This window comes from Pistacia vera, unplaced genomic scaffold, assembly GCF_008641045.1.
Source record: "Pistacia vera cultivar Batoury unplaced genomic scaffold, PisVer_v2 Contig1183, whole genome shotgun sequence".
In the NCBI taxonomy this organism is placed as follows: Eukaryota; Viridiplantae; Streptophyta; class Magnoliopsida; order Sapindales; family Anacardiaceae; genus Pistacia; species Pistacia vera.
The window spans coordinates 6,710-67,657 of record NW_022195230.1 but is presented as its reverse complement, the minus strand read 5'-3'; the positions used below and the strand labels follow the sequence as shown (position 1 = coordinate 67,657).

Here is a 60,948-nt window from a genome sequence, read left to right as displayed (position 1 = left end):
GGTTGATTAATATAGAGCAAAATTTCAATTTATTTTATTATGTAAACTGATTCTACAGATAAATTAAGTTATTGAGAGGCTGAGGCTGATATCTTTCAGAATCTTTATTACATAATGTGATTGCAACAAATGGTCCCTCACCATCAACAAGAATTAATGAGACGTGGGGCCAAAAATTATATTCTGATTATATATTAAATCTCTATGAATGAATTTGATTTATTTTCACTCAATGATAGAGAAGAGAACCATTTAGTTGACAAACTTACCCTACAGGGTCAGTAATTCACTAATTAGGAAATTAGCTCATAATTGTTTGAAATATATGTATATTAATTTCTATTGTTCTTATCTTGGGCCGACATGATAATGTTTATTTTAATAAATTTCTGATGAAAGATTTAACACCTTTTTTGTTTGACTTGTGTGTCTTAAAAGACAAAAAAATTTCATGTACAAGAAGTGTTCACTTACAAAGTTGAAAGATATCTATCTTCATCTTGCCTAACTTAAGTAGATGAAAATGGTGTCCAAAGTGAACTTGAGTATCACCACTCAGAGAGAGAGAGAATGTAATAATTGCAAACCTTCTTTAAATTTTTAATCTTTTAACTTTTTTTTTTTTTTTTAACTAAAAATAAAAAAGAGACCAATAAAGATTGGTTAGAGAAAACAAAACAGAAAGACAGAACCTTCTCTTTAGATTTTTGCTGTTAGAAAAAAATTAAAAACTGCTTCACTTCTTCAGCAGCCAGCTCAAACTCATTAAACTCTGATTCCTATTATTCTAATCCCATTTAAAATGAAAACCCCTTTTCTTTCTGCTCCAATCTGACTCCTTTGAAAAAGGTACTCCTTTTACGTTTTTCAATTCTTTGATATTTTTTCTTCTCATTTCGATTTGTTATTCAGCAATTCTTGTTCAAGCTATGATCTTGTTTCTGGGATTTCTTTGGTTTCGATTTTTGTTTGTAAAATTCTAAGCTTTATCTGGGTTTATGTGAAAATGTTGAAAAAAATTGAAATTTTGAATTTTGGTCAATACCCAATAAAGCAAATTCAAAAAATTTCTTGGTATTTTCTCAGCTACCAAACGTAGAGGAGTGGTTCACGTTCTTTTTATTATTTCAAGAATTGTGTTGTGTGTGTTCGTGTGTAATGTTTAATTTTTGTGTTTTCAAAGGTTACAGCTCTGAGGACCTATTTGTTTTTACATGTCCATGTTTATGTATGTATCCATGGCTCATAATAACTGATATTGCACGGACCATTCCTAATTTTGTTGAGATAATTTTTAATGGCAATTTTCAGTATTCTTGGAGTGGTCAATTTCAATGTTGAAAAACAAAGTTAGAAAAACATGGTTTTATGCTAGGATTTGGGTCAAATACGCTTAGCAATTACCCTAATCATTGATTTAGAGAATTTTCTTAAGGTTTCCTTGTAACCGTAATCTGATTGACCAAGGGTATATGATTATCTGTACGTCCCAAAATGGTATACAAATCACTAAACATTGTCTAACTCTTGTTGCTGAGTCAAGAGTGTAAAAGAACACCTTCATGAATTAGGACAGTGGCTAATGCTACCATTCAGATGCTGTTCATTCACATTCTTGACTAATTAATAACTAAGTAACATGTGCTTATACGCACAAGGCCAAACATTCATGTGTCCAGAGGCATGTGCTGCTTGACTTTTCATGTTTTGTGATTTACACAATTGTGCGTGAAATATTAGTCTCTTTTTTTCTTTAAACTTTATCATTGTGCATTTTACATATAGATTCTGAAGTTGATACTATGATGTTTCCGTTGAAATGGATCTCACTCAGGTTTTTGCTGCAGATCACGTGCTTTGCTGTATTGCTCAAGGGTTGATATTGTTGAAGATGGAACTGGTCTTTGCCGTTCTAATATGGGCTTGCTTGCATTCGACTGTACAATCTGATTATCAAGGTATGATACATTCCTTATTTGATATATGTACGCAGCCTATAGATATGCTAATTGAGCGTTCCCAATTGGTTGTCTCTGTTGTAAATTAGACAAACTTCTGATTATAGGGTAATCTGGAAATGAACTGTCCAGTTTATAATAGTCATCTGGAGTCAAAGTTTGTTGCAAACTAATTGTAGCCAAGCTAAGCAGAGCTAAATTTCTATCATTTACTTCTTTGGTTGTTAAGCTAAAAGTTATTCTATTAGTTTAGTGAACTCTATAGCAATGAGTAATTTGGAACAGTGGAAGAACTTCTGTTGTATTAGATTGAATGGAAACATAAAAAAAGAAACCAGTTCAGATGCAAAGAGAGAGATGGCTTTCAGGTAATAAAGTCAAATTGAAATGTTGATTAAGGTAAATCTTTGCTGATTCAGTAGGCAGTTATCAGTTCCTAGTGAGATGAGATTTTGATTGATCATTTTCTTTTATGTTTGATTTTATTAGGCTTGTGAAAATTTTTGGTACTTATATATTGTTGTTGGGTTAGCTGTTCATTTGGTGGTGAATATTCCTATATTCTGTTTCAGGAGATGCACTATACGCTTTGAAGAATTCATTGCATGTTCCAAGCACTCTGCTGACTGATTGGAATCAAAACCAAGTTAATCCATGCACTTGGTCCAATGTCATCTGTGATAATAGTAACAATGTTGTCTCTGTGTGAGTTATTCTTAGATTAAGTTTGAACTTCCTTTTTTTTTATTATTTTTTTTTCAATTATAGTGCTTAGATAGCACACTATGCCAGCATAAATTACTTGTTTGTAGATGTACTTTAGTTGCATTCTTGTATCTTATATGAAAGTATGCTAATACCTTTTACTCTTTTGCAGGACATTGTCAACCATGAACTTTTCTGGAACTTTGTCACCCAGAATAGGAGTTCTAAAGAATCTAAAAACACTGTATGTATGGAGTGTATGGGAGTAATCAATATAATTTGTTACAGTATTTTATATACCTTTTTAATCTATTTTCCTGAGGTGACTATTCTCAGTTTCTAAATAATGAATTCTAGGGGTACTTATCAGCAGTGGTGAAAACTCTTTATCCATATTGCCTATGCAGTCCTTATGGAGTTTAATAATGATCTTGGCATTCCTTTTTTCTCCTCTCCATTTTATCTACTCTCGGGATGACTTGCATAATTCCATTGGGTTCAGAACACATGCACAGCAGTCTGGTATTTTATTTGGATAAGGGAAACCTAGGATCTCTAATTGAGCCATTTGAGTCATAAACACTAATCTTCTGTGTGTTTGGTTATTGATTTTGCCATTATGATTTGCCTTAGGTTTAAAATAAAGTTCCAAGACTAATTGTTTTTGCATGAATTAAGGAAGACGTTCACTTTTGAGCTGCATGAATTTATAGGCTTACATTTCTTTATTGGAGGCATTATTTCAATTTGAACCAAGGAAAAAAAAAAAAAAAAAAAAAAAAGATCTTCTGACTTCTGGATTTTTTATTTCGTTGATCCATGCACTTGGTCCAATGTAATCTGTGATACTAGTAACTCTCTCTCTCTCTCTCTTCCCATCACATGGATACAGAACATTACTAATTACAACAATGAGATGTAACTTGCCAGCTTTTACTTAGTTCATAGTTGATTTATAAGATTGTAATGGTCATTGACTTGTTCCAGTATATGGATATGTATACATGCAAGATGTTTCTAATATATATAAGATGCACTTTTCATGCAGTACGTTGAAAGGAAATGGCATAAATGGTGAAATACCTGAAGAGTTTGGAAATCTTTCAAATTTAAACAGCCTGGACTTGGAAAATAATCATTTAACTGGTCAAATACCATCTTCACTTGGTAATCTAAAAAAGCTTCAGTTCTTGTAAGTTATTCCATCAATAATTTTTTTTTTTCCTTCAGTTGTATTATATATCTATATGTTTTTCATATATTTCTGATAAAACCTTGCTATGTTTTTGACATGTAATCAGAACTTTGAGTCAAAACAACCTAAATGGCACTATCCCTGAGTCACTTACAGGTCTTTCAAACTTGATCAATATGTAAGTGGTTCTAGAAACTAACTGATGCCCGAATGAAGTATAAATAAGTTCCTTCTCTTCCCCCACATTTCTGGATCTTGGAGTTACTTTATGTGGGCTTGTGTTTGTCAACATCTTTTTAAGTTTTTGATTGCATAGTTGAACTTCTTTTTGCAGTCAGCTTGATTCCAATAATCTCAGCGGCCAAATTCCTGCACGTTTATTCCAAATTCCTAAGTACAAGTATGGACAACACCTACTTGTATTATTTCAATGCCGAATGACTCAGTCATAATCTAAGATGCTGTGAACTTTTCACTTATTTGATATGCTTGTATTTAGTCTTTCTACCTCACTCTTTTTCATCAGCACTAAACTTGATTGTGCTGGCTTATATTAGTTTCACAGGAAACCATTTGAATTGTGATAAAAATCTTCCCCACCCTTGTGAATCTAGGAGTAATGATTCAGGTAATTTTTTTTTATGTTAGTTTGCTTCATAATGAGGGAGATGTTTTCTTAAAATAGAGCTGTTAAATTTTGTTGGACCAGCTAATTGCTTAAGGTAATTCCCAATTCTGACAGGCGGTTCGAAGAAGCCAACTATCGGAATTATAGTTGGGATTATTGGAGGATTTCTTGTTCTTCTTTCTGGAGTCCTTCTGTTTTTCTGGTGCAAGGCTAAACATAAAGGCTACAGGCGTGAAGTATTTGTAGATGTTGCAGGTTTGTGTTAATTTTCAGTTTACCAGAGACTAATTACTTTTAGATGTTATTTTATTTCATATATATATTATTCTATGGTTTCTCTTTTCAGTATTTAGCTTAAATTTTTGGAGCATATATGCATGGTTCAAACAATGTTCTCATTAGGATGGTGATGAACAATGAAGTGCAATATTTATACACATTATTCTGTATAAAAATTTGTATGAATAATTTGTAAGTGTAGCATTATTCATTTTAGTTTGTGGTTATGAAATGTTGTGGGAGAATTTCAAAATTGTGAACTTCAACCACATGATTTAGTTTGCCACTCATGACTTCATGGATGCTTGCTTTGTAAAAGCTCTCTCTGGTATCCATTTTGTTCTACTCGTCGGGTAGCTCACCTGTTTTATCCTGTATTACAAGTTGTGTACCATCTTCGAATTTTAGAACTGAAGTATTTAAATTTGCATTTTCTTTTAATGTAGTTTCTCAGTTGAAGCTGTCTTTTTTATTGTGTGACCAGGTGAAGTCGACCGAAGAATTGCATTTGGTCAATTGAAAAGATACTCGTGGAGGGAATTGCAGTTGGCTACCGAAAATTTCAATGAAAAAAATGTCCTTGGACAGGGAGGTTTTGGAAAGGTTTATAGAGGGGTCCTTGCTGATAACACAAAAGTTGCTGTGAAGCGATTAACTGATTTTGAGAGTCCTGGGGGAGATGCAGCTTTCCAACGTGAAGTTGAGATGATAAGTGTGGCTGTCCACAGAAATCTATTACGGCTGATTGGCTTTTGCACAACACCAACAGAACGTCTTTTGGTGTACCCATTTATGCAAAATTTGAGTGTGGCCTATCGTCTACGAGGTATTTATATCTATGCAATTTCATATAAATCGAAGCTGCTAAGTGCAATGTAATTGTTTACCTTTTTTCCTCAGATATTATTTTCTAATATGAGTCTTAATAAGGTAATAAATGCACAAGTGAAAATTTTGTGTATTGGCATCAGAGAGTGGTGCCTTTCGAAATTGTTCATCTGTTCTCAGTATAATCATGTTTTGTTTCAGAATATACCATCAGAAATACAAAGCCTGAGACCAAAGTAAATTTAGAAGGCCACGGGTTTCCTTCTCAAAAAAATTTACATGCGATATCATTACCACTGGACACATACAATGGAAATTATGCTTGTATCTTTATTGTTAGGGGCATTGTAGATTATAGGGAAGATAAAGTATTTGAACGGTGTGAATCCAAATTTTTTTGCATCTTTGTGGTCATAGTCCTAGTCCAAGTTCTAATCTGTCAAGCACAAGGATTACCTGACTCCAGTGGAGATCTGAATAGAATCTGTTCATTTACTTGATTTAGCCTGAAGTATTGTTGAATTTTTAGTAATACAAGTCAAATGATGGACTATGCGTATTTAATCTTAAGTTCTGCTGTAGGCCTACCACTTTACCATGTAAAATTTTATAGGGAACTTATAAAATTTCTTGGGTTGTAATTCTTGTACCAATTTATGCATACGATAATTTCTAGAGGCTGCTCTGATGATGTTTGACTAATTTTTAAGCATTATTGCAGAAATTAAACCTGGGGAACCTGTTTTAGACTGGGCTACAAGAAAAAGAATTGCCTTAGGTGCAGCACGTGGGCTGGAATACCTACACGAACATTGCAATCCTAAGATCATTCATCGGGATGTGAAGGCGGCTAATGTATTGCTGGATGAAGACTTTGAAGCAGTTGTTGGTGACTTTGGCCTTGCCAAATTGGTTGATGTGAGAAAGACTAATGTGACGACTCAAGTTCGTGGGACGATGGGCCACATAGCACCTGAATACTTGTCCACTGGGAAATCATCCGAAAGAACAGATGTTTTTGGGTATGGGATTATGCTCCTGGAGCTTGTAACAGGTCAACGTGCAATTGACTTTTCTCGCCTAGAAGAAGAAGATGATGTCTTACTGCTTGACCATGTAAGACACAAAATGTTGTACTATCTTCATTTGTTTGTCTGCATTTATCCTCTCTCCTTGCCTCATAATGGTTGACTTGTTTATATATAACTTACAAATTAAACAATTAAATTTAATCTCTCAATAATTTGGAGCAGTTGGCACAGCTTTAGATGTTAAACATCTTTGCTAGCTTGAGCCCAAAATGCAATTGTTTCAACAGATGTATAGTGCTCTACTTTCTTGAAGATGTTTCTTACAAACTTGTGTAACTAGTTGTACTTGTACATCAGTATTTTTTCTTGCTACATGGAATTCCCAACTTAAGTGTTTTTTGTTGGAGCAAATGCCTTTTTCACTTCTTTTGGGAGGAACTTTGGCCATAAAATATTCAAGTGGCATTTTTTTTTCTCTTGGTGTTTTAAGAAATCTTGTGAGGAGAAAATGCTTCCAGCATGTTTTCAAGTCATCTCATATGTGCTTTGTTGTGCCAAAGTTGATGTTGTTCAAATTTAGTGTTGATATGAAAACAATCTTTAACTTGTATGAGGAACTTTACATGCATCCTCATGCTGGAATTCAGTTAAATTGGGCTTCATTTGTAATGTTGTTGCTACATCAAAGTCTCATGATGTTGGAGTGTAGATGTACATCTTCTTCTCATTTTCAGTTTTAAGTTAAATTGTTCTTGGAAAAGATGAAATTTATTTGAAATTTGACAGCATTTCACTTATGAAAATTTTCATTTGATGCATAAAAGATTGAAGCTAGATAATTCGATTGGCTTATAATTTTCAAGTTTTATACTAATCAGTTCTGATGATTGCATCAATCTGTGTTAATTTGTCTCCAAAAGGTCAAGAAGCTCGAGAGAGAAAAGAGACTGGATGCTATTGTAGATCACAACCTTCATAAAAGTTACAACATCCAAGAGGTGGAGATAATGATTCAAGTTGCGTTGCTCTGTACACAAGCATCACCTGAGGACCGTCCAGCAATGTCAGAGGTTGTACGCATGCTGGAAGGAGAGGGGCTGGCTGAGAGATGGGAAGAGTGGCAGCACGTTGAAGTTACTCGTAGGCAAGAGTACGAGAGGCTGCAAAGAAGATTTGACTGGGGGGAAGATTCCATACACAACCAGGAAGCAATTGAATTATCAGGTGGAAGATGAGGTAACGGATTTGATTTGGTGTGACAAGCATTTAACTGTGTTACATTAGGCTAGCTTGATGTTTCCTTCAGCTGATATAATTCTAATGCCAAAAGTAATGGCGTGGAAAGAAAGGGGCAAAAAAAGGAAACATGCCTTCATATTTTTGTATATCATATGTTCGTAGTAGCTCTTCCCTTTTGTTCCTTGTGTAATTTAAGTTTTGGTTAAATTTTGCAGCCATGAGCCAACTAAACGTAAGGAAAGAGCTCTTATTCTGTATAAGGAAGTTTTTTTAAGTGATATTGGAGATCTGCTGGGTTGACACCAGTCTGATATTTTTAGCTTGTGCTCTTCACAAGGACATAAGAAAGACAAATTCTGGTTTTCAATCATGTTTAAATTATGCAGAAAGGCTACCGTTTTGTTATGTGTCTATGCCTATGATACTAATGGATGCAACTGCTTTAACCTGCCATTCTTCCATTTGCTGCATCTCCTTGACATCATCTTTACATGGGATTTGCTCTGCCAAAAGATACTCTGGTGTCTTCTCCATGTCTCTACACTCCATTTCTACAAGGTTGATGCCAAACTTGATACAATCAACCACTGCCATTGCTAGAGCTTCTATTGACATGGCTTCTTTGGCTCGAAATCTGACCTTAAGAACTTGCACAATGCTTTTTAGCAGCATTCATGCCTAGGCTCTTCTCCATGGAGATCAAATCAAGTCACTAGTATGCTTATATATATGTGTTCCAAGCCTTCTATCTTGTGATGAAGGTCACAGATGGCACATGAACAAGGTTACATATTGTTATATCTTTCTGTGACTTGGGCCAATTGTACTTCACTTTCACTTTTTCATGCACTTTTACTAAATCACAATCAAAGATAATTGATTAACTAATAAAAGTTGTTAGGGGGTAGTTGGCCGGTAAAAAAACCAATGGGTATGCAATGAATGTGTACTTACTAGTAATTAATTATATCTAAGTTTTAAAGCCCAGCTTGGTCATGTGAATGCTTTCATCATAAGTTCTTAGTTTTTGTATAACTTTTAGATTTGGAAAATGTATACACATGAATGCATGTGATATATGGGTGAGATAACTTATAATTCAGTGTAGTAATTGAACTAGATTTTGATAATTAGTAAAAGTGTTTTAAAGGAGACAACCAAAAGCCTTTAGAAAGCAAAAAGTGTTACTAGAAAGATGCTTGTCTACTTAACATAAAAGAGAAATGTTTTCCTTTTCTCTCAACAAAAGTGAGGATTTCATGTGCAAAGTTTACTGAATTTCTCAAATGGAAATAGAAGTTAGGCTGTTATCATCAAATTATGATCAATAATATGTCACTAGACAGATATAATGTACTTTCTAGTTGGATCAAATTATGTAGTGTTAGAAGAGAAAAATCATAGTCTTATAATATGATCCAATCATATTCATAATTTATGTGAAACCCTCTTAAAAATGAACATCACCATGATGAATAAGTTTAAATACTGTCATATCCAAAACAATGCATGACAAGATTTTTAATTGGACGGAGGTGAGAGAATGTCCTAAGTAAGTATTCATAGTTCTGCCAGGGCTGAAGGTTAACAGATTATACAAGAGCAGAAAATAAGATGAAATTGAGATAAGTTTTTCTATTAACAACATTCAATTTGAAAGAAACATTATAACGCTAATATAATGCTATAACAATTCCTCCATAAAGAACACATTGCAACTCAGATTATAAGGTTAGGCATTGGCAAAACACATTTTTCTTTTGAAATTGAAGTTTTGTCTTTGTCTGAGTCACTGAGGCTGCAGCTTTAGCCCATTCACGCATCTTTTCTTTCAACCATTGCTCATTAACCACTAACACCTCACTTCTCTTCTGCTCATTCTTAGTGCTTAACCTTTGCTCAGCCAGCAGATATGCAGGAATCTGTTCCAGGCCACCATGTTCCCATGCTTCTACATCAATGCCACACTCAACATAGTCAACGCCTGCCATTGCAAGAGCTTCGATAGACATTTTTTCTAAGGCAGCACACTCACAAATTTCTACTCTAAAGAATGTATCAATGAAGAGAAATCTTTGGTGATTTTTATGACAGTATGATGGAGTGTATTTATATGCAGTAAATTCGTGTGAGAAACCACTGTTTAGAGGATTTCTTGTGTGCTATCAACATTTAGTTAGAGGAAGATACACGGGTATCACATGGACAACGTTTTACTTCATTGTACCCGTGATCTCTTAACGGGCCTTAACTGAAGTTGCTTACTAGTATTGGAAGATATAATTTGACAGATTAACCCCAAAACTTTTGCTAATATGTCTAGGCAATAACTTGCACACCAATTTGGAGATTATTGTCTAAAAGGGTATTGTCTAAATAAGCAACAAAAGCAGTTTATCCACAGTGCTTAACATGTCAACCACAATACTGGAACTGACTTCTATCTGTGCTTCTTCTTTACGTCATTGAATTCGTCAAGAACTTGTCAGCAATGAGCAATGCTGTTAAAATCTTGAATTTCCCGTGGTAGAAACTTCCTTATAGAATCTGCGCATGGTAGTTTAGTTACAAAGGGCAACTACCTTCGATATTTATGGTTATCTACATTTGAGGGCTTCACATGTTGTTCCTCTACATGGATGCCACATCCAAATGCAATGAATTTGATCAGTTAAGATTTTTGAGAAGATTCAAGTTTAATAGTACAAATACAATGCAACATATCAGACCTGTCAGCTAAGAGATACAGTATATATACATCAGAAGAATTAGAGACTGTAAAAGAGTAAATGAAAAGACATAAAATCTGAACCTTCTAGATGTATATCCCTCTTGCTCTGGTAATTTTTACGCAAAATATAAGTTAGAAACAACAAATAAACCAACGAGAAAGAAATGAAAATCCTCATTACTGTTAAACAAATAAATAATCTGAAACAAGATTTTCCAGGGCAACAATCATTTTATTGATGATTCTTCATTGCTCCACTTTTGGATTCTCTTGATTTCATGATCTTCATCTTCTTCATCAGTTAGTGTTGATGCGTGATTTTTGACACCAACTAATCGACACGTGCGTAACGTTGATTGGTCAAGAGACACACGTGATTATGGATAAAATATAGAGTAAATGCAATGAGAGCTTTTTAAAGTGGTTCGGATGCTAAAGTAGCAAGTCCTATGTCCACTGATATTTGTATTAGTATTGTGGGTCAGGTCGCAACAGCGGACTGACTTACAAATGATTAGGGAAATATAAATACAAAGGTACGAGAGAGAGAGAGAGAGAGAGAGAGAGAGAGAGAGAGAGAGAGAGAGAGAGAGAGAAAGCTAGTTCAGAATTTAAAATGGCCGAATCCCCTTAATGAAGGGGTCTTCCTCTTTTTATAGTGAGATGAGTGCAAGTAATCATCATTAAATCCATGGGTTGGTGTGAATGTCAAGAGAAAATCTGGCTTCAAGTCACATTGCCGACCTTCCAAGCTGATTTCACGGGATTTGGAGCAGGAAAATGGACACGCGGGAGCTCCATAACGTCTGGCAGGCCTGACGTGTGCTTACCGTTCTGACGGGAACAGGTCACACCCCATCACGTGATTTCCCACGTCAGCCCTTGATTTTCCAGGCGTAACAGAAGTCTCCTAGCTTTTAAGGTTTGAGGATTGAACCTTGGAAACTAAGTCATGCCGCGATTGGAGGTTCTGATAATTTCGACCTGAATGGAAGAAGCTCGGGACATGGCCTTTTGCGAACACGACCTCGCAGAAACCTTGCCCAAATGACCTGACAATCATCATCCAAGTGACCTGGCTTCATCGGCGTTTCTTACCGTGCCTTAGGGTTGGAGATTCAATGAGCTCATTTCTGCGCTGTCAAGCGCTCTGCACGTGTTAAAGCATCTGGCAGGCGCATTAAATGCGTTGTGTGCTGACCCGACGTTATTTTGACAGAGCATTAATTGCACGACACACTCGAAACGACAACCCTTATCACAACATTGAATGCGACGTGGGGCGCATTTAATGCGGAGAGAGAGAATGGCATCGTTTCGATTCTGAGGGGTGGTAACCGTCGGTTCATAGTCCATATAAAAGCCCAAATTTTTTAGATGATGCCACCAGAATCCCTTTTGCCTCGAGCGAAAAATCTTTGCAAACCGGAAGTTCTTCTTTTCCGATTGGCATCTCTCCGATATCCGAAACAAGAACCGTCCTCGGTCACGCGCCCCAGAAGGTAAGGTCTCTCTTTTTCTTTCTTTATTTTGGGGTGCAATGGCGTTGGGTTTCCTGGTGTTTCATCAGAGATGCGACGCTGACGTCGGGTTCGAGCTGTGGATGGCAGCTCGAGTTACTGTTAGGGTTTAAGGAATTTGTTTCATGCCGCCGTGTGGGGCAACATGCAATGGCTAAAATGACATTCTGTCTGTCGGTGTTGCAGACTGTGGAATGGAACCTTCAGCGTCCAAACCCGAGGAAGGAGCCGGTTCGTCTTCGCGGGATGTTCCCGCAGACGCATCCCTTGATGTCTTCTCGGTTCTCACCCGAGAAGAGTTCGAGAGGATAAAAAGACAGTTCGACGTCCGCACAGAGGTGTTCCTCGACATAACCCTCATCAATTATCCAACTATGTTTTATGCTGAACAACTTCCTTTGCAACCTTTCTCTCATTATACATAACCCTCATGAAGTCCTCATTTTCAACATTTGCATCATGCACATCAATGTCAATTGGAACTTGGGATTTCTCACTTGACTGCGCATTGTCATCCTCCACCATAAGCAAACTGTATTGCTCAAATAAAGACAACAAAGTTTTCTTCACTTTTCTCATCAACTTATCAGCTACAACAACATCATAGGACTCATTAACTACCCAGTCCGCATATTCTAACTTGTGCCTAAGATCCAGTACAGTTGTAATAAATAACATATGTTGATATTATCAACATTTGACCAATACTTATCAAATTTTATCTTCATCCGTGTAGCCATATTACGTAAGCCAAGATCATGACTTTTATACCATGTTGAAATCTTTACCAATGCTGAAAATCTCTCGCATATATGCATTACCAGTAACATAAAGAGAACCAGAGACACATAAAGTAGCATCAAAAAATACTTTCAAGAAAGGTAACAAGTAATGAGCATATTTCCAATCAGTACTCATAGGCAAACCCCGTGACCTATCACCACTAGTAAGCTCATTTACATACTTACTATCTTCAAATGCCAACAACTCAAAAGCTTTCTGAAATTTTAATGCTGCTTCCAACATCAAGTATGTAAAGTTTCACCGGGTTTCTACATCAAGAACCAAATAACTTTTACTTGCGATTTTTTCTTTCTCCACACACACCTTATCTTTGTAACCTTGATGGAGAAGACCTCACATATGTCACTGCTGAACGTATTCTAAATATGGAATCATCCATATCCTTTAACCTTTCTTTCACAATTAAACTCAAAATATGTATACAACATCTCATGTGTGGAAAATTACCATCCCATACACTTCCCTTCCAACTTGCTAGTCGAGTCTTGAGATAGCTTATCCCAACATCATTAGAACTAACATTGTCTACTATGATTGTGGATACCTTATAGATACCCCAATCAAGTAAACCTCTCAACTGCCTTGCTAATCATTATACCTTTGTGACTAATGATTGGACAAAAATTTAAAATTCTTTTCTGTAGCTTCCAATGATCATTGATGAAATGTGCAGTAAGACACATATAGTTAAGGGTCTAACAGCTTGTCCATGTATCAGTGCTGAGACAAACTCTATGCGAAAACTAACTGAAAAACTACTTCAACTTTTGGCACTCTCCAATATACATTTTGAAGCAATCTTTAGTCACAATTCTTTGGCAAGGTACTTGAAATCTAGGTTGTGTCAATCATCCCGTTACGGAACCCCTCACGTTCCACAAAACTAAAGCGTAACTCATCAACAATGATCATTTTTGCTATAGACTCTCTAATCAGATTTGGATCATATTTCCATGATACCAATGAGGATTGTGCGGAGAGGGCAATGCCGCTTGAGAGATCACGTGATCCTTGTTGAAAAATTAAGGTCTTCTGTCTCTTGTCTGCCACATTTGGAGGATACGTTTTGCATCTATTTAAGTGGTTACGTAGACAACTCGTACCACTCTTACTCGGACATGCTAGAACACTCCCACAGTAACTATATGTCGCAGTCAAATCATCCTCATTCTCACAATCATTATTAACAAAGTGATCCCACACTTGAGAACTATTCTTCATATTACATGTACCCCTTGAACGTTTGGGAGGTAAAGGTGCTGGTGGTGGCATGGAATTTGGAGTTGGAGTTGGAGTAACTTGCACACCAATTTGGAGATTATTGTCTAAAAGGGTATTGTCTAAATAAGCAACAGAAGCAGTTTATCCACAGTGCTTAACATGTCAACCACAATACTAGAACTGACTTCTATCTGTGCTTCTTTTTTACGTCATCAAGAACTTGTCAGCAATGAACAATGCTGTTAAAATCTTGAATTTCCCGTGATAGAATCTTCTTTATAGAATCTGCACGTAGTAGTTTAGTTTAGTTAAAAAGAGGAACTACCTTCGATATTTATGGTCTGAACAGGTTTTTTATATTTGAGGGCTTCACATGTTGTTCCTTTACATGGATGCCACATTCAAATGCAATGAATTTGATCAGTTAAGATTTTTGAGAAGATTCAAGTTTAATAGTACAAATACAATGCAATATATTAGACTTGTCAGCTAAAAGATACAGTACTATATATACATCAGAAGAATTAGAGACTGTGAAAGAAAAGACATAAAATCTAAACCTTCTAGATGTATCTCCATATTGCTCTGGTAATTTTTATGCAAAATAAAAGTTACAGGGACCACAACTATTAAAAGAAACAACATATAAACCAACGAGAAAGAAATGAAAATCCTTTTTATTGTTAAACAAATAAATAACCTAAAAGAAGATTTTCCAGGGCAACAATCATTTTATCGATGATTCTCCATTGCCCCACTTTTGGATTCTCTTCTAGTTTCATCATCTTCATCTTCTTCATCGGCTAGCAAATGGGATGGAGGAGGCTCAAAATCCTCATGCTCCCATTCTTCAATTTCCATACCCCATTCTAGATAATCTGTGCTAGCCATTGCATAAAGCTTCCATAGAAACTGACATGGTATTTTTCGCGCAAATTTTAACTAGAATTATAAACTTTTCTTCTCTTGCAAGTAATAAGCTCAGAGTAGAAACCACCATAGTTAAATATTGTAAGAATTTCAATCTTTTTAATGGGGTTGTCTAGTGGGCAAATGCATTATTATATACAGGCGATCCTATAAACTAAATTCAAGTCAAAGTTTGGGAAAAAATAAAAGCAGTTAACCGAAACCGGTTTTTTGAACCGGTTATATATATATATATATATTATAATATATATATATATATTATAATATATAATATATATAATATATATATTAATAAAAAATAATAATATATTATATTTAATATAATAAAAAAAATAATATTTTTAATGTATTGTTAGTAGTGGTCAATGGATATGTATGAATTTTTATTTTATTTGGATATGTATTATTTATATTTACAATTTAATTTAGGAAAAAATAAAAAATAATTTTTATAAAAAAAAGGGAAAACTGGTTAACCCAAAACCAATTCGGTTTAAAAAAGTGGTTAACCGGTTCAGTTAACTGCTTTTGAACACCCATAATTTTACCACAGGACATGCCTTGGGATAGAACCAAAAAAAAAAAAAAAAAAAAAAAAAAAAAACTGATAGATCAAATGCAATGCAGGTCTACAATAGGCAAGGGAAGCACAATAGAGGATCTCAAGCTAGGCTAGCAAAACAATATAAGACAGATGGCAACATGACAGAGGACAATCAACACAAGACAGATGGCAATATGGGAGAGAGGGAGTACAATATTATGTTATTAGAATACTAGACAAATGGCAATATGGAAGAGGGGCAGTACAGTATTCTGTTATGAATACTAAGGCATTACAAAAAGGGGCAGAATGTCAAGGAAGGACAAGAGAAATTGGGAGGAAGCTGGCCCTCGAAGCTTAGTAATTTTTTTACTTTTCTTTGAGTCTGTTTGAATGTTTTTGAATCTGTGATATCGAGTATGCAGTGAATTTGTTATCTAGGTTATTTTTTCAATTCCAAAAGTGTAATAGACACATTGTGGTATCAATCCAATATAACTTTCTGTTCTTGAATAGTTCTGTATCATTTTTCTCTTCTTGACTGTTTCATTACATTGTTGGGATTGTTTGAGTATTGAGTTGGAAACAGAACCCTATCAATTGGTATCAGAGCGAGGTTGCTCGTTGGGGTATGGTCAGTATGAGAATGGAAAATAGACAGGATAATGTTGAGAGGGAAGTTACAGGGGTGCAAAGAGACATTACCAGATTTACAAAAATAGTGGCATCCATGAGGGAGATAATGATGGACATACAAAACTAGATGAGGCGTAAGGACAAAGACGAAGAAGCTCGTCATAGAGCAGAAGAAGAAACGCATCGAAAAACTAAGGAAGAGGCTCGCCGGAGGGTGGTGGGGTAGGGAGAAGACAACAACTTTGGCACGGGGAACCACCGTGATGAACGCCACCACAAAGAGAATGAACCACCGCCACCTTCTACTTACCAAGGGGGCTATCACCACCACAAAAGGGGAACTCGACAAGACTGGGGAGGCAAAAAATTAGAGCTCCTACTTTTTTCTAGCGAAGATCCATACGACTGGATTTTTTGGGTGAAAACGTACTTCACCCTTAACCAAGTTGCCAACGAAAACAAGGTCCTCTCGACGACGCTCTGCGTGGAAGGAGAGGCCCTCCATTGGTATCAATGGAAAGAATCCAGGACACCAAGACTGACGTGGCCTGCGTTCAAGGTGGCCTTCCTGTAGAGATTTAGTGGCGCACAATAAATCAGCCCGTTGGAACTCCTTATGTCGACGAGGCAAAAGGGAACTGTATTGGACTATCATTGGCAGTTTGAAGAAATTGCAGCGATGATAGTAGGAGAAAGAGAGCACGTGTTGTCTGTAGCTTTTTTGAACAGGTTACGACCTGAGATCTGTGCTAAGGTGAAGCTCCAACAACTCGAAATTTTGGGCCAACCAAATTCCTTAACCCAAATTGCCATTCTGGCCCAAAGAATGGAAGAAAGAAATGCAATATTGGAAGAGGCCAGGGGAGGGTTGGGCCGATAAGGAAAAGTTGGGGGAATGAGTAATGGCCCATGATTCCACTTAAACCCAATTAAAATTGAAGATCAAAATAGAACCCAAACCCACATAACCCAACCCAGCACCACCCAAACACATGCAACTTACAACACGAGAGTTCAACCCATTAACACAAATTTCAGGCGTGCTCCCACTGAGAACAACTCCAGTTACGCATCAACTCCAGTAGAAACCTTCAAATCTTCCAACTTTCAGCGAGATTTTCCCTTCAGGAGGCTAACCAAATCCGAGATCCAGAGAAAGAGAGAAAAGGGACTATGTTATAGATGTGATGCAAAATTTTAACCTGGGCATAGGTGTGGTGAGAAATAGATTCAGATTATCTTGCTTGAGGGAGAAGATGAGAATCCAGAGCTCTAGGAAGAAGAGGAAAATGAGGAGGTTGCAGCTGAACAAAATCAAAACAACATAGAGCTATCCTTCAGCTCGGTGGTGGGAATACAAGGGCCAAAAACGATGAAGCTAAAAAGGAGTGTCCACGGTAAGGAATTAATTGTGTTAATTGACAGTGGGGCTTCCCACAATTTCATTGGTTTGGAGGCAGTAGGAAGGTTGGAATTACTAGTGGTTGCAACCCCGTCTTTCAGAGTCAAACTCAGAGATGGTTATTGGGTGACATGTCAAGTGGAATGTAAGGCAGTCCTGCTGGAATTACAAGGAATGGTTGTGGTTCAAGATTTTTTTCCATTTGAAATGGGGAGTACTGATGTAGTTCTCGGGATGGCTTGGTTAGAGACTTTAGGGGAGACAGTAATTAATTGGAAGAAGTAGACTATGAAGTTCAGATCAAGAGAGTGAATGGTACAACTGTAAGGGGATCCTTCCTTAAGCAACACACTGGTGTCTCTGAAGGCCATGATTAAGACTGTACAGATGGAAGGTTAGGGAGTGTTAATCGAGTTTGGGGAGACTTAGAGACAAACGGGAAATGAAGAGAGAATTGACGGAAGGTTGGTGGGGGTGCTGGATAAGTTTGGACAGGTGTTCGAACCTTTGACTAGATTACCACCTACTAGGACTCAAGACCATTCAATTCAACTAGTGCCAGAAACCCAACCCTCGAATCTTCGACCGTATAAATACCCATACTACCAAAAGAATGAGATGAAGTGCATTGTTAAAGAGATGATGGCTTCAGGGATCATCAAGCCTAGCATGAGTCCATTTTCAAGTCCAGTGCTACTAGTGAAGAAGAAGGATGGTGGATAGAGATTTTGTGTTGACTACAAGGTTGTGAATAAAATTACAATACCGGATAAGTTTCCAATCCCGACAATTGATGAATTGTTTGATGAGTTGGGAGGAGCGTTAGTATTCTCTAAACTAGATTTGAAGTTAGGTTATCACCAGATACGAGTCCACCCTGAAGACACCCATAAGACGACATTCAGGACTCACGAAGGGCATTACCTTTCAGATTAACAAACGCACCTTCCACTTTTAGGCATTAATGAATGAGGTTTTCAGGCCTCACTTTCGCAGGTTTATACTTGTTTTCTTTGATGACATACTCATCTATAGCAAGGGGATGAAAGAGCACTCGGGACACTTGGCAACCATCCTTCATTTTCTACTGGAACATTAGTTGGTAGTGAACAGAAAAAAAAGTTTGTTTGGGTAGCAACAAATAGAGTTTTAGGACATGTAATTTCAGTTGAAGATATAGCCGTTGATCCATCTAAGATAGAGAGCATCATCAAGTACTCGATGCCCAAGAATGTGAGAGCACTCCGCGGTTTTCTCGATTTAACAGGCTACTATCAACGTTTTGTCCAAGGCTATGGTAAGATCGCTGCACCCTTAACAACTTTACTTAAGAAAGATGCCTTTGGATGGAATGAATCAGCCCAAATAGTATTCGAAGAATTAAAGAGGATTATGACTATCGTTCCGGTTCTAGCTATGCCTGATTTCTCCAAAGAATTTGTGATAGAAACGGATGCCTCGGGCAATGGATTAGGGGCAGTTTTAATGCAAGAGGGAAGGCCACTCGCGTACATAAGTAAGGGGTTATCACTGAAGTCTCAGTTAAAGTCAGTCTATGAACGGGAACTTATGTTAGTGGTTCTAGCCATTTAAAAGTGGTGTCATTACCTCCTCGAACAGCATTTTGTTATCCAAATGGACCAACGGAGCCTGCATTTTCTGATCGACCAAAAATTGTTGAGTGAAAGTTAATAGAAAGGGGTCATCAAGCTGCTGGGATTGAATTTTGTCATACAATATCGATCAAGAGTGAAAAATAAGGCTACCGACGCACTGTCGTGCAGGGAAGAAGAGGTGGAACTTAATGCCATGATCGTGGGTTGTTTTGCAGGTATGAAAGACTTAGAAGAGGCCACTCAGAAGAATGAGAAACTTTGTCACATTATTCAATAGCTTTTGATCAATCCAAATGGCCGACCTCTTTTCCAACTTGTGGGCCATCATTTACTCTATCATGGCAGGTTAGCAGTCCCTAGAACGTGCCCTCACATACAAAACCTTCTACATGAGTTTCATTCTTCACTTATGAGAGGGCATTCCCCTTTTTTTAGAACCTAAAAATGCATCGCATCGGCAATGTGGTATATTAAGAGGGGATGAGAAAGGATATCAAAAATTTTGTGGAAGCTTGCGCTGTTTGCCAAAAAAACAAATACGCAGCTTTGAACCTTGTGGGATTGTTGCAACCACTACCCATTCCAAATCAAATTTAGGAGGATATATCTATAGACTTCATTTCGGGGCTTCCTAAGGCTAGAGGGGTAGACACTATCCTGGTAGTAGTCGATCAACTCTCAAAATATTGCCATTTTGTCACCTTGCAGCATCCTTACATCGCTAAGGAAGTTGTGGAGGTATTTATCAAAGAGATAGTCCGCCTACATGGGTTTCCACAATCAATTGTTTCTGATCGAGACTGGATCTTTATGAGTTATTTTTTGGGCGAGTTATTTCGACAATCAAGGACACAACTCCACATGAGTTCTACCTATCATCCATAAAGGGACGGGCAAACAGAGGTGGTAAATCGTTGCTTAAAAACTTATCTTAGGTGCTTTGTCAATGGATAGCCGAAACAATGGCCAAAATGGATACCTTGGACAGAATTTTGGTTCAACACAACATTTAATGTATCAGCAGGTATATGTCCCTTTAAAGCCTTATATGGTCGTGATCCTCCAGCAGTACTAAAATACACAGAACATTCCTCCCGAGTTGATGAAGTCCACCGCCAACTCTAAGACCGCAACCACATTCTCCAAGAATTAAAAAACAACCCAATTCAAGCCCAAAATCGCATGAAAGTGTATGCTAATAAAAGGAGAAGAAAATTTGATTTTAAGGTGGGGGACTCATCATATTTGAAGCTTCAACCATACCGACTACGCTCTCTAGCAAGGTGCCATAATGAAAAGCTTAGCCCACGATTTTATGGTCCATTTGTAATAAAAAAAAAAAAAAAATCGGGGCAGCAACTTACCAATTAGATCACCCTCCCTCAGCTCACATACATGATGTTTTCCATGTGTCTCAATTGACGAAAGCCATTTTTCCAATTCCCAGCAGCCAGCCTCTTCCGAACAACCTCAATGAAGACTTAGTTTTGAATGTGGAACCGTAGACAGTTCTTAACAAACGAAGATTGCTAAATGGGCAGTAGGAAGTCCTCATCTAGTGGCAAGGACTGCCGGAATTTAAGAGTACTTGGGAGGACTTCTATACCCTCAATACCCAGTTCCCTTCTTTCCACCTTGAGGACAAGGTGTCTCTTCTTGGGGAGGGTAATGATAGATCAAATGTAATGCAGGTCTACAATAGGCAAGGGAAGCACAATAGAGGATCTCAAGCTAGGCTAGCAAAACAGTACATGACAGATGGCAACATGACAGAAGACAATCAGCATAAGGCAAATGACAATATAGGAGAGAGGGAGTATAGTATTCTGTTATTGGAATACTAGACAGATGGCAATATGGAAGAGGGGCAATACAATATTCTATTATGAATACTGAGGCATTACAAAAAGGGGCAAAACATCAAGGGAGGACAAGAGAAATTGGGAGGAAGCTGGCCATCGAAGCTCAGTAGTGTTTTTTACTTTTCGTTGAGTTTGTTTGAATGTTTTTGAATTTGTGATATCCAGTATGTAGTGAATTTGTTATCTAGGTTATTTTTGCAATTCCAAAAGTGTAATAGAAACATTGTGATATCAATCCAATATAACTTTCTGTTCTTGAATAGTTATGTATCATTTTTCTCTTCTTGACCGTTTCATTACATTGTTGGGATTGTTTAAGGATTGAGTTGGAAACAGAACCCTATCAAAAACCTAAACAAGACTAAGAACAACTATACATAACATCATTCCTACCTCATGACAAGCCTTGGATTAGTAAAACCCATGTTCTTCACATGTTGGTTTTGAAGATAGTCATAGGTAATCCCCAAATCTCTGCAAGTCTTCTATTGGCCATGGAAGATTTCATATTGTTGTGGTCCATGTCCCTATCTCTCACCATATTCCTAATGTGGTTGTGAATTGTCCAAGTATCCATAAAATTCCCTTTAAAAAATCTATTGTTCCTCTCCCTCCAAATGAAATAATAATGTGTTAAAATTGTGTTATCTCTTTATCGGTCCTCATCATGATTTCTCTTTTTAACCTTTATACTTTAAAGAAAAGCTAGAGAAATCTCATAGCTTCCAACGAAGTGTGTATGTCTCAATCAATAATCTTGGGATATCCAAACATGAAACATACACATACAAATTTCATTCTCAAGATAAAACCTTATTCTTGAGACACAATGTTGTGTTTCACCAACCACCATATGCACATATGTATAAATATATACAAGTATCTAAGATACAATGATCATGATCAAAATATGATAAATTAAATCATAAACAAATGCCATTAAGTCAACAAAACATACATCAAACTCCCACTTTTAAAGGCGAAGTTAGAAGGCTGCTGTTTTTGCTTGTACGTTTGGTGACCTTTGATTTAAAGAGTGATCCAATGGCTCTCAATGTGAAACCTGCCCAACCATATTAAAGCAGCCTTCTCTCACGTGGCAACTCAACAAAAAGCAATAGAATTCCTCTCTTTCTTATTTATGCGATTTTCTTCTCTGTTAGTGCTCTTTGTTCTTGCGTCTGAAACTTTCTTGATTGTTGTATTTTGGGTTGTGATCAAGGGATCACATATTGGGGGTTTTGTTTACTCTCGGGTTAGGAAGTGCTAGGTTGAGTATTTCCTTGTGATTAGTCTACAATTGTGTATCAAGAGAGTGGTGAGAGTGTTGTGAGATATGTAGAGAGGAGTTGAGCGTTATTTGTGTAAATTGAACAAAGGATAAATTTAGTGCAGAGAGCCCCTGAATTGTGGAGTTCAAAGTGGATATAGGTTATCCCTTAAAGGATAGTTGAACCACGGCAAAATTATTACTGTTGTGGTTTGTTTTTGTGATTGATTGTGTGTTTAGATTATTTTTTATGTGTAGATTGATTTACGTTAGATTATAACACCCACTAACCTAAAATATCAAAAGACCCTAAAATGCTTATGTTCTTTACATCGTTTTTAAAAACAACGAGTCTTAGTCCTTTGATCAGGGGGTTTGCAACCGTACCTTCTATGATTATGAACAACAATATTTTACAACTCACTAACTTTGTCAAAAGACATTTTAATGTCAATAAACTGGAAATATAACTATATTATCATCTGTTAAATGAAGCTCAAAACAGTGGCGTTTGAGGAATTGGAAGTTTTAATCTTGGCCTTTGCTTGTTAAAGAAATCCAACGACTGCCATTTGTCTAAGAAAGTCAAAGCTATAAAAGACATCAAAAATTCAAATTTGCATATCCTTTCCAGCTCTCTCTTTACGATAAAAAATAGTTCTCTACAAGAGTTTTGATTGAGTCTAATTTTCTTGTAATCAGTTTTGGATTTCTGTAATCTTGAGTTGAAGGTCAAGCTTCCTTCAAGGGTAGAGAATCTAGGTTATGATTTCTCTTGTGATTAAAGGTTACAGTTAGAATTTGGGGATTGATTGAGTGTGTAAAGATTTGAAGTTGATTTGTTCTTATAGTCTATAAATTTCTAATCTCTTAGTGTAAAGAGCCCCAAAAGTTCTTGGAGCTCAACGTGAATGTAGCTTATTCCCAATTTTGGAATAAGTGAACCACAGTAAAATCCTTGGTGTTCTTGATTGTGTGTTCTTGCTTCTTTGGTATGTGATTTAGATTCTGTCGAATGTGTTTGATGTTTGTTTTAGTAGCTTGAGTTCTGATTTTTAGAATAATAATGGCATCAAAGCAAGGTCTAGGGTTTCTTGAAATCTAGTGTTTGTTAATTTTGGGGCCTTTTTTGGTTTGTGAGTCTCAATTACAACCTAGGATTAGAAATTCCTAAAATCAACGTCTCAATCTCTTGAAAAGGGTCAAACATCGTTTTCAATTTCCAGGGTTTCTCTCTGTAAAATCCCAAATCAAACACTAAGTCTTTAGAATGACTACCACACGTGTTGAGATCACCCAATATGATGGGAAGATCAATTTTAATAGCTACAAGAAGAAAATAAAGGCATTACTATCTCACAATAAGGAAGCAATTGCACTGGAGAAGGACACAACAAAGTGGATAGAGGGAAAATTAAAGAAGAAAGCTAAGGTGGATGAGGAAGCCTACAACCTCATCATCATGAATCTTTTCGACAGCATCTTAAGGAAGGTAGATGGCTTTGAAACGCCTATCACACTCTGGGGTAAGCTTGAATCTCTTTATGCTTTGCAATCAGCACCTAATCTTGCATATCTTAAAGGTGTTTTTTTTTCTTACAAGATGGATAGTTCTAGGACAATTGATAAGAATCTTGATGAGTTCTTGAAAATGACCCTAGTGCTTAAGGGTACAAATCAAGAACTTGGTTATTCCAGTTTAGCCATGATATTATTAAATTTGCTAATTGAGGAATATCAGGTTGTAAAAAATGCATTACAATACACTGGAACTATCTCTAGTCTAGATTTAATAATCTCAAGATTAAAGGCTAGGGAACTAGAACTTAGGGTGCAAAAAAGGAGTGGTAACAATCTGTTTGTGAAGGGAAGAGGGGAGTCAAGCATGTCGGGTAGTAACACACAGTTTGAAAATGGCCCTAAGAATAAAAAGAAGGGTAAAAACAATCGCAAAGCAAAAGAGGAGACTAGAAAGTGTTTCTTTTGTAACAAAACAGGCCACTTAAAGAAAAATTGTTTTGCTTGGCTTAAGAAACAAAAGCAAGGAAATACAAAGGGCAACCTAGCATCCACTAAAACCAATATTGAAGAGTTAGAGGTCCCCACTATCTCTAAATCAGATAATATAAAGGAATGGGTACTAGATTCAAGTTGCTCTTTCTACATGAGTTCTAATAAAAACTGGTTCCAAGACTTAGAGGCTAATGAACTAGAAACTATGTTTATGAGAAACAATAATGCTTGCAAAGTCCAGAGAATTGGTAGTATAACCTTAAGGCTTGAAAATGGAAAAAACATTAAATTGACTAAGGTTAGATACATTCCAGAATTAAAAGGAAATTGATCTCTCTAGGAACACTAGATGAGTCTGGGTGCTGTTATAAAGCTAAGAATAGGTGCCTAAATGTCTATAGGAATAACAACATAGTCCTCAAGGGAGTGAAAAGAAATGGACTGTACAGTTGTGTGGGAACCATGATTCTGAATGTTATAATACTACTTTTTTTCTACTAACTTGACTGTTACAGAGAAGTGGCACCTTAGGATGGGCCACATGAGTCAGAAGGGCATGGACATCCTAAGCAAAGAAGGGATGTTTGGTAAGAACTCCATTGAAACTCTTAACTTCTGTGAAACATGTGCAATGGGTAAGCAACATAGATTGAGTTTCCAAAAGGGAACTCACCTTGCTGAAAATTGTTTAGATTACTTGCTTGCTGATTTGTGGGGGCCTGAAAGGGTAACATCACATAGGGGCAGTAGTTATTTCCTTTCTATAGTTAATGACTATAGTAGGAAAGTGTGGGTTTACTTGCTTAGGACTAAGGATGAGGCTTTAGGCAAGTTTAAGAGCTGGAAACTATTGGTAGAGAACCAAATTGACTGAAAGGTCAAAGCCCTTAGGATTGATAATGGGTTAGAATTCTGCAATTTAAAGTTTGATAACTATTGTAGTAACCAGGGTATTCTGAGACACAGAACAGTTAGGAAAACTCCTCAGCAAAATGGAGTTGCTGAGAGGATGAATAGAACCTTATTAGAAAAGGTTAGATGTTTCTTTTTTGTTGTTTACATTTGGCCTACCTAAAACCTTTTGGGGGGAAGCCTTAAACACTGCTGCATACTTAGTCAATAGGAGTCCCTCAAGTGCCATAAAATTTATGTGCCCTAAAGAAAAGTGGTCAAACAGGAAACCCAACTTAGGTCACTTAAGGGCTTTTGGATGTGTAGCATATGGTCACACCACTGATGGAAAATTAGACCCAAGATCGATGAGGTGTGTGTTTCTAGGTTATCAAGAGGGAACCAAGGGGTATAAGCTATGGGAGAGGAGTGCACCTGGAGTGAGGATTATAATTAGTAGGGATGTAATATTCAATGAGAATCTTTTTCCTTGCAAATCTGTTGATAATGGTGCAGGTACCTCATGCAGTAACCCTATAAGTCAAGAACCACCTGAGAATGTTCAAATTGAGGTGAAGCCTTTAATAACCCAACTTGAACAGGAAGATCCAGGAACTGAAATCGTCGCACCAGATCTAAATCTTGACTATGAAGAGGAACATGTTGAAAATCCTGAGGTTTCTCAACATGATTCACTAGCCTAATACCAATTGGCCTGAGACAGAACTAGAAGAGAGATAAGACCATTAGCAAGGTTCTCTTATGCTGAGCTCATATACACAACCTTAGTGGTTGGGGCTGAATTGCAAAGGGTAGAACCTGTACCTATGAAGAGGCAATCAGATCCAAGGACAGAGCAAATGGCAGACTGCAATAGAGGAGGAAATGTACTCCCTGAAGGTAAATGGAACTTGGTCATTGGTTCCAAATCCCAAAGACCAGAAACTAATTGAGTGTCGATGGTTATTCAAGGTAAAAAAAGGTATATCTCTCTCTAATCCTACTAGATATAAGGCAAGATTGGTAGCCAAAGCTACACACAAAGGGAAGGAATAGATTTTAATGAAATATTTTCTCCTATTATGAAATATAAGACCATAAGACTTATGTTGTTTATTGTTGCATGCCATGATTTAGAAGTAGAACAACTTGATGTTAAAACTGCGTCTTTACATGGAAATTTAGAAGAAAAAATCTACATGAGGCAGCCTATTGGTTTTGTAGATAAAAGACTTCCAAATCATGTTTGTTTGCTACACAAGTCCTTGTATGGTTTAAAACAATCCCTTAGGCAATAGTACAAAAGATTTGATACTTTTATCATGAGTATTGGTTTTAATAGGAGTCAATATGATAATTGTTTCTATTATACCTTGAATGATAACATGCCTTTGTATCTTCTTTTGTATGTGGATGATATGCTTCTCATTAGCAAGTCTAAGTCTCAAATAGATGAAGTAAAGAAAAAACTCAATTCTGAGTTTGATATGAAGGACTTAGGGTGTGCTAAAAGGATTTTAGGGATGGTTATATCCAGAAACAGAAAGTGTAATGAGCTGAAAATACATCAAAGTGCTTATTTGCAAAAACTGGTTTCTAAATTTGGTATGGTTGAGTCTAAGAGTGCAAATCTGCCTTTAGCTGGTCATTTTATGTTGAGTAAGTCTCAATGTCCTAAATCTGATTCTGATTTGTTAAAAATGGAAAATGTTCCCTATGCTAATGTAATAGGATCAGTCATGTATGTTATGATAAGCACAAGACTTGACCTTGCTTTTGCCATCTCATTACTCAGTAGGTTCATGTCTAACCCAAGGTTAGAACATTGGTCTGCCCTAAAATGGTTGCTGAAATATATAAATTGCACAACTCATGTTGGTTTAGAATATTCCAAAAGATGTGAGTCACTTGATCTTGTGGGTTTTGTAGACTCTGATTTTGTAGGTGACAAGGATTCAAGGAAGTCAACTACTTCCTATTTCTTCACTTTGGCTGGAAATTGTGTGAGTTGGAAGTCCCAACTCCAACCTATTGTGGCATTGTCTTCGACAGAAGTTGAATATGTGGCATCGGCAGAAGTATTCAAGGAAACATTGTGGCTGCAAGGACTTCTAACGAAGGTGAAATTGATAGATGGGGCAGTGACTGTATTTTGTGACAATCAGAGTGGAATACATCTAAGTAAAAATCCAGTCGACCTTGAAAGGACCAAGCACATGGATGTGAGGTTTCATTTTGTCAGGGATTTAGTGGCGCAAAAAGTGATAAATTTGAAGAAGATAGCAACAGAGGATAATCCAGTAGATATGGGGACAAAGGTGGTGACACCTGCCAAGTTCAAGCATTGCTTGAACATGTTGTTTGTAAATTAGAGCAGCAACTGAGCTATGAAGAGAACTTGGATGGGTTAGCTGCACTGATGAGGTTTTGAAGTTGGTGAGTTTTGAGCTTCAAGGTAGAGATTGTTAAATGAAGCTCAAAACAGTGGCATTTGAGGAATTAGAAGTTTTAATCTTGGCCTTTGCTTGTTAAAGAAATCCAACAGTTGTCATTTGTCCAAGAAAGTCAAAGCTATAAAAGACATAAAAAATTCAGATTTGCATATCCTTTCCAGCTCTCTCTTTACAATCAAAAATAGTTCTCTATAGGGGTTTCGATTGAGTCTAATTTTCTTGTAATCAGTTTTGAATTTCTGTAATCTTGAGTTGAAGGTCGAGCTTCATTCAAGGGTAGAGAATCTAGGTTGTGATTTCTCTTGTGATTAAAGGTTACAGTTAGAATTTGGGGATTGATTGAGTGTGTAAGGATTTGGAGTTGATTTGTTCTTGTAATCTGTAAATTTCTAATCTCTTAGTGCAGAGAGCCCCAAAAGTTCTTGGAGCTCAACGTGGATGTAGCTTATTCCCAATTTTGGAATAAGTGAAACACGGTAAAATCCTTGTGTTCTTGATTGTGTGTTCTTGCTTCTTTGGTGTGTGATTTAGATTCTTTGGAATGTGTTTGATGTTTGTTTTGGTAGATTGAGTTCTGATTTTTAGAATAACATCATCCTTAGAAAAGAAAATTGTAATCAAAATAATTTAGAGTTCAAACAGAGAAAAGCAATCCATAGCTTTAAATTGAATTTTAATAATCGAATTACTAATAGAGTTGCCTTACAACAAACATATCACATACTCAGGTTGCATAAGAGATAAAAATTTGCAAAGTTGCAAATATCTCATTAACACTTACCTTCATGAATATGTAACATAAAGTAAACTTCAGATTATCAAGATAATATATAACTTGAATTAAGATGCATCTACATACCAATAACTTCTAAAGGTCAATCACTTACATATCAGTATTAGACCTCGGCAAGCAACAGTAAATATTTCTCACTACTAGTGTTTGATGACACATTCTATGTATGCATAAAATCACTAAACATTCAAGTATGCTAATGACAACAACAATACTTGAGTGTACATACATGCACCAATCTGTTAAATACAAAACACAAATAGAACATTTTATTCGAGAACGCTCATTATACATTTTGAGGAATAATAATTTCTTCAAGTTTATAAACTAAACTGTATGGGAAGATATATATGGTAAAATGAACAATAAATGGACTACTAGAGCAATTATCACTCAGAGCCATTCCAACTGATATAACCTCTAAAGAATATATTCATGTGTTTATTTATTTATTTAATAGACATGCCCATAAATTTACTATAATCATATTCTAGGGCAAACTCAATATCTTGCCTCCATCTCTTAAAATTGCTGATTGTGGTATTATTATTGTTTATAGTAATGGAGACTATTTCAAATTTGTAGGTGGCCCTTGACTAACTAATAATTAATTTCCATAAGTTTATTACAACTTATGCTTTTGATAAGTTGGCAATTATCTCTTTCTCCCTTTTGTGGATTTTTTTTCCATATTATTATAAAATCTGTCATTACTATAAATATAAATTATAATTCATGTTAGGATTCGTATATAAATGTAGTTAAGTATATATATAGAACTAAATAAATAGACATATTCAACTTTTTATTTGAAATAGTATTCCATATGTATTTATATATTTTTTAATTTCTATTGTTCTTATCTTCTGCCTAAGTGATAATGTTTATTGTAATTAATTTATGATGAAAGATTTTCATACTTTTTGTTTGACTTGTGTGTGTTAAAAGACAGAAAAATTTGAAGTATAAGAAGTGTTCACTTACAAAGTTAAAAGTAGGGGTGATCATAAAATTTGAGTAGAATTGGAACCGCTGGTCGATTCATGTTCCCTAATAGGTGGAATCGGCACTGTGCGGGTCCGATTTTGGTTCCACCAGTGTTTGGAACTGGAATCGGACTCAAAACCAAGATCCAGGTATCCGGGTGAGAATCAGGGTTTGAATGATATTTCATAAAATTGTGGGGGTAGTATGTAAAATTTCTAGGTCGAGAGTTTTATCTGATTATGGAAAGAAAATAACACTTTAAATGAAACCCAATAGCATATCATCAAATACCTGAATCTAATAATTGAATTATACACATATTTGACAAGAATAGAACAATTAATAGAGGTAAACAATAAATTTACCATTAACATAATCAAATAATTGAGCTAATTAAATTTAAGTTGGAAAAAGTGAAAATTGAATTTGATTTTGAGTACAACATGATTATAGGATTAACCCATTACACATTGTATAAATAAGATCCAATTACTGAGTGGGATCTCATAAATTGATGATAACTATAATCTACTTTATCTAATAATATAGATTTAAACATATGTTGCTTATTGATGCTTGATTTTGATAACAACGACCTTGCACGTGTAATATATTAAGAAAGTCTTAGAAATTACATGTGATTAATTAGGGGATTTGGTCAAAGGTCACACTAACATGCAAAGACTTAATATAAAAGAGACAATGAGAATTTTTATAGTGGTTTGAATGCTTAAAGCGATTCCTACATCCACTGTTTTCTTTTTATATGAGTGTTCTTGGTGATTAACCAATTTACAAGATGTCACGAACAGTGAGCAAAATTACAAGAGCTTCGTATTCAGAGAGAATATTAAGCCAATCTTTTTCCCGTAGGTTGTCTTTGCTATTTGTTTTATTGATTTTAGAGAGTCTGGTCTCGATTTTGTGAGAGAGAGTCCTCCATTTATAGCTATTGAGTTCAAGATAATAATTACAAGTCTGTAAGTGAGTAGGTGTCGTGCAAGTCCTTCCTTGTGTTCTATTGACTGATAATTTAGGAAATATCCTTAAATTATATGGGGCTTGAACAGGTGTGCGAACTAAATTCATTCATAGAAAAAACTTGAAGTAGCTGGGTTGATGACAACTATATTTTTCCTATCTTGGGGCAACGTGACAGATTCTAGGCAATGCAAAGCGTTCTTGAACTATGATTGGTGCTCGCTAATGTAACCTTATTTTAACCCTGATTTTTTAAGCATGGCAGCTCAATACATAAAAATTCAAATTCTTGATAAAATTGAACTCAAATTTAGTAACAGCTATTTGAAACTAGTTATACAATAACATGAATGTTTCTTTGTATTTATTTTGTATGTATATTATAAAAGAGTAATACTACATCAAGAACCCTTTCTCACAAACTTTCTCTTATAACCGTAACGTGGTAACTCGCAATTAGTCAGTTTACAATTAATTAGTGAGACCTGTTATAAATTTATAAGTTACTACTTAGAATTGTGAAAGAAATATGTTCGTGTAAGTGTAAGATTATTCATTACAAAAATAGCCACAAAGTACTTCTACGAACAGTGCAAGTATAGAAAAAAAAAAAGAAATCATTTACGCCTTCAACTTTTCGAGTGCTTCCAACGAATTTCCTCCTAGATTTCAATTATTTATTGCTCTCCAGAACTAATTTGAACCCACGGAGACAGGAGGAGCTTCGTCGAAATTCATGATTTGACAATTATGTGCTGAGTCTTTCTCGTGTAATATATAATTCATAATGTCTAATGTTATATAAATATAACTGAAATTTCCAGTACAGTTTACAAATTGACTTAACAAGAAAGGGATTAGAGAAAAATAAAAAAGGAACTAAACAAATAATATAACAGTGACATTGAATATCCCATCTCCCCTTTAGAATTTTGCTGTTAAGAATTATTTTCACTTGCTTCAACAGGACTCCAAGTCTGTGAGGATGGGGCGGGACAACAGAAGTCAAAGTACTCCTGTTTTTCCTATCGCCGTTCTGAAAGGAAAGAAGAGGCTTGACCGATAAGGGTCAAAACCTTCGGTTACTCATTCCTATGTCTTACGTATGGCTTTTGGGTGTTAGAAAAACTGAAAAAGATAAAAACTGCTTTACATTACTCTGATTCCTTTACTCTTAACTAATCCTCTTTTAAAATGAAAACCTCTTTTCTTTCTGCTCCAGTCTGACTCCTTTGAAAAACGTACTGCTTTTACGTTTTCAATTCTTTGATATTTTTTCTTCTCATTTCGATTTGTTACTCAGCAACTCCTGTTCAAGCCTCAAGGTATGATCATGTTTCTGGGATTTCTTTGGTTTGAATTTTTGCTTCTAAAGTTCTAAGCTTTATCTGGGTTTATTTGAAATTGTGGAAAAATATTGAAATTTTGATTTTTGGTCAATACCCCATAAAGCAAATTCAAAATTTTCTCGGTATTTTCTCGGCTTGTGTTGTGTTAGTTCATGTGTAATGTTATGTGTTCTCAATTCTGGTTATTGCTAACCACCGCTTGTGGCTTGATGGAGTGAAAGATGGATTGATGAGTTAAAAGACCAAGGGGTCTGGGTTTAAGTTGTAGCAAGGGCAAGGGGTGGCCACTGTTTACCATACCCAAAAAAAAAAAAAAAAAAAACATATTCTGGTTACAGCTCTGAGGACCTATTTGTCTTTATATATTCATTTTTATATGTCCATGTTTATGTATGTATCCATGGCTCATAAATAACTGATATTGCAAGGACCACTCCTAATTTTGTTGAGATAATTTTTAATGGCAATTTCAGTATGCTTGGAGTGGTCAATTTCAATGTTGAAAAACAAAGTTAGAAAAACTGTTGGAGTTGTCGACTACTTTAGCATTAATAGGAATTCTTGTAAAACTAGGTTTAATCTCTTAAACCTAGTATATAAACATCCTTTTCTCTTGTTATGGGTGTGAGAACAATTCATTCATTGTAAACGAGAGAAGTGAGGCATATTGCAATAATATTGACTCAGCTGGACGTAGCCTACATTGGGTGAACCAGGGTAAATCGCGCGTATTACATTCTTTGTTTACTGTTTGTTTTGTTTAACTATTATTATTTTGTTCCTGTTGCTTCTCTATTTCGTTCAAAAACATGGTAATTTAGCCTGGGTTTTGGGTCAAATATCTTATCAATTACACTAATCATTGTTTTAGATAATTTTCTTGAGGTTGCCTTGCAACCGTAATCTGATTGACTAAGGGTATATGATTCTCTGGATGTCCCAAAATGATATACAGATCACTGAACACTGTCGAACTCTTGTTGCCGAGTCAAGACTATAAAAGAAAACCTTCACGAATTAGTACTATTCAGATGATGTTTATTCACGTTCTTAACTGACAACGGCACAAGGCCAAACATTTATTAATGTGTCCAGAGGCATGTGCTGCTTGACTTTCATGTTCCTTGATTTACACAATTGTGTGAGAAATATTGGTCTTTTTTTTCTTTAAACTTTATCATTGTGCATTTTATATGTCGATTCTGAAGTTTATACTATGATGTTTCCGTCAAAATGGATCTCGCTCAGGTTTTTGCTGCAGATCACATGCTTTGCTGTATTGCTCAAGGGGTTGATATTGTTGAAGATGGAACTGGTCCTTGCTGTTCTAATATTGGCTTGCTTGCATTCTACTGTACAATCTGATTATCAAGGTATGACACATTCCTTATTTGATCTTTTTGTATGTACGCAGCATATAGATAACTTCGGAATTAGATAACTTCTGAATATAGGGTAATCTGGAAGTGAACTGTCCAGTTTATAATGGTCATCTGGAGTCAAAGTTTGTTGCAAGCCAATTGTAGCCAAGCTAAGCAGAGCTAAATTTCTATCATTCACTTCTTTGGTTGTTAAGCTAAAAGTTATTCTATTAGTTTAGTGAACTCTATAGCAATGAGTAATTTAGAACAGTGGAAGAACTTTTGTTGTCTCAGATTGAATGGAAACAGAAAAAAAGAAACCAGTTTAGATGCAAAGAGAGATATGACTTTCAGGTAATAAAGTCAAATTGAAATGTTGATTAAGGTAAATCTTTGCTGATTCAGTAGGCAGTTATCAGTTCCTAATGAGATGAGATTTTGATCGATCATTTTCTTTTATGTTTGATTTTATTAGCCTCGTGAAAATTTTTGGTACTTATATATTGTTGTTGGGTTAGCTGTTCATTTGGTGGTGAATATTCCTATATTCTGTTTCAGGAGATGCACTATACGCTTTGAAGAATTCATTGCATGTTCCAAGCACTCTGCTGACTGATTGGAATCAAAACCAAGTTAATCCATGCACTTGGTCCAATGTCATCTCTGATAATAGTAACAATGTTGTCTCTGTGCGAGTTATTCTTAGATTAAGTTTGAACTTCCTTTTTTTTTTATTTATTTTTTTAAATTATAGTGCTTAGATAGCACACTATGCCAGTATAAATTACTTGTTCGTAGATTATGTACTCTTTTGCAGGAGATTGTCAACCATGAACTTTTCTGGAACCTTGTCCCCCAGAATAGGAGTTCTGAGGAATCTAAAAGAACTGTATGTATGGAGTGTATTGCTGTAATCAATGTAATTCGTTACAGTATTTTCTGTACCTTTTTAATCTATTTTCCTGAGGTGACAATTCTCATTTTCTAAATAATGAATTCTAGGGGTACGTATCAGCAGTGGTGAAAATCCCTTATCCATATTGTCTATGCAGTCCTTATGCAATTTTATAATGATCTTGGCATTCCTTTTTTCTTCTCCATTTTATCTATTCTTAGAATGACATGCAGGATTCCATTGGGTTCAGAACACATGCACAGCAGTCTGGTATTTTATTAGGATAAGGGAAACCTGGTATCTCTAATTGTGCCATTTGAGTCATAAAAACTAATCTTCTGTGTCTTTGGTTGCTGATTTTGCCATTATGATTTGCTTAGGTTTGAAAAAAAGTTCCAAGACTAATTGTTTTTGCATGAATTAAGGAAGACAGTTCACTTTTGAGCTTCCTGAATTTTTATAGGCTTACATTTTCTTTATTGGAGGCATTTATTTCAATTTGAACCAAGGGAAGAAAAAAAAGATCTTCTGACTTCTGGATTTTTATTTCGTTCATATATGTCATAGGGGTGATAGATATTGTAGTTTAAAGTCAGAAATCTGAGAGGAATTTGACTGAAGATTAACTTCCGTTTTTTGGGCAAAATGTTGTCTGTATCTAGATCACTCATGGTTTTGTGGATATAATTTGTTTTAGGAGCATTTTTTATGCTTTTCCAAATAATATTATCAAGGAAAATGATGATCTTTGCTCTCTTTATTAAATTTATCCTTATTTTTTGTATGCACTTTAAAACTCTTTCTCTCTCTCTTGTCACATGGATACAGACACGTGCTAATTACAACAACAAGACACAAGTTGCCAGCTTTTACGTAGTTCATAGTAGATTTATAATATTGTAATGGTCATTGACTTGTTCCAGTATATGGATATGTATACATGCAAGATGTTTCTAATATATATAAGATGCACTTTTCATGCAGTACGTTGAAAGGAAATAACATAAATGGTGAAATACCTGAAGAGTTTGGAAATCTTTCAAATTTAAACAGCCTGGACTTGGAAAATAATCATTTAACTGGTCAAATACCATCTTCACTTGGTAATCTAAAAGAGCTTCAGTTCTTGTAAGTTATTCCATCTGTACTTTTTTTTTCCTTGAGGTGTATTATATATCTTTATGTTTTTCATACATTTCTCATAAAACCTTGGTATGTTTTTGACATGTAATCAGAACTTTGAGTCAAAATAACCTCAATCGCTCTATTCCTGAGTCACTTGCAGATCTTCCAAACTTGATCAATATGTAAGTGATTCCCGAAATTAACTGATGCCTGCATGAAGTATAAATAAATTCTCTCTCCCCCACATTTCTGGACCTTGGAGTTACTTTATGTGGGCTTGTGTTTGTCAACATCTTTCTAAGTTTTTGATTGCATAGATGAACTTCTTTTTGCAGTCAGCTTGATTCCAATAATCTCAGCGGCCAAATTCCTGCACTTTTATTCCAAATTCCTAAGTACAAGTATGGACCACACTTATTTGTATTATTTTAATTCCTAATAACTTGGTCATAATATAAGATACTGTGTACTTTTCACTTAGTTGATATGCTTGTATTTAGTCTTTCTATCTCACTCTTTGTCATCAACACTAAACTTGATTGTGTTGGCTTATATTAGTTTCACGGGAAACCATTTGAATTGTGATAAAAATCTACCCCACCCTTGTGAATCTAGGAGTAACGATTCAGGTAATTTGGTTTGATGTTAGTTTGGTTCCTAATGTGAGAGATGTTTTCTTAAAATAGAGCTGTTAAATTTTTTTGACCAGCTAGTTGCTTAGGTAATTCCCTATTCTGACAGGGGCTTCAAAGAAGCCAACTATCAGAATTATAGTTGGGATTTTTGGAGTTGTTCTTCTTTTTGGAGTGTTTCTGTTTTTCTGGTGCAAGGCTAAACATAAAGGCTACAGGCGTGAAGTATTTGTAGATGCTGCAGGTTTGTGTTAATTTTCAGTTTACTAGAAACTAGTTTTTATATATATATGTATATAGTTTCTATAGCTTCTCTTTTCAGTATTTAGCTTAAATTTTTGGAGCATATATGCATGGTTTAAACAATATTCTCATTAGGATGGTGATAATTTGTTAGTGTAGAATTATTAATATTAGTGTGTGGTTATGAAATTTTGTGAGCCCTAAATGCAATTGTTTCAACATATGTATAGTGCTTTACTTTCTTGAAGATGTTTCTTACAAACTTGTGTAACTACTTGTACATCAGTATTTTCTCTTGCTACGTGGAATTCCCAACTTCAAGTGTTTTTTGTTGGAGCAAATGCCTTTTCCACTTCTTTGGCAAGGAACTTTGGCCATAAAATATTCAAGTGACATTTTTGTTTTTTGGTGTCTTAAGAAACCTTATGAGGATAAAATGCTTCCATCACGTTCTCATGTCATCTCATATGTACTCTGATGTGCCGAAGTCGATGTTGCTTCAAATTTAGTGTTGATAGGAAAATAATCTTTATTGTATGAGGAACTTTACATGCATCCTCATGCTGGAATTAAGTTAAATTGGGCTTCATTTGTAATGTAGTTGCTACATCCAAGTCTCATCTTACATTCTTTGATGTTGGAGTATGGATGTATTTGTTCTTGTCATTTTCAGTTTTAAGATAAATTGTTCTTGGAAGAGATGAAATTTATTGGAAATTTGACAGCATTTCACTTCTGAAATTTTGCATTTGATGCATCGAAGATTGAAGCTAGATAATTTGGTTTGCTCATAATTTCCAAGTTTTATACTAATCAGTTCCTATGACTGCAACAATCTGTGTTAATTTGTCTTCAAAAGGTCAGGAAGTTCGAGACAGAGAAGAGACTGGATGCTATTATAGATCCCAACCTTAATAGAAGTTACAACTTCCAAGAGGTGGAGATTATGATTCAAATTGCGTGGCTCTGTACACAACAATTACCTGAGGCCCGTCCAGCAATGTCAGAGGTTGTATGCATGCTGGAAGGAGAGGGGCTGGCTGAGAGATGGGAAGAGTGGCAGCACGTTGAAGTTACTTGCGGGCAAGAGTACGAGAGACTGCAAAGAGGATTTGACTAGGTGATAGATTCCATAAACAGCCAGGAAGCAATTGAATTATAGGTGGAAGATGAGGTAACAGATTCGATTTGGTGTGATAAGCATGACAAGCATTTAACCTTCTGTTACATTAGGCTAGCTTGATATTTCCTTCAGTTGACATAATTCTAATGCCAAAAGCAATGGTGTGGAAAGAAAAGGGGGGAAAAAAAGGAAACATGCCTTCATATTTTTGTATACGATATGTTCGTAATAGCTCTATAGCTCTTCCCTTTTGTGGCTGGTGTAATTTTAATTTTGGTTAAATTTTGCAGCCATCAGCCAACTAAATGAAAGGGAAGAGCTCTTATTCTGTATAAGTAAGTTTTTTTTAGTGATATTGGAGATCTGCTGGGTTGACACCATTCTGATATTTTTAGCTTGTGCTCTTCACAAGGACATAGGAAAGACAACTTCTGGTTTTCACTCATGTCTAAATTATGCAGAAAAGCTACAGTTTTTATGTGTCTATGGCTGTGATACTAATGGATGCAACTGCTTTAACCTGCCATTCTTCCATTTGCTCCACCATCCCCCTGACATCATCTTTGCATGGAATTTGCTTTGCCAAAAGATACTCTGGTGTCTTCTCCATGTCTCTATGCTCCATTTCTTCAAGGTTGATGCCACACTTGATACAATCAACACCTGCCATTGCCAAGCTTCTATTGACATGGCTTCTTCGGCTCGAAATCTAACCTTAATAACTTGCACAATGCTTTTTAGCAGTATTGTTATATCTTTCTGTGACTAGAGCCACTTGTACTTCACTTTCACTTTTCCATGCACTTCATTAAATCACAATCAAAGATAATTGATTAAAGATAGAAGTTGTTAGTGGGTAATTGGCCTATAAAAAACCAATCGCTATGCAATGAATGTGTACTTACTAGTAATTAATTATATCTATGTTTTAAAGCCTAGTTTGGCCTAGTCGGTTGAACTAGGACCCAAAGCCTTCACCGGGTCGGGTTACTAATTTTTCTGTTTACTAAAAACCTTAGAAATTAGGATATCAATCCGTGAACAATTGAAGGCTAGAATGTTAGGGCTTTTGAAGAGGAGTGATCGGTGAGTGCAATGACGTCGATTTCCGATGAGTGAATCAACCGAATATTGCAAAACAATATCATCGAAAAACGCCCGCTGTTGTCGGCAATTGAGGAGGCGAGTAGGGGAGGGGTGAGATGGGTTTTAGTCAAGAGACCGAGGGGAGTGTTTTCGTGGTGATGGGGAGTGTTGTCGTCGCCGAAAACATGCCATATTTATCGATGCTGACGGTGGTGTTTAATAGGGGTGTTCGGTTCCGGATACCCTGCATTTTTTGAAGGAACCGGAGCCGATAGTTCCTTGAAATTTGGAACCAGAACCAAAACCGGAATCAAAACCGACGGTTCCAGTTCTTAGGTATCCAAAACCAAAACCTGTAATAATTGTTCCAGTTCTGGCTCTAGGTACCCTACCCCCCTCAACTTGGCACTTGTTAACAAAAATAAAATTATAAATTATAAATTACAAATTACAAACTTCATTACTTTGTAAAGGTAGATTCTCAAAAGTCAAACCAACTTAGTTTAAATGTTATGAAATATAAATATAAATGTATTCACATTACTTTTTCTAAAAAAGATTTTATTAACTTCCTACTCTTTAATTTTATTTTATATTAATCTCGGTTCCCGGTTCTAGTTCTGGTTCCAAAAATTTGGAACTGAAACCTACCCATTGATGGCCGGTTCTGGGTAAGAACTAGAACTAAACCCTAGGTACTCGTCGGTTTCGGTTCCAGTCAGTTCTTTTGAATACCCATAGTGTTTAGGGTGAAACATGCCCTATTTGCCGATGCTAACGGTGGTGTTTATGGTGTTTTGTCAAGATTTCAAACCTATAAGGATTTTCATGTTATTTTTAGGGGTATTTTTGTTAGATTTCAAACCTTTGGACATTGATTTAACCCGCTGATCAAACTGGTTAAATCGGTCATTTGTTGGGTTCACCCCGGGTTGGGTTTTAAAACATTGAATTATATATGACACCACATATGGCCATGTGATTGCTTTCATCATAAGTTCTTAGTTTCTTTTATAACTTTTAGATTTGGAAAATGTATACACATGAATGCATGTGATATATGGGTAAGGAGTGTAGTAATTGAACTAGATTTTTGCAAATAGTCAAAATGTTTTAAGGAAACAACAAAAAGCCTTTAGAAAATAAAAAGTGTTACTAGAAAGATGCTTGTCTACTTAACATAAAACAGAAATGTTTTCCTTTTCTTTTAACAAAAGTGACGATTTCATGTGCAAAGTTTATTGAATTTCTCAATTGGAAATAGAAATGTTGTCCAGTGGGAATAGAAGTTAGGCTGTTATCATCAAATTATGATAAATAAGAAATCACTAGACAGAAATAATGTACTTTCTATTTGGATCAAATTATGAAGTGTTGGAAGAGGAAGATCATAGTCTTATAATATGATCCAACTGAACGAAATAGAGACAACAACAGAAACAAAATATAATAGTAAAACAAAACAAACAGTAAACAAAGAAAATAATACGCGCGATTTACCCTGGTTCACCCAATGTGGGCTACGTCCAGCTGAGTCAATATTATTGCAATATGTCTCACCTCTAGGCATGGCAATGGGGCAGGGTGGGGCGGGGATCTCATTCACCGTACCCATCCCCACCCTCAAAATCATTCCCCACCCCCGCCCCATCCCCGTTACTGGGATAACAGGAATTCCCCTTCCCCGCCCCAAAGGGGGATGTTGGAGGCCCGTCCCCGCCCAGTTAATTTTATATAAACATAAATTAATTTGAGCATTATCAAACACAACAGTTAATTCTCGTCCACATGGCAAACACTTAAATTAATCGTTTAAACATAATTAATTATACATAAATATGGGTTAGGATTTTTTCTTGTTTAATTGTTTAGGGTGAGGGAAATTAGGAAAATATGGGTTTATATAGGTAGGATAATTGTGTAATTAGGTGAAATATAGAGATATTAGTGAAAAGTAAATATATATATACATTTTTTTAACTTTATATATTATATACGGGGCAGGCCGGGGGAAAGGCATCACCCACCCCCGCCCCATCCCCGAGGACGGGGATTAAAACACCCCCCACCCCCGCCCCTACCCCCAAAAAAACCGAGGCTTCCCCGCCCCATATGGGGCGGGGCGAGACGGGTCCTCGAAATCTCGGGGAACATTGCCATGCCTACTCACCTCTCTCGTTTACAATGAATGAATTGCTCTCACACCCATAACAAGATAAAAGTATGTTTATATACTAGGTTTAAGAGATTAAACCTAGTTTTACAAGGATTCTTATTCCTAAGTCCAACCCAAAAAGGAATTAGTAACTTAAAAGAAATCCTACAGCGGTTATACATGGAAAAGCCCAAAACCGCCTACGGGCTCGGGGGACCCCCGAGTGCGTCTCCGTTACCCATTAATGCTGAAGTAGTCGATAACTCCAACACCAATCATACCATCATCATAATGAATAAGTTTAAAAAATTGCCATATATATATATAATGTATTTATACTTCTGCCAATACTGAAGGCTAGCAGATTATGCAAGAGCAGAAAATTAGATGAAACTGAGGTAAGTTTTTCCGTTAAAAGCATTCAATTTGAAAGAAGCTTTATAACACTAATATAATGCTATAACAATTCCTCCATAAACAACACACTGCAACTCAAAAAATAATGTTAGGCATTAGCAACACACATTTTTCCTTTGAAATTGAAGTTTTGTCTTCGTCTGATTCACTGAGGCTACAGCTTTAGCCCATTCAAGCATCTTTTCTTTCAACCATTGCTCATTAACCACTAACACCTCACTTCTCTTCTGCTCATTCTTAGTGCTTAACCTTTGCTCAGCTAGCAGATATGCAGGAATCTGTTCCAGGCCACCATGTTCCCATGCTTCTACATCAATGCCACACTCAGCATAGTCAATGCCTGCCATTGCAAGAGCTTCGACAGACATTTTTTCTAAGGCAGCACACTAACAAATTTCTACTCTAAAGAATGTATCAATGAAGAGAAATCTTTGGTGATTTTTATGACAGTATGATGGAGTGTATTTATATGAAGTAAATTCGTGTGAGAAACCACTGTTTAGAGGATTTCTTGTGTGCTATTAACATTTAGTTAGAGGAAGATACACGGGTATTCCATGGATAAAGTTTCACTTCATTGTACCCGTGATCTCTTAACAGGCCTTAACTGAAGTTGTTTACTTGTATTGGAAGATATAATTTGACAGATTAACCCCAAAACTTTTGCTAATATGTCTAAGCAATAACTTGGATACCAATTTGGAGATTATTGTCTAAAAGGGTATTGTCTAAATGAGCAACAATTGAAGTTTATCCACAGTGCTTAACATGTCAACCACAATACTGGAACTGACTTCTATATAAAAAATCCTTCTCAACATGTCAACCACAATACTGGAACTGACTTCTATCTGTGCTTCTTCTTTACGTCATCAAGAACTTGTCAGCAATGAACAATGCTGTTAAAATCTTGAATTTCCCGTGGTAGAAACTTCCTTTTAGAATCTGCGCATGGTAGTTTAGTTACAAAGAGCAACTACCTTCGATATTTATGGTTATCGACATTTGAGGGCTTCACATGTTGTTCCTTTACATGGATGCCACATCCAAATGCAATGAATTTGATCAGTTAAGATTTTTGAGGATATTTTTAAGAAGATTCAAGTTTAATAGTACAAATACAATGCAACATATCAGAATTATCAGCTAAAAGATACAGTTTATATACATCAGAAGAATTAGAGACTGTAAAAGAGCAAATGAAAAGACATAAAATCTGAACCTTCTAGATGTATCTCCCTCTTGCACTGGTAATTTTTATGCAAAATATAAGTTATAGAGTCTACAACTATTAAAAGAAACAACAAATAAACCAACGAGAAAGAAATGAAAATCCTCATTACTGTTAAACAAATAAATAATCTGAAACAAGATTTTCCAGGGCAACAATCATTTTATTGATGATTCTCCATTGCCCCACTTTTGGATTCTCTTCTAGTTTCATCATCTTCATCTTCTTCATCGGCTAGCAAATGGGATGGAGGAGGCTCAAAATCCTCATGCTCCCATTCTTCAATTTCCACCCCCCATTCTAGATAATCCGTGCCTGCCATTGCTAAAGCTTCCATAGAAACTGACATGCTGTTTTTCGCGCAAATCTTTTCTTCTCTTGCAAGTAATAAGCTCAAAGTAGAAACCACCACAGTTAAATATTCTAAGAATTAATTTCAATCTTTTTAATGGAGTTGTCTAGAGGGCAAATGCAATATTATATATAGGCGATCCTATGAACAAAATTCAAATCAAAGTTTGAAGGGAAAGTTCGAAGTTGAATAAGGGGAATTGAGAATCAAGAGTCCTGTGATCATCTTGTTGATTATGAAAGCCATGATGTAAGCTTGATAGCTAATACATATTCTCCTGTCCTAACCTATATGGATCATGGGATAAATAAATAAAAAAATCAAAGGAAGACTTGAAAATTGAATGGAGAGGTCTGAAGTTCCTGTGATCATCACATTGACTAATTAATTGTGTTCCTACTTCTCCAAGAGTAGTTGCTTGTGACACTGCAGCTGAAGTGGAATATGCTATATGCAGGGAAACCCGTGAACTCTCGTCTTTACATGTTCTGCCTGGTCAGGCCATTGACTGGGTCTGAACTTGAGAGCTTAAGTACTTAAATTTTGAAAGTTAATGAGTTAAATGACCTCGAATGCAAGAGATGACGGATGAAGTAATTTGAGGAGTGAGAAATTCGAAGTTGAAACAAATGTGCAATGCATCAGTCTGCTCATTATTGATGGGAAAAATGAAGACTCTTGGATGTTTATAATATTAAAAGATTCATGTAAGGTGTTATCCAGACATTCTTTATTTTCTTTTTCCAAGACATTGAACTGCATGAACATATTGTGTATAGTTAATATAGTATAGAAAATAACTCTTGGAAATAAGATCATCAGTCTCTTATAGCTAGGAGTTAATATGATATAAGGTCATAAGGAATAACTCATAGTTAATATGACACACTACACCAAAGCTTCTTAATGTACTAAGAAAGCTAAAAATGAGATCCGAGAAGACATATATATTATTAATTTACCACATTGGTCCCAAGTCGGGACCGGCCAAACATATTATTTAATCGAAGTTATTAATTTATTAATAATATTTTATTTACATTTGAGTTGTATAATTAAGTCATACAAACAGACAAAAATTACACAAAATTTATGTAAAATTACTACTTTTTCTTTTGTTTTTTTTCTGTTTGTATGTCTCAGTTGTAAACATAGCATTGCTCTTAATTTATCGAGTATTAATTTATCGAAGTTTAACTGTATTTAGTTTGAAATGGATACATTAAGCATATATAATTATATATAGTATATTCTTATTTACATGATTCTTTTGTGTCATTTGGAAAGATTGCTTTGTTCACGGGATACAAAATTTGATCAATAAATATATATTTAAGAGAAATAATCTTATATAATCATGTAACTAATTTTAATTAATAAAATGTAAAGGTTTTGTTTAAAAGACTTAAATAGCTATAAAATAATGAGAATTAACTTTATTACCCTCAATAAAATATGATAAGAACAAAAATAGTCTAAATGTATAAGATACTAAGCCTATGATGATCAAACATATTTTAATTAAGTTGTTAAATCATACTTTAAAATGTATTATTGAGTCTACTGTAGTCTAATATAGTTTAACGTTATTGGTTGGAGAACATATTTTTTATTGTTTTTTTGAATATTATAAGTAATAAATCGTTTGATTTTATAGCTAAATTTGCCCTTTAAATAAAATTAACTTTCACGTTTTTGGAAATTGAGATAAGTAACTTAACTCCAAACTAACAGCTTTAAAGGATCGATTTAACAGTCCTATGCTAATACATGATGCCAGCTTGAAGAAAATGGTGTTATTAAAATAAATTTGAAAGGAAGATGATTACTTTCTAATTCTATTAATTTGAGGGTTAGAAAGTAATTTGTTAATTTACTTATTATTATAATAAGGGGTAAAAAGGGTATTTGACTAGTCAAACCTGGTCAAAGCAAATTGTACCTTAACAAAGTTTAAAATTGGGTGAGAATTAGCAATTTATGAAACCACGGGAGGAAATCGTAATTACATACGCGAAACCTTGGATAAGTGTATGTCCTTTACTCTATATGGGTCATGGGATGAATCCAAAGTTTTAATTTTGAAAAACGAAGACTCTTGGATGTTTATAAATATCAAAAGATTTATGTAATGTACTTAGTTTATATATATATATATATATAAAAGATAACACCGATAATCTATCTTTTAATTTCGTACTTATCACGTTTGGATGTCAAGTAATGAAAGATTCTAACAATATATGTCGATGTTATTACCCTCTGAAAGGGTGTTATTTTTTAATTACCAAAGTTATCAACTATTCATACCAATTTTACCCTTAAAGTAATAAACATTTTGGACACAAATGTCATCATATGTCTATTAAATAACAATTAGCCCAAATGTGTAAAATGATTTCTGTAAACTCATAAAAAAAAATTTGGACATAAATACCCTCACTATTTACATGAATAATACCCAAAATACCCCTAGCCACAAGTAGACGATTGTCGGCCGTCGGCCACCACCGTTGGTAGTTGTCGGAACGGTGCACCAGATCTGATCGATAGTGTGCCATTCCGATCACTGTCGGCCAAATCCGACCGGTCGTGCGCCGTTTCAGCAACTATGGGCAACAGCCGGCAGTCATGTTGGGTGACTGGGGATATTTTGTTAAGTTTTAAACCTTTGTTGTTGGGGTGTTTTAGCTAAATTTTTAAATATAAAGGATTAAAAAAATACTCGAAATAATAATAATAATAATATTGAAAAGAAATGGCAATTCAATAAAAACCCCCTATGATAATATTTTATTCTTTCTAATCAAATATATTAATTATTTATATTCACCAATCTAGTATGGTCTAGCATAGTCTAACCTTATAAGTCTGAGAACATATCTTTTATTGTTTTTTGAAGGTTATAATTAATAAATCGCTTGATTTTATAACTAAACTTGTCCTTTAAATAAAATTAATTCCACATTATCAGTTTTAACTCAAGATCGACTTAACATTCCTCTGTTAATACATGATGCAATTACAAGGAGAATGGCGTAAATATTTACTATTAACAAATCAACGATTAAATCAAATTACAAGAGGATTGACTAAAAAATTGATTAACAAAATTTATCATCAAATGGTCGAAAAAAAATTAAAACAAACAAAAAAATAAAGAAAGAAGAAAGAAACAAAATCCTCAAGTGTAAACAAATGAAAGGCAAAAACTAAACAGAAACTTCAAGAACTGAGAATGACAAGTGCAGAGTCTCAAACATGCCTCCATTGCCAAACTCTCTCTTCTAACATCATCTTCCTCATCAGCTAGCAAGTGAGGTGGAGGTGGCTCCAAGTCCTCACGATGCTCCCATTCTTCAAAATCCATGCCCCATTCAGCATAATCTGTGCCTGCCATTGCTAAAGCTTCCAAAGAAACTGACATTATGATCTTCTTATAAAGTACAAAACACAACAAATTCTCAGAAAAGTTCAATTACTTTAATTTTTAATGAGGTTGGTATTATATTTATATGTGTACTTGATGTGCTTGAGGAGAAAGAACTTTCTTGTTATGTATCACGGGGTGATAAAAACTTTGGACTTTGAAGGGAGAGCTTGTACGTTGAATATATACGTGAACGTGGGTACGAATACGAAAAGTAAATTAAAATACAATTCCTGTGATCATCCTATTGATCAATTATATATCATCTTCTACAAATTCTATTTCTCTTCTGTCCAAGCATATATGATCTAGACTTAATTATGATAACAATAAAACAATGTGAAGCTAGCTGATGTCGTCAACTTTACGTATGTAGATCTTGCTTCTAAAACTGAGTGATCAAAGGGATGATGTAATTTTGAAAGCTCATATATATATATATATATACAAAGGGATGCGAGATTCTAACACCAACTAATCGACACGTGTGCAACGTTGATTGATCAAGAAACACACGTGATTATGGATGGAAAATGCGAAATAAATGCAATGGGAGCTTTTAAAGTGGTTCGGATGCTAAGGTAGCAAGTCCTACGTCCACTGATTTGTATTAGTATTATGGGTCAGGTCGCGAAAGCGGACTGATCTACAAATGATTGGGAAAAGTAAATACAAAATTCTTAGAGAGAGAGAGTTCAAGTGTAAAAATGGCCGAATCCCCTTAATGAAGGGGTCTTCTTCTTTTTATATCGAGTTAAATGCATATAATCATCATTAAATCCATGGGTTGGTATGGATGTCAGGACATAATCCGGCTTTATGTCCTATTGTCCATTTCCCAAGCTGATTTCACGCTATTTGGAGCAGAGAAATGGACACGTGAGAGTTTCATAGCGCTTGACAGACCTGACGTGCGTTTACCGTTCTGATGGAAGTAGGTCACGCTTCATCACATGACTCCCCACGTCAGCCCTTGATTTCTCAGACATAACATATACGATCTTCAATACTTATAGGCCTTGATAAAATATAGAGAGCAAATATATCACCCAGCTTTAGTTCCTGCAGTAGAATTAATTGAGAAAAGTGTTTTTTATTTCTCTAAAGCAAAGTAACATTTAATATCATCTTTATGAACTTTGAATTTCATGGTCATAATTAGATCCTGCAACCTGAATCTGCCAAGATCTGGTTAAAGTTATTATTGATCAGCCTGGCGTGCAAATGCTCTCAACCCTGAAGATCGACGTTAAATGATCGAAAAGTTGTCATTTGCAACTTGACAATATTATTCCAACAATAATGTTATACTTACTAACGATCTTAAGAACGGGTGTAAATATAAAGCATAGTACAGGTACTATAAACATAATACAGGTACCATAATCATATATAGTACGGGTATCATATGTAATTTTAACAAATATGAGTAAGACGGTTAGTAAGTTCGTGAGTAAGCATAGCATTATTCTTATGTCAAAATCCTTCACGTGCAATGCATGCTTGTGGAAATGGGATATGGTAAATTAATGTAGATAGATGTTAGGGCCAAATATCGTCTTGGGCTTGACAGGGCCCAATAACGAAATAAATATGTCACGGCCCAAGGCCTCAACCCAATCCCGATTGGGCCCACGCTTAAAATCACCTTGCGACCTACCCACTCTATGAGTCGGGCTATCCTATAAGTTAAGCTAAACTGGGTTTCAGCCTATTAGCCTGCAACAGAGTATAAATAGGAAATCAGAATCTCATTCTATTTCCTTTTCTACTAAGATTTCAAATCTTACTCAAACTATTAAACTTGATCTGATAAGGTCAAGAAATCATATCTTTTTCATGATAGGGATTATCTCCCAAAATAGGACTTAGTGTCCTACTAAGATTCCAACTCTTATTTAAACTATTAAACTTGATCTGATAAGGTCAAGAAATCATATCTCTTTCATGATAGGGATTATCTCCCAAAATAGGGCTTAATGTCCTACTAAGATTCCAACTCTTATTTAAACTATTAAACTTGATCTGATAAGGTCAAGAAATCATATCTCTTTCATGATAGGGATTATCTCCCAAAATAGGGCTTAGTGTCCTACTAAGATTCCAACTCTTATTTAAACTATTAAACTTAATCTGATAAGGTTAAGAAATCATATCTCTTTTATGATAGGGATTATCTCCCAAAAGAGGACTCAATGTCCTACTAGGATTCCAACCCCTTAGGTTCACTATAAAAATAGAGGCTTGCCCTCTCATTAATGAGGAAATCTCTCACAGTCAATCTACACCACTCAAAACCATCTATTTGTTCCTAAGTTCTTGCTCCCAAGAACCCGACGCCTCCGCCGTAGTCCTAGCCTCCGACAAGACTCCTGTTAATTCTTCTTCTCATTAATTCTTATTAAATCTCTTTCAGCCTTGCTGACTTGAGCGTCGGAGTGCCTACGGCAAACACCACCTCGGTGTTTTCCGGAAGCTTCACGCTTGCCCTTTCATGTGTGCATGTCTAACGGGTTGTCAGTGACCTCAACCTCACGGGATCACACCCTATTTTCATGACGGTAGATTTTTTGCATCTACAATAGATATTCACAGAACACCAATAGTGAATTGAATTGATTAATCTATCTATGGGGCTTGTAGATAGATATTCATAGAACACCAATAGTGAATTGAATTGATTAATCTATCTATGGGGCTAGCGCCGGAGAGAGCGGAATGATTTTAATACTTATGCGAAAGCAATGTTTTAAAACCCAACCCGGGGTGAAACCCAGCAAAGTTGTCGAGTCTTGGGTTGACTGATTTAATCGGTTTGACTGATGGTCAAACCAGTTGACAAAAAATTCTAAAATTCAGCAAATACACCCCTAAAAATTTGTTAAGTCCCTATAGGTTTAAAATTTAGCAAACACACCCCAAATACAAATCGGTCGGCAACTGGTTGGTGGTGGCAACACCCCAGATGCAACCCCAATCGTCCCTTGATCTCATTCCCCTTAAAATATACCCAAGATCTGGCCGAAATAGGTTCGATTTCGGCCAAATCTCACTGAGGTCAGCGTCGGCATTCCAAGCCAGAGCTCATCGACGCCGACGTCGACAACCCTCCCCGTCACCCAGAAATTACTCATCTATTCCTCCCGACCAAAACCCACCTCACCCCACCTACGTTAGCCTCGTCAATCGTCGGCAAAAGCTGGTTGTTGTCGTTGCCAGTTCATTCGATTTCTAGTCGATTTACTCACCGGAAATCAACTTCGTCACCACCATTGCATTCACCGGCACTTTCTCTTCAAAAGCCTCAACATCCCAGTCGTCAATTATTCGTCGATCATCCTCCCAAATCCTAGGGTTTTGGGTGAATAAGAAAAATATAAACCTGGCTCATTGAAGCTTCCGAGTCCCAGTTAAACCGGCCGGGCCAGGCCGAGTTTTAAAACATTGTGCGAAAGCATATAATTCATAGATTAGAAGGTATACGCGCACCTCAACTAATCTCTTTAGCTTCCCACTTAAATTTTAGAAGTTAGAGGGATTCAAGCTTGAGATCGAATGCCTTAATTACACATCCCAACACTCATTCTACCACTAGTTATCCAAAGAGTGGGCCATTAATATAGATGCTTATAAGTAATTTCTTTATTACTGTTGTAATTTTCATTTAATTGCTAACACTACTGGAACTGCCCCTACCCCAACGCCGAAACTGCCATGCGGCATGTGAATATGTGCTGGACGCATTGGATCCCGATTTTAACTCTTGACAAGTTTCCTACCATCGGTGATATGGAATTAACCAGTTTTCCAGTGGTGTACTATGTGTATTAGTACTCATGTTCTAACTTTTAACTTCTTTATAATTACTGCAAATTACTGCTCCGAAACTTGATCAATATGAAATTTATCATATTCAGTAATTGATTTTATCATATTAATTTGATTTAGTATATATAGTCTGTATATATTCTGCAAAGTGAAAGGCATTAATTTGAGTTATTAGAAGATATTTTTGCAACATGGATGCATTAATCCAGAAATAAATCACCGAGTAATTTACATGAATTAATAATAAAAAACATGATTATACAATTAATATAAAATGTAGATCGACTTAATAGCTGCCTTCATGGTGATGTACGTTTATTAACTTCAAGAATTGGTTTCAGAATTCTCTCAACTATAACTCTGATTTGGTGCTGGCAGCCCACAGTTAGAACAGAGGCGTCACTGCCGTTGTTGTGATCACTACCGTCAAGATCATCATTGTAAACTGATAGTAGTAAATGTGGGGGAGGTGGCTTCAAGTCTTGGTGTGCCCATTCTTCAAAATCCAAATCCCATTCAAGACAATCAACTCCTGCCATTGCTAAAGCTTCAATCGAAGCACACATTGTTTAATGATATGAATTCTTTAAGAAAACTAAGATTGTGGTATTTATAGTGAAGCCTTGTGCATGCATGAGCGAAGACTAGAGTACGTACTAAGTACACATGTGAGCTAGCCGTACCCGTATGAACACAATTGGAGAAAAATCCAAGGCTTTTACACCTCTAGCTTCATCATTTTATCATTCCCCCGTGACATCTCACGTACATTTTGGTCTTCTATTCAAGTTCAACGTATATGTTCAAAGTCAGTTGTATAGAAAAGTCCAGATATACTACAGTCTGCAGTACCATATTATATATAAGTTTCGAAGATCGAAGAGAAGAAATTCATTTTTTGAAGAGTCGGGCATATAGGATATATATATATATATATATAATTAATGTTTTTACGGGTCATGGTCAGAAGATGAAGTTCTTAGAAATTGGAGTGTTGAAAACAATAAAAACAAATTTCGTAGACAACATCTGATATTGAAAAGTGAAATTTTGTGGCGAAGAAGGAACAGTTTCATTCAACATGATAAATTCACCACTTTCCACACATAATACAATTTTAATTCCCTTTTTATATGTTCAAAGGGATAACTAATAACTTCAATACAACATAATAAAGAATTACAAATAATACGACTGAAATAGCTACAATTTGTTCAACCTAAAACTGTACTTCTTTGCTCATACTGTGGCACTAATTTCCTCCGTCGTAGCATGCTGCTCTCTGGACTTTATTTGGAGCAGTTTTTCTTTGGGCCGCGGCATGGAGTTTCTTCTGCCACGGCATGCTCCTTTTGGACATCTCAGAGTCCTTTTGCAGTCTTCTTCTCGCTGCAATCTTCATCTTCTACCAAACTCATGGTTGAGTTACATTTTCTTGCCGCAGCATATATTTTCTCAGCCACGCATTTCATTTCTACAAAAAGTGTGTCACATTCTATCAGAATGTTATAGCTGTAGGGAAACTGAGTACAAGTCGTAAAGCTAAAGATTACAGATTGATCTATTTGTCATGGTTTGTTCATCGAAGTAATTATTATGCATAAATTGGGTTCCAATTTACATCTCAAAAAACTCTCAGAATTTCAACCAATTTGTGCGATAAGGCAAATAGGAACACTAGCTTGCTCAAAACTGTGCACTACATCTGAACAAATGACTAATTGAAGCAAAGCTAAATAATAGGAAACTCAATGTACACATGATCAAATGTGATGCTGCTCAAGACTTTGCACTCCATCTCTCTATTTTTGATGATCTTCAAAAAACTGGCCAATTTCTGATGCCTCAACCGTTAATAATCTTTCCTCCCGACTAACTTTGTTATCATCGCCGACATTACTACACTCAACACCTCATCTTTCGAATTTTTCTTCTTCTTCTTTTTTCTCTGCTTCTTCTTCTTCTTCTTCAGCTAATAATGGGAGGGGGATTCAACTCCAAGTCCTCTCGTTCCCATTCTTCACATTCATACCCCATTCAACATGATCCACGCCCACCATAGCTAAGGCTTCTATAGAAATCGACATCATCATCAATCGAAGGAAACTGATAACATTAACCTCTGATTAATTACTATTGTCAGCAGTTATATATGTGTAAAGAGAAACAGTCCAAACATGTGGGGTAAAAGTAGATCTGTTTTCTCGTCAAAAGGTCACGGAGGCATGATTAATTGGGTTAGTTCTAGTCATTTTTTTGTTCAAATCCTTTTTGAAAGTAGAAGAGACAAGTGATACAGAGATTGATGAAAAAAAAAAAGTAATATTCTCGTGACATTTTATTGACCTGTTTATATTATTTGATCTACTCCACCATATATAGAAGTAGTAATTAACTAATATTAGAATTCTGAAATGTGATTAATTATATATGATATCACCTTGCTGATGTCTAAAACCATGTCAAAGCTTCATTGCTGACGTTCTCTATATTGGTACAAGTTATTATCCCTTGAGCTCATGTTTCCCAGTATACTCAGTGGAAGATCATGCATATATTGCAATAGAAATTGATATTTTATTCACGTTTTACATTTGTAACTATCCAACAATATATCCATTTTTTCGGGATTATGATAATTCTCCACCAACATATTAGCTTTATCTTAATCATTAGATTTCCTGATGGATTTCCCTTTTTATAGTTGTTTTCTCCTATGATTTCTAAAATAGTGTAATTAACAAGGTTTTGTAACATGGACTTTGTGATCTTACACAAATTTGACCCTTACATAGTGACTATACATTACGCTCAATGGAAGGAGTACTGCCCCATAAAGCAGAGAATTTTGGACCCAGAACGCCCTTGAAGGACCCCACATTGCTATGATAAGACTGTCTTTTATAAAAGGGGTAGAGGTGATTCCAATGGTGTCTTTGCCAATCGAAGCATGGCAATGGGCACCATCTTGTGCTTGTTTATTTCGTCTAACCTTTTAGTGACAGGTATGTTGATGCTCCAAAATACCAAAATGGTGGATAATCAATAAACAGATCAACATTCATCTTTATTACACTCAGAATTTTACATGTTCCAGCAAAATTAATAACATCAGAACCAACATAAACTTTAGCTACAATCGTCTCCTCTCCTCCTCCATTCCAAGCAACTCCCAACATATCTTGCAAACAGTAATTCTCAATTGAACCAAACTCATCAAGCAACCCATCAAAAACCCGTCATTCAAACTACGATTACGCCCTTCCTCCACCATCTCCATCTCCATCTCCATCTCCATCTCCATATCCATCTCCTCCTCCAACACACTCTTCATTTTCTCCTCACCTCCGGCATGTGCCCTCAAACAACGCCACGTGTCCAAACAACTTATCCTTCCTAAAAAACTAGTCCCACATGAACACTTCCACCTACTCTCCCCACAATGCTTGTAATGACTCTTCAAGTCCGATACCACCGAAAAGCTCTTCTTATTACACCGCTCGCATGTGTACATCTTCGGGCAATGACTCCTCTTAAAATGATTCTTCACGCATATTACCGACTTCAAAGCCCGAAATTTTTTATGCTTTTTTTCGATTACATCCCTCATACGGGCAAGAAATCTCCTCTTCTTGCTCCCTGAACTTGTCCTTTATCGGGTTTCGCTAAATACTCGGCCGTTTTGAACTCGTTCCCGTGTGCTCTCATATGCATCCGTAAATTCGCATCTCGCTTGAACCCTTTACCGCAAATATCGCAAAAGTGCATGTGCTCCGCGTAGCTCAACGGCGTCGATCTCCACCACCTCTAATCCGTTCCATTCAACTCTATACTTTCCGATTTTTGCACCGATTTACCCAGACGGCCGCGGGTCCGGATTGTGAAACATTGGGGAGGTTGTGGATTGGACAGGCGATAAGGGCGGCGCCGTTGAGGATTGTTTGCTGGATGGCGGAGGCGATTTCGGCGGAGACCATGTCCATTTGTTTGTTTGCTAATGAGCGTGTTGGAGTTGACCGTTTGGGATAAGAAGGACTGCAAGGACTCCATTCTTGCTTTTACGGCCGGAGATTCGAGAGTGGAATCGTGGGATCTGAGTTTGCATCGGATATTCCGGCCGATTTAGCCGGAATCGGCGAGATTTGACATTGTAAAAACACAACAAGACTCAGACGACTTTTGGGCTCTGGCTTTGTCTGATGAAGCTTGAAGGGATTTGTATGTATTGACTATCGGGTTGTTGATAAGACGTGACGCCGCACGTGTCATCATCAAAGACTAGTGATTAAGTGGCGGCTGTGGGCCACACAGGTATACAGCCGTTTGATTTTGTGAAAGAAGATGGTCCAATAGGATTGGAAATTGACTAATATGTGACAATAAGGACCTCATTGTCTTGGACTTCGTCTCCTAAGTCATCTAGACATCAAGTGAATTACCATATACCCATTAATGAGTTTTTATGGACAGCTTTTTTTTTTTTTTTTAATTATTTATAATTTACATAAATAGATCATAATATCAGTAATGAAAATGTTTCATTACACCATAATTACGATTACATTAACATAATTATGAAAGAATTACCATCAATAACACTAATATTATTTATTTAAATTAAAATCAACCTAGAGTGAATAGAATAATACATTTAAAAAGTTAACCTAATAAAACACATATTGTAATACTACTCTTAAAGCTTTTAAATTTATTAGTCTAATAGTAATTTTATATTTTTTGAAAGGCCGAACGACTTCCACCTACCCAAAGTTTGGCATAAAGACAGATTGATACCCAAAAGTTTAGAAATGACAAATAATACTTTCTGTCATATTCTATTAGGGATTTCTGTCTGCTAAAAGACAGTATAGTAATTTTCTACAATCACAAAATTTTTAATTTTAAATCTTTTCTCCGTATCAATTCTCACCTCAAGCCGTTTGTACAGCCCTCTGCATCATCGATCGATTTTTTGACCGGATTTAGTATTTTTTACGAAGTTCGGTGATAAACAGTAACACTGACCCTTGCTAGCGCACGTTAGGAATGGAGATCGGTAGATATTCTCGGCTTTCTACCATTTTTTTTTTTTTAATAGATGAAATTCTTAACAGAACTGAGAAAGTGTTGTTACCAATTCCAAACCTTTTGAATACCACTTTGTCTATACAGAAAATTTTGGGTATTTAATAAGTCGTTTCCCTTTTTTGAAAATTGATATTAAAATAGTGTTTTAGATCAAAGTTGAAGATGTTAATACTGGACTTGATCGTCAATTTAAGTCTCAGCGCTAGGTTAGTTCCGAGTAGGTTCAAAAGGAGTATTTAAAATGGAAGTTGTATACTTTCACATTGAGAGTCTAAAAAGTGGTCAATGAAATTAATATTAGAAAAGGAAAGTTTGAAAAATAAAATTACTACATATGGTTCCCAATTTGTTTTTATATAATTATTGCATGGCCTAGATTCCTCATAGCTGGGGGGGTTCTCCCTATCATTTAGATTAAATTATGTGTTAAAATATCTTATCTTAATAAGCCATCAAAGTCAGGTTTAGGAATCGTGTGGCTCTCATCTATCCCAACAATGTTTAAAATTTAAATCACAATAAAAAGTAAAAATACTCATATGAGTCTTTAATAAGGGCACACGCCCACCGCTTTGATGGGATTTTGACTAACTCAAAACCAAAATGGTCCATTGTGGCGTCTTAGTGGTCACATCATATAATAGAATAATTACATGTGTTTCGAGAGGGGAAGAAACTGCCTTTCTACTTCTACATGACGTCTGGGATTACGATTTCTATTTCTACAACGCAATTAAATATCGTCGACATAGAATGTATCGTTGGATCCACAGGCGTACTTACAACAGGAATATGGGGTCAAGGAAAACTTATAGTCCGTTTATTTTATTATTTTAGATAGGGTTATAGGAATAATATTTTGTAGTTGAATAAAGGAGTATTACGAAGTAAAATTTAAAAATTTACAAAAAAATAAAACCCATAAATTTGTTAATTTAACTAAACATCCTAATATATAATTTTTTTGTAAAATGACAAAAATACCCTCACCCACCCACCTACAGTACCAGATTCTGGTCACCAACACCGAAATCTGGCTAGAAAATGACGTTATGACACACATCAGTTAGATCTGCCGGGTAGGGCGTCGATGGCCTTTTCCGGCCAGATCTAGCAGTCGACAGTCGCAAAAGTGGCCGTCAGATCTGTAAATTACCGATTAGTTCCGATCGTTTGTAAGCCGTTGTGATAGATTCCAGCTACCACCGATGGTAGTTACCGGTGGTAACCGAAATCTGACAAGTATGGGTGGGTGGGGGTGTTTTTGTTAATTTTTAAACTTTTTTCTCGGGGTATTTAATGAAATTAATAAACTTAAGGGGTCTAAAAGTAATTGAAAAATAAACTAATATTTCTCAAATAACAAAACAAACAAGTATTTTGGGAATAAGATTAGGAATATGGGTAAAAATAATATGTCAAACAGAGCCTATAGGATTTATATAAAAGATATTGTTAGTTTGGACATGGTTAATTGAGGTAGAGAAGAGTCGGACTTATTGAGTTGAGTGAGATATATACATATAAGCACTACACTAGTAAAAATTATAAGAGAAAACTGACAAATTCACACCCGAGATTTAGTAAAATCTCAAATTTATATCTCTAGTTATATTTATTTTAGATTTTTACCTTTAAAGTAACGTTATAAACTATATATTAATAGATTTTCAAATTTTCAGTATAACGCAGCGCATCGACGTTTTCATTGGCAAAAGATAGACTTATGTTAGCAGCTTCTAAGTCAACAATTTTTTGACTTTCTTCGACTAATTTCGAAGTCCAAAATCATTTTCGAGACCATCGTTGGACTCCTCGCAACCTTCTCTATAAAACTCACACTTTCATTTGCCAATTTCACTCAACATTTTTTACTACCTCCAACAATTACTAACAATGTTAATTTAAGAGTGAAAATTTGAAATAAATACAACCATAAATATCAATTTAGGATTTCGCTTAACCTTGGGTTAGAATACGTCTGTCTTCTCAAATTATAATCTCCAATCTATTATTGTCTTGCTTGTTGGGATGTCAATGTAGGTGGAGTTGGGTGGCTTGCCGACTTTGGCTTTTTCTTGTGGAAAAATCAAACACTAGATTTACTTTAGTTTGTCTTGTTCAACTCTCATGAACATCACTTTTTCCATTATCTCCTATTTAAAACCTTGTTGACAACTTTTTACCAAAACTTTTAATCATTTTAATTGAACTGTATTTATAATTAACATCTAATTGGGTTCTTGAATCTTTGTTGAGGATATATGTCTACTGATCTCTGTAATACAAGGGAATTTTAACCTTCATCACACTATATATTATATGTAGAAATCCAAGTTCAGGGACTCCATGTTCATAGCTTGACACCTCGATCATGCTGTCTCTCCAATACTATTTACTCAATCCAATCAACTCTTTGACCTCTGAAAGTTATTAGAGGGCGTTTGGTTCAGGAATGTTAGATTACTGGAAAGATAGATTACCTTGAAAGATTACTGGGAATCTTTAAGAAAATGTGTTTGGTTAGTTGGTGGGTATGTTATATTAATATGATTGGTTATGGGGAATAAATTGGTGGGTATATTATTTAAATTACTAAATTGTCCCCTTTACAAATATTAATATAATATTATTTTTATTATTAATTTTTGAATAATTCTTTTAACCCTCAATATTTTAGATTTAGTTAAAACACCCCTGCTTATATAAAACTTTGATTTATTACGAAATCACCCCCGCCTCCTACCGCCACCGCAGACCACCGTCAGAAGTCTCCGAAAGTCCCCATCAGCAACTCACCGTGACCAAGAGGCTTCGATATGGCCGTTTTCGGCCATATTGATGGCCGAAAACGGCCATATTAGGCCAGATTTGGCCGAAAATGGCCAGATCTATTCTGGCCATTTCCAACGTGATATGGCCGTTTTCGACCATCAATATGGCCGAAAACGGCCATAGCAATGACTCCCGGAGCCTCCCACCAAAACTCGTTCTTTTTTAGGGACTCCGGCGAGTTTTCCGAGGCGGTCCGTGGTGGTTGGCCGCTGTAGGCGGTGGTGGCTGGGTGGCAGTGGTGGTCGTGGCTGAGTGGCAGTGGTTGGTTGGCGGTAATGTCAGATTATTGGGGTAATGTCATCTGATATTACTTGATTACCACGTTTGGTTGTCAAGTAATATAAGATTTCGGTAATCTTCAAATACTAATAGTAACTACTATTGGTAATATTAGAGGTAATCTGATTACCTCCATTTTCTTAGGTATTCTGAGATTACCAGGGTTATCCTTTTTTGTTACAATTTTATCCCTTATTAATGAAAATTTTGGACAATAATGCCCTCATTTTAAAATAAATTTACTTTAATATCCTATTTCAATTTTACCCTTATTTAACTAAAATTTTGGACAATAATGTCCTTGAATTTAAAACAATTTACAAACCACTGCCACTTAGCTACCACCACCACTGCCACTCAGCCACCACCACCACTGCCACCCAGCCACCACCGCCTACAGCGGTCAACCACCACGGACCGCCTTGAAAAACTCGTCGGAGTCCCTAAAAAAGAACGAGTTTCGGTGGGAGACTCCGGGAGTCATCGCTATGGCCATTTTCGGCCATATTGATGGCCGAAAACGGCCATATCAAGCCAGATCGGTGGATCTGGCCGTTAATGGCCAGATCCTTGGCCATTAACGGCCAGGTCTATTTCGGCCGAAAGAGATCTGGCCGATAATGGCCAGGGATCTGGCCTGATATGGCCGTTTTCGGCCATCAATATGGCCGAAAACGGCCATATCGAAGCCTCTTGGTCACGGTGAGTTGCTGATGGGGACTTTTGGAGACTTCTGACGATGGTCTACGGTGGCGGCAGGAGGCGAGGGTGATTTCGTTATAAATTAAAATTTTATATAAGCAGGGGTGTTTTAACTAAATCTGAAATATTGGGGGTTAAAAGAAATTATTCAAAAATTAATAATAAAAATAATATTATATTAATATTTGTAAAGGTGACAATTTAGTAATTTAAATAACATACCCACCAATTTGTTCCCCATAACCAACCATATTAATATAACATACCCACCAACTAACCAAACACATTTTCTTAAAAATTCCCAGCAATCTTTCAAGGTAATCTATCTTTCCAGTAATCTAACATTCCCAGTAATCTAACATTCCTAAACCAAACGCCCCCATAGTAGTTACTATTAGTATTTGAAGATTACCAGATTCTTATATTACTTGACAACCAAACGTGGTAATCAAGTAATATCAGATGACATTACCCAATAATCTGACATTACCGCCAACCAAACGCCCCCTTGGGGGTGAGTTTGATTAATGATAATAATAATTTAATAACAATCTTAATTAGAATTAATCCCAAAATTAATTTCGGAAGATTTTCCAGCCAATGTGGAAATATATCATATATTTTGTTATTTCCAAGATCTAAAACTTCAAAAGCCTTACAGTTAAGCAAACATAGAGGGACTGACCCTTCCAATGTGTTGTCCTTCACAAATGTTTCAGAAATGGCACCACAAAAATTATTTTTTCGCAGATCCATCACATGAAGGTTACTATGTTGTGAGGAAATCCCAGAGCAACTGGGATTTTCAAATTGACTTGGATTTCAATTAAGATAGTCGAAGATCATGCAACTTTCAAATTTTATAAATTTGAATCTTATCTCAAGTTTATTATATAAATTGGTGTTATATAAACCTCTATCAAATCATTGTAAAGAAGGAAAAAGCTAAAAGAGATTAAGTTTATTTTTGTACTCAAAATATTAATAAGATAACAGTAAATGTAGATCAGAGAATTAACTTGTCGAATCATTTAAATTTTTTTTTTTTATATCATGCGTTTTATCGATTTTGATTCCGTTAAGATCAATGGGATCATTTTAATTGTGTGAAATTTCGTAACAATCGTACTAAATTTTCCGATGCATTCTGGAATGGTGCCACTCAAGTTGTTATTAGAGAGATCAAGAATTTGGAGGATTCTTAAATTGCAGATCACTTAGGGAATCTCTCCACACATAAAAAAATGATTTTCATGAGAGGTGGTGAAACAGGAAGTGGCCCTTTAAAAAAGTTGGAACGCTAGTCGAGAGAGAAAGAGAAATTACTGAAGATTCTTCCCGGGAAGACGGTGTATGCCTGTCAAGTAGTCCTGATAAAGTGCAGAAATCTCAAGTTTTCTTTCCAATGTCCCATGTTGGTATGAACTGGTTTTTCTTTTTAAAGTACCTATATTATAGAGTAGAGTTTGTTGGAAAAATAAATTAATTCTTGGTTTAATGGAGGAAACCAAGGCCTGAAGGCAACACCTTTTTTACTATAAAATGGTACCCCCTTTTGAGTGCTTCATCTCTCTTATATAAGATATTACAAAGGCCGAACACTTTCACCTACCCAAGTTTAGTATAAAGAGACATTGATACTTAAAATGTTTAAAAATAATAAATAAATATTTTTTATTATATTTTATTAGGGATTTTTATCAGTTAAAAGATAGTATAGTAATTTCATCTTTAATTACAAAATTTTTAAATTTTAAATCTTTTTCTCCGTATTCATTCTCACCCCAAGCTTATTTGCACAATCCTTTTGCATCATTGATCAATTTTTTGATTGGATTTAGCATTTTTCTGTGAAGTTTAGTGATAAACAATGGTACTAGCCTTTGCTGGCATGCGTTGGCAATGAAGATTGATGGGTATTTCAGTCTTTTTACTATTTTTGTCTTTTAGCAAATGAAAATTCCTAACAGAATATAACGAAAAGTGGGTGTTTGTTATTTTCAAATCTTTTGAGTACCTCTTTGTTTATACAGCAAACTTTGGATATGTGTAAGCCGTTCCCCTATTACAAAATATAAAAATAATAGGAGGTAACGATAGTCACTCTAACAATCACGTCTACCACCAGGCAGTAGTCATACAGTGGCTTGTACTTAAATTTAACTACTCAATCTTTTTAAAAATTAAAAAAAAATATTAATAGTTTATAGATTTTACAGTTTTAATCTCACTTAACTTTATGTTGACTCATAAAACAAATTATTAATTAATTTTTTTAAACTTTTTTTTATTTATTTCAT

General features: G+C 35.7%; 2 protein-coding genes and 1 pseudogene across 4 annotated transcripts; 2 read left to right on the top strand and 1 right to left on the bottom strand.

Moving 5' to 3' along the window:
• Nucleotides 1–653: 653 nt before the first annotated feature.
• LOC116110805 (probable LRR receptor-like serine/threonine-protein kinase At5g10290) lies at nucleotides 654–8,268 on the top strand. Of its 3 annotated transcripts, XM_031397028.1 has the most exons (13): nucleotides 654–849; nucleotides 1,848–1,958; nucleotides 2,531–2,663; nucleotides 2,836–2,907; nucleotides 3,712–3,855; nucleotides 3,965–4,036; nucleotides 4,193–4,258; nucleotides 4,416–4,486; nucleotides 4,601–4,741; nucleotides 5,250–5,591; nucleotides 6,315–6,709; nucleotides 7,545–7,860; nucleotides 8,079–8,268. In XM_031397028.1, exons 2-12 carry the CDS (start codon nucleotides 1,892–1,894, stop codon nucleotides 7,857–7,859), a joined length of 1,818 nt encoding a protein of 605 aa, XP_031252888.1. In that variant the 5' UTR covers nucleotides 654–849; nucleotides 1,848–1,891; the 3' UTR covers nucleotide 7,860; nucleotides 8,079–8,268. The 3 variants fall into 3 exon arrangements, with proteins under 3 accessions (XP_031252888.1, XP_031252879.1, XP_031252897.1); XM_031397019.1 differs by having other exon boundaries at nucleotides 7,545–8,268; XM_031397037.1 differs by lacking the exon at nucleotides 654–849 and adding an exon at nucleotides 2,267–2,326 and having other exon boundaries at nucleotides 7,545–8,268.
• Nucleotides 8,269–31,830: 23,562 nt separating this feature from the next.
• LOC116110825 (probable LRR receptor-like serine/threonine-protein kinase At5g10290) lies at nucleotides 31,831–37,242 on the top strand. Its single transcript, XM_031397045.1, has 11 exons — nucleotides 31,831–31,842; nucleotides 33,115–33,239; nucleotides 33,786–33,918; nucleotides 34,045–34,116; nucleotides 35,107–35,250; nucleotides 35,358–35,429; nucleotides 35,583–35,648; nucleotides 35,806–35,876; nucleotides 35,989–36,123; nucleotides 36,724–36,764; nucleotides 36,982–37,242. The coding sequence occupies exons 2-11, from the start codon at nucleotides 33,173–33,175 to the stop codon at nucleotides 37,240–37,242; spliced, it is 1,062 nt and encodes a 353-aa protein (XP_031252905.1). The 5' UTR covers nucleotides 31,831–31,842; nucleotides 33,115–33,172.
• A 15,489-nt stretch (nucleotides 37,243–52,731) lies between these two features.
• The window catches only part of LOC116110732, a 12,931-nt pseudogene continuing 4,714 nt past the window's right edge, over nucleotides 52,732–60,948 (bottom strand).

Bases quoted from the DNA above. Each gene is read 5' to 3' on its own strand.
- LOC116110805 (XM_031397028.1), top strand. From the start codon at position 1,892: ATGGAACTGGTCTTTGCCGTTCTAATATGGGCTTGCTTGCATTCGACT. The intron at 2,908-3,711 runs GTATGTATGGAG...CTTTTCATGCAG, and splicing joins CTAAAGAATCTAAAAACACT to TACGTTGAAAGGAAATGGCA. The intron at 4,259-4,415 runs GTATGGACAACA...GGCTTATATTAG, and splicing joins TTCCAAATTCCTAAGTACAA to TTTCACAGGAAACCATTTGA.
- LOC116110825 (XM_031397045.1), top strand. From the start codon at position 33,173: ATGGAACTGGTCCTTGCTGTTCTAATATTGGCTTGCTTGCATTCTACT. The intron at 35,877-35,988 runs GTAATTTGGTTT...CTATTCTGACAG, and splicing joins ATCTAGGAGTAACGATTCAG to GGGCTTCAAAGAAGCCAACT. The intron at 36,124-36,723 runs GTTTGTGTTAAT...TTTGTAATGTAG, and splicing joins AGTATTTGTAGATGCTGCAG to TTGCTACATCCAAGTCTCAT.